General features: G+C 51.6%; 1 protein-coding gene across 1 annotated transcript; it reads right to left on the reverse strand.

The window, feature by feature from the left end:
- Positions 1 to 46,296: 46,296 nt before the first annotated feature.
- CIROZ (ciliated left-right organizer protein containing ZP-N domains) lies at positions 46,297 to 59,163 on the reverse strand (the record flags this gene model as incomplete). The annotated part of the gene is given in 11 exon segments (XM_079945703.1): positions 46,297 to 46,308; positions 46,441 to 46,626; positions 46,919 to 47,028; positions 47,031 to 47,169; positions 52,023 to 52,142; positions 52,454 to 52,545; positions 52,548 to 52,568; positions 53,746 to 53,805; positions 54,406 to 54,494; positions 58,138 to 58,286; positions 59,089 to 59,163. Coding segments are annotated over 11 exon segments (1,053 nt in total).
- Between the last annotated feature and the right edge of the window lie 12,520 nt (positions 59,164 to 71,683).

Below are 71,683 nucleotides of genomic sequence, written 5' to 3' on the forward strand. Positions count from 1 at the left end.
AGCAGAAAACACATAAAACATGTTCCTGCCTCAGGACCTTTGCCCTGTCTGTTCCCTCAGCCCAGATGGCCCTTCTTATAGGTATCTACAAGGCCAATGCTCTCATCTCCTTTGAGTTTTTGCAGAAATATCACCTTTTCATTGAAATCTTTCTTAATCTTTCTATTTTAAACTGCCATTTCTCTCCCCATCCCCTACCCCTCCTTTATTTTCTCCTTTTATTTCTAATACATATAATTTACCTATTTATTTGACTGACTGCCTCTCTCACCAGAATGTCAGCTCTACAAGGCCAGGAATGTTTGTCCTTTTGTCTATTTTATTCACTATTCCACCTCAGCAGTGTCCACATGCATGGTGCCTAGCCTGTGTTAGGCATTCATAAATATTTGATGGAGAAATGAATAAACATTCACCACTAAATGGATAGCCATTTGAACTAAGACCATTTATTGAATTCTGTTTATTTGAAATGTCATCTTTATCATAAACTACACTTTCATATAAACATGCATCTGTTTCTTTCCATTGATTGATTTATCTAATCTCATTCCAATACTACACTGTTGTAATTACTATGACTTTATGTTTTGCCAACTGTTAAGGTTATTCACCTTTGAAATTTTTTTCAATATTATTACACATTTTCTTTCTCATACAAACTCTACAAGTGGACTATCATGTTTGATAACAATTTATGTCAGGAACTTCACTGAGACTGCAGTAGATTTATTAATTCAAGAATTTATTATATTTCAATATTGTCATCACATCCAAAATATATCTTTCCTTTTTTTTTTTTTTTTTTTTTGCGGTACGTGGGCCTCTAACTGCTGTGGCCTCTCCCGTTGCGGAGCACAGGCTCTGGACGCGCAGGCTCAGCAGCCATGGCTCACGGGCCCAGCCGCTCCACAGCATGTGGGATCTTCCCGGACCGGGGCACGAACCCGCGTCCCCTGCATCGGCAGGCAGACTCTCAACCACTGCGCCACCAGGGAAGCCCTCTAATATTTTTATATTTAAAAAATGTAGAGACTCGCATACTGCAAAATATATATATATATATATATATATATATATATGTATATTAGAGGAAAATATTTTCACAAAATTGGAGTAGGAAAAACAAGACCTGAAACCAAGGAGCCATAAGGAAGAGGGCTGCAATCAAAATTTAACATTTTTATGTCACAAAAATCATCAGCAGGCTGGGAGAAAGATGATCCACATCCAGGATATATAAAAATATTCCATTAGAAAAATGGACAAAAGATACAAACAGACATTTCACAGTAGACGAAATTTAAATGGCTAATAATCATATTTTTTTAAAGCTCACACTCAGTCACAGGCAAATGAAAATTAAAACAACAATGGATTTTTTGGTTTTGTTTTTTGCCTGACACATTGGCAAAAATTAAGGAGACTGATAATATCAAGAGTTGGTAAAGATGCAGTTCAAAAGCAGTCTCATACAATGTTGAAGGGTGTGTGAGTCAAATTTTCAGAGAACGATTTGTTAATATCTATTGAAATTAAAAAAAAAATTTCACCCAGAAATTCTTCTTCTAGGGCTTTCTTTACCAAAAAGACTCACTCGGGTGCACAAAGATGTGTATAAGGATGTTTATTATCTTGTTTGCAATAGAAAACATTTTTGAAAAAACGTAAATGTCCATCAATCAGAGATTGGATAAATACTTACAGCACAAGCCGAACTATGAAACCTTGAATAGGTACTTAAAAATAGTGAGGTAGGTCTATAAAAATCTATAAAGATCACGGAGAGATCTCCATAGCATACTGTCAAGTACATAGAAGCAAGTGAGATGGTGTGATGCCACTTAAGATAATTAAGATATTCGAAAAACTGGCAAAGAGTTTGAACAGAAACTTCTCCAAAGAAGATATCCTAATGTCCAAAAAGCATGTGAAAAAATCTTCAACATCATTAGTCATTAGGGAAATGCAAATCAAAATCACGATGAGATAACCACTTTACACACACTAGGAAAGCTATAATAAAAAAGACAGATGATAGCAAGTGTTGGTGAAGATGTGGAGAAATCAGAGCCTTCATAAGTTGCTGGTGGGAATGTAACCTCGCGTACCCGCTTTGGAAAACAGTCTGGCAGTTCCTCAAAAGGTTAAACATGGAGTTACCGTATGACCCAGAAATTCTACTCTAGGTATATACCCAAGAGAAATGAAAACATTATGTCCACACAAAAACTTGTACATGAATGTATGTAACAGCATTTATTCATTATGGCAAAAAAGTAGAAACCCATATGCCCATCCACCGATGAATGGATAAGTAAAATGTGGTATAGCGATACAATGGAGTACTATTGGGCAATATAAAGGAATGAAGTACTGATGCACGCTACAGCAAGGATGAACCTTGAAAACATTATACTTAAGTGAAAAAGCTATACACAAGAGACCATCTCTTGTATGGTTCCATTTATATCAAATACACAGAACAGGCAAATCCACAGAGCTAGAAAGATTAGTGGATGCCAGCGTTGGGGAAATTGAGGGGACTCGAGAGTGGCTGCTAGTGCATATAGGGATTCTTTTAGGGGTGATGAAAATGTTCCAAAATTGGTGTGGTGATGGTCGCACACTCTGAATATACCAAAACCCATTAAATTGGACAAATCATATGGCATGCAAATTATATCCCAATAAAGCTGTTTTTTAAAAAAAGATAATTAAGTGCTTGCATTTGATACTTTCTAACTAGTTAACCATGATCATGGCCATAGACTCTTGCCCACAGTCCCAGTACCCCCTGTATCAGTCTCCTTTAAAATCAAGGTGAACAAACCATGATGGACAAAATATCAACCTTTTAAATAAAACAGGATCATATTCCTGATTGTTCATTTGTCACAGGCTCCAGCATGGCTCAGTTCAGCGGTTACTGATCTTGTCTTTAAAGTGTTGATATTTTGTTCACCACTGAATTTTTGGCATTAATATTTCTTTTTAAGACTATTGCATTAAAGTATCATTTATCTTGGTTTCTGAGCGGTTTGGGGGGCGCTCCTTAAGTTTGGCCCCCGAGTGCCTCATTCGCCCCATCCTTGTCTCTGTCCTGGGTCCCAGGACTAGTGCCCCTGGCCTTGTCCTTATCCCCAGAGGTGCCACCTGGGACTCCCAGGCTCCCAGCGGCTAGAAAGTGGAGCCTGGTGTCGGGAGCCTGCAATGCCACTGTCCCAGGCTGTGGACAAAGGTCACAGCCTCCCGCCTGGGACGGTTGACCCGTCCTCCCCAAGACCTGTATAGGGAGAGATGGAGAGACACAGACCAAGAGACTAAGACCTCAGAGAGATAGGAGATGTCGGGGGAAAACGGACGGAACCCGAAGAGGGGGAGAGAGAGACAGAGAGAGCCTGGGGAGGCGGAGAGGAGCCGGGCGGGCGCGGGGCCGAAGGTCCCACCGCGGGGCGCCCCTCCCCGCGCCCAGCCCGCCCCCGCCCCACCCCCAGCGCGGGAGGCCCCGGAACAACCGTCAGAGGCGCCCGGGGGAAGGGGGCGCTCCCGGCCGCCCGCCGCCTGATGCGTATCGATCTGCGCCCGGGGTCGGCGCGGGGGCACCAGCTACCAGCGGGAGGGGCGACCGCACATTAGCGCGGCCGGGGACCACTCCCCGGAACGCGGGCCGGGCAGCCCATTAGACGCCCTGGCCGGTCGGCCGCGCGACCACCGTGGGCGGGGCGAGGCTGGCCCGGAGGGGATGCAGCAGCCTCCGAAGCCCCACCTCTCCCCATTGCCCGCTCCGAACAGCTGGTTTCCTCTGTTTCCTGAACTCCTCTCCAGCCTCTAGGGCTTTGCACGTGCTGTGCCCTCTGCAGGGACCAGATCTCCCATCGCGCCTCACCCAACTGAACCTCGCTCGTTCTTTGGCTCTTGCTTGGAAGTAGATTCCTAGGAAAGCCTAGATTCCTTGGGAACCCCCCAGACCCAGTTGGGTGCCCACCTTTGCACCGACCTCCTGAACAGCCCCCCATGAAAGCTGGGGGCTAGTCACAGGGATCAAGGATTGACCTCCCCAGGTGGTCTGTGAGTCTTTTGGGGCTTCTCCCTGTGTCGCATCTTGGGGATCCTGGCACCTATAGTGGCCCCAACTGGCACACCTGTAAATGAAAGAATAAACACCAGAGCTAGTCAGGAGGCAAAACCTGCACACCCCACAGGGACTTTTGACAAGGACCTCTTGTCCCCCTTACTTATCCTTGGAGAACGGTGTTGGGCATAATTGGGGTCGAAATCTAGTTCTGCCACTTAACGGCTGCATGACCGCGGCAGGTTATTTAACCTCTCTGGACCCCCATTTCCCCATCTGCAGCTTTATCAAAGTCTGCATTCTAATTGCTGCTCTTACGGGAGACCCCCAGAGATCTATACCCAAGCTGGGGAGGGGACTGGAAACCCCATAAGGGGTGGCTGCAAAGGGCATGAAATGCTTCACCGGCGTGTAGAGCATGCAGGAAAAACTGGCCACCCTCACATGCTGCTGCTGGTGGGGGTCAGGGAAGGGGGACTTTCTGGCCGCAGTGACTCTCCCTCTTAGGGCTCTTTCTCATCAGCCTCATTTTTCTCCCATGCATCACTTTTCCCTTGACACCACTTCTCTGCCAACTACCACCCTGTTCTCTGCCCTTTACCCAGTAAGATTCTGTGAGAGGTGCCCCTGAACCCACTGTTCTCTGGTTCTTCCCTTTCCATCCTCTCTTGAACCCACCCCCATGCAACGGCTCTGGTCCAGAACACCAATGACTCCACAATGTAAAGTCCAACAACGGTCAGTTCTCAGCTCTCGATTTACTGGCCCCTCAGTGCCCTGGACCCAGGTGGTCCCTCTATCCTCCATGGAACCCTTTCCTTACTCCGCTGGTTCTCTCCCTTCTCCCTAGCTGGTCCTTCCTGTCTCCTCTGCAATATCAGAGGCTTGGTCTTCTGAGTCTTCTCCATGTACCCCTCTCCCTCCGTGATCCCCCCCAGTGCCATGGCTCTTTAAACACCAATACACGCTGACAATTCCCAAATGTATATCTCTAGCTCAGCCCTCTCCCCAGAGCTCCGCGCTTGTCTGTCTACTCAACATCTTCACTTGGATAATAGGCAGAGCTGCCTCTGACTCATATAGCCCCATGCAAGTTAGCAGAAGGTGCTTTTCTTAAGTAATTTAAAAAAACAAAAAACAAAAAAAAAACCCACTTCATACTACATATTATTCTGTCCAACTATGGGCAGGCCAGCCAGGAGAAGGCAGAAAGCACTGACCCGCTGCAGGCCCTGCTAGGCAACGAACGCCAGGCTGGCTCTTGTATAAAGGAGGGGGATGGGAGGAGAGGGAAGAGAGGCAGGAGCCGGAGAGGTGGACGGGGAGAGGTAGAGGGGGCACTGGGTCCGGGGTTTAATCAGTAGCATCCAGCTTAAATTCATCTGAATGGCGGGTCCATAAATCAGGCTTCTTGTTAAATCTGTGGCCAGAGCATATGCTTCCCGTTAGGAAGCAGTGAAGCTTCTGGAGCATGGCTGTGCCCCCTTGCTCATCCCCCTCAGCTTGGCCTGGATCTGCCCCAGAAGACTTTACTGGGAGCGACAGCCCTGGCTGGGGCTCGCTTGTACCCAGGCGCTAAGGCAAGTCACTCAGTGTACAGTCCTTCCACTGCCCCTGCTCTGTGAGGTGGCTGTTGCCTGTTTAGAGTTGGGTGGGGGTAGGGAGTGGAAATCAGGCCTCTGAGAGAGTCTGGTAAACAAGAAGAGCAGCCTCAGGGGATGCCCTGAGCATGATTGCAACAGGACATAATCCTTCACACGTGTGCAGGATCTAGAAGTTAGACAAGTCTATGATTATAATGAAACCTCCTCAGAGATGCTGCCGTTGTACAGTGTACAACCTGTGCAACCTTACATGGCAGTCCTACTGACAGGTGCCTGTATTATTCAGGATAGGATAAATTATGCTGTGTTAGCAAACAACATCTAAATCTCAGCGTCTTAGAACAACAAACATTTATTTCTTTGTGATGACACATGTCCAGGCCAGGTGGGCAGAGGGCTCTCCTCCATGAGTCACTCAGGGTCCCAGGCTGATAGAGCTTCCACCTCGGCCAAGCTCCAGAGATAGTCTCCACAGGGCACCAGCAGAGCCGGAAGTGATTAAAGCCCCAGCCCGGAAGTTACACATATCACTCCCACCCACAACTCTCTGGCCAGAGTTCATCCCCTGGCCGCATCTAACTTCAAGGGGGCAGGGAGTGCCGTCCTCCTGCACACCCAGTGGAGAAGAACAGGATATCAGGCTGGCAGTGATGGCTGCCTTAGCTCCCCACCGACTTCCTCCCAGGGTTTTCTCTGCTGTGCTAAACGCATCTCTCCCTCTCCAGGGTTCAAGCTCCAGACTTTGGAGGCATCCTTGATTCCTCTCTCTTTTTAGTATCCCATAGACAAGCGATTTGCAAATCCCGTCAACTCCATTTTCAAAATATATCCGGAAGGAAACCACTGCTTTCCACCCCACACCACCAGCCTGGTCTGAGCCACCATCATCTCCAGCCCAGCTGTCACAGGGACCTCCTCGCTGCCACCCTGGCCCTCTACAGCGATTCTTCACCCAGTAGCCAGAGAGATCTCATTAGATGTAAGCTGGACCACATCACTGCTCTGCTCAGAACCCTCATGGCTCCCACCTCCCTCAGAGAAAAGTAAGTGTCCTCACAGTGGCCCTCAGAGCCCCGAGATCTGTACCCCCTTCATTACCTCTCTGACCTCACTGCTCCCACCCTGTACCTCTCTCCCTAGTCTAGCCTCACTGGCCTCCTTGCTAATCCCTGGACAGTCAGCTCACTGTTGCCTCAGGGCCTTTGCACTTGCAGGTCTCTATCTGGCATGCCCTCCCCTCAGATCCCAGCCTAGCTCCCTCGTCCTCCTCCTTCAAGACTTTGCTCTAATGCCCCTTCTCAGTGAGGCCTTGCCTGGCTTCCTTATTTTAAATTGCACACCGACCTCTGCATTCCCATTCTATTGTTTTTGTTTGTTTGTTTTTGGCCAGGAAACTTACTAACTTCCAAAAACCTAAGGATTTCACTTATTGTGTTTACCATGTGTCTCCCCAGCTAGAATGTAGGGCAGAGATTTTTTATCCGTCTGGTACACTACTGTGTACCTATTATCTGTAATAGTACCTGGAATATATAGTAGGTGCTCAGCAAACATTGTTGAATGAATGAACAAACCAAAGCATGGCACAGTGGCTAGGAGCTCAGGCTCTAGAACCAGGCTGCTGGTGTTCAAAACCTAGCTTTGCCATTTACTATCATGTGATTTGGGGCAATTCCCTTAGCTTCCCTGACCCTCAGTTTGCTCATCTGTACAATGGGAATAGAATAGTACCTACCATGTGGAATTGTAAATTTGAATGAGCTAATGCATTTAAAGCTGTCCAACGCCTGGCAAAGAAATGCTTGGCATACGTTGGCTATTACTATTTTAAAACATTGACCCTACAATTCTACTTCTATCTACTGAAACGAAGAACTAGTGAGAGGTTGTTTTGATTATGGGCAAAGATTTACATATGACTGTGCTCATCACTGTGTTCTTTTAATAGTAAAAAGTTGGAAACAACCTAAATTTCTAAGAAGATAAGATTTGTTAAATAAAATATGGTACACCCTTTGAAGGAATACCAGGCAGCCATTAATACTCAAGTTCTCAAAGAATATTTAATGGCATGGGAAAATGTTCAGAGCCTAATGCTAAGTGAAAAAACAGGATGTAATTCTTAAATTAAGTTGTGGATATCTGGCTGTTTTATTTATTATTGTTCCTTAAAATGTACATATACTCTTTCATACGTATTAATTCATAAAAATGCAGGAAAAAAAGCAGGACACAAAACTACATGATCTCAATTTAGATTGACATGTTTTTATGCGTCTTCCTACACCCCTACACGTTCAGCGAAAAAATAAAAAAGACTGAAAAGAAATGGACCAAAGTGTTAACAGTTGTTCCTTCTGGGTGATCAGGTATTGAAAGAGCTAAACAATCTTTCCTATTCCTTATTTTATTTTTTAGATTTCTTTCAAGGAAAGTGAAAAACTGAAATCCTTTAGTAATCAGGAAAAAGGAGGGTTTTAAAGATTCAGGTCAGAGTTTTCCAAATAGCACGTTAATAGGTGATCATTGAAACATAAGCTGCAGGATCAGAGAAAGGAGACCACGGTAGGGTAAAGGGAGTACAAGCAGTTTCACCCCTGCAGGACGTCTCAGAGCGTTTACTGTAGCGCCAGTGATGGCTGTCAGTAAGAGGGGGCCCTTTGCTGCACAGAAGCTCATGGCGAATCCCTGGGTATGAACTGGCACTGGGGGGGCTTGGTGCCACCCTTACCTGCTGTGGGGCCTCTGTGCTGGTCTCTACAGGCTCCCCACACAGGATCTGGAGCCCGGGCCTGGGTCTGCCTCTTTTAGTCCCTTTGCCAAGCCTCTGTCCATCTGGAATGTCCTTCTTCTGCACTAACCCCAACCCTACCCATCCTCAGGGCCTCTCTCCCCCTGGAAGCCTAAGGCTGCCCAGCACCCTTGAGTGCCAGTGACAAGGATTGAGTTACCAGACTGGGTTTGGGGGTTTATCAATGCTTCCACGATGGTTTCATGATTGTATTTAGAAGAGGGAAGTGATTTGTCTTCCCAGATGACCTGCATGAACCCCAGAGGCCAGGCTGCCTCTGGGGGCTTCCCCAGGTCTTACAGGGCACCCAGCACAGCCTGGACAGGTGCAGATGCCCCATGAGGAAGCCCACTGCATCCCTGCTGCCCACCGCGCCCAGAGGGTACCTCCATTTGCTCAAGCCAAGACACTCCGCTGACACCAACTCTCGCAGGGTCCCATCCCCCAGTTCCTGCTCTCCTCCTTTCTGAAGACCCACTGCCCACCCCCTCCTCAAAAAGTCCCCCATGATCCTCGGGCAGGCAGAAGTCATCCCCTTCTCAGTCATTGCTAGAAAGAGCTGCTTCTCTGAACGCACACCTGTGCCAGGTCCAGGGGCACCGAGACAAATGTGACACGTGGAGGGGCACGGGCCTGTTTTTCTGGAGGTGACTCACCTGGAGTCTGAATCACTTTCCTTTCCTAGGTTTCGGTTTGCCTATCTCTCCAATAGCAACAGGGAGGAAAAATCCCCTTTCTAGTCATTGAAGACTCTGTTGTCTGCGTGCACATAGCCAGACTGGTCTGGAGGGGGCCAGTTATTCCCGCCACATGTCTTCTTGGGGTACACGGGTCCGTCTGAGTGCAATCCTGAGACAGAGCACATCCGTGTAAAGTGTTCATTTTTGTGGCTGTGGTGCCTCGAGGACCTGACTCTGTCCCTGTGAATCCTGCTGTGCTGTGTGTGTGTGTGTGTGTGTGTGTGTGTGTGTGTGTGTGTGTGTGTGTCTTGGGTCCCTATTGAGCTCTGCAGTTCTCTGGGCCTGGATCACAAGGACAGAGTCCCAGCCAGGCTGGGGTCTACAGGGGGTCATGAGGCAGAACATCATCCCCCTATTCCTCCACTCCCTGCCCAGAGAGACACTACAAAATTCCCACCAAGCGAGGGAGGGCTGAGGGGACCACCCCTCCCAATGCACATGTGTCCTGGCATAACCTGGTCCCTGAACCCAGCCAGCCACGTCCTCTAAGGGGCTGACCAGGAGCCCAAGGTGTCAGAGGCTGGGCAATACTACTGGGTCTCCCCCACGGTCCATGACTCACTGTGGTGGGTCCCATAGGGCCCTCCCTGTCCCCCGCAGCTGGGCTGAGCAGCTGGGGAACACCTTCCACCCTGCCTACAGGGACCTAGCTTTGACTCGCAGCCACAAGCAAATGCAGTGAGGACCCCTGGCGCCCCGGCTCCCCGCCTCGTGGCCGCTCTTCCCGCAGAATCAATCATCCTGCCACTGTGTTTGCGGGAAGTGGGGGGGTGGGGCTGGGCAGGAGGCTTGCAGGATACCTGCTCCCCAGTGGGGTGGCAGCCCAGTTGGGGCAGTGAATGGGGCTCACGGGCACCAGCACTCCCAGCAGACCCGCATCCCCGGCTCTGGGCCCCTTCCCTGCTGGCGGAACCAGACCCTGAGCATAAGGAGAGGAGTGGGTGGGAGTTACCTCAGGGGTGTGGCCAAGGGTGGGGCAGACGAGGCTGCACCCAGAACAGGCCCCCCAGGAGGCGGGGGTGGAGGGAGGTGAGGGGAAGGGTGAGAGTAACTGCTTAGGCCGTGTTAGGTGTCCCCCGAGTGGGAAGTTAGATCAGATTCTTTCATTCATGGGTTCAGGAGTCTTCCCCACGCCCCCGCAGACCGAGGAGCCCTCTCCACCCTCCCGGAGCTGGCAGGTCATGACCCAGGAGTCTCGACTGTGGGTGTGGGCTGGGCCGGGATAAGGAGGAAGAGCCCCAGGCACCTCCTCCACGGTTGGTGGTTGGCCTCTGCTGCCTGGATTTTACCATCAGAGAGCTATCTCCCCACCCCAGGGAGGGTGACCACCCCTGCCCCTCTTTGGTTACAGGGAACGCCCCACAGTTGGGGAACAGATGAGGAGCTGTCAGCTCGACTACACCCTCCACTCCCACCATCACTATTAATAAAGACCACGATTAACGCCTAACATTTACACTGGGCTTTAGCAGGTGAAAAGTGCCCTGTGAGGATGGGCAGGGGAGCAGGCACTATTATTTTCACACCCATTTTACAGATGAGGAAACTGAGGCTCAGGGAAGTCCACCTGTTTGCACAAATGAGCAAATGGCAATGGGCTAGAACAGCTAGAGGTGCAGGGAGGAGGTCTGAGTGGGCAGGGCGTGTGGCGGGAGGTGGGGTGCTGAAGGGGCGGGGAGGACCAGCTCCCAGGAGACGTGTTCTCCTGGGAAGAGCAGCAGACTAGGAGTCCTGCAGCCTGGGTCGCGCCCTGGCTCCTGCACTGAGCAAGCCTCATCTCCTCCCTGGGCCTCTACTTCCCTCTCTGTAAAATGGAGTTAATAATCCCTGCCCGGCCCTGCCCTGTGGGATGTTGCAGGGACCAAACCAGTGTTACTGGCTGGGAACTGGCTTTAGAAACTGCAGGGAGCTGCCAGCCTGTAGGAGTAATCAGCCCACGTCTGCCTTCCAACAGCTCTGGGCCCAGAGGAAGGCAACCCAGCTGGACCCTGGTCGTAGAACCTGGAACTTTTCCCAGCTTGGAGTCTCAGAGCCACACACCTCTGAGCCCCATCTGGCTCGCCCATCGCTGTCTTCTCCAGGCTTCGAGGGCTGAGGTGGCGACAGAGAGCAGCAGCCCGAGATCCACGGGGAGCTCCCTCCACCCTCCTCAGATCCTGGGTTGAGGAGGGGGCGTGGGGAGTCCAGGCCGCCAGTATGAATATTAGCTGGTGTGAACTAATTTGATGGTGCTGATAAAGACTGGGCTGCCTGGAGCCCCTGAGCCCCACCCAGCCTCCCACTCCACCCCCACTGAGAACATCGAGGCTGAGCTGTCCCCGCTCCATTCTCGGTGATGAAATCCCAGCTCAGTCGGACTGGCTAGCGCTGCAGTTACCAAATCGCTGTAATTGAGATTAATTTGGGTGCCAGATTGGGTCGGTCCTCACCGGCACCCATTAATTAGTGGGGGAGGCTCAGAACCCCAACAGCTGGGCCCTGCCCCCAGCAGGAGCTGGGGCCGTGGGATGAGGGTGCTGAAAGATGCCCAGGTGGGTATGTGGGGTGGACAGAGCCTCCCCCACCCCATCCAGAGCTCTTCCTCCCCTGCCCAGGAGGGGAGGGTGCAGCGGATCTTTGACTCAGGCCCAAAGGCAGCTCTGGGTCCAAGGGTTAAAGGGCTCATTACAGGGGTGGGGAGGACGGGTTGGGGGCTCAGAGGCTTCTTGGACATCAAACAGCTCTTGCAAAACTTCTAGATGAGTTAAGTGCAAATGAATTTGAAACAGACAATGACGGTCCCTTTATTGACACCTGGGCAGAAAAATGCAGGGAAAATCGCCCCAGGGGGAGCTCAATTAGGGATTTTTTTTTTTTTTCCCTGAACCCAAAGCTCACAGGGAAAAACAATCCCACCCATCTACACAGGCTACACCGGGCGCCAGAGGCAGGCTGGCACTCCCTGACTCAGGGCTGGGCTGGCAGTGAGCTGGGGACACACGTGAGGCCCTGGGCACACATAAGTGAATGGAGAGCAGCAGCACAGACCTGTGCAGAGCTGGGAGCACCAGGCACACACGTGTGGAGGTAGCACAGCCCTGGGATCGGAGCGCAGCCCGGGCTCGCTGGTGGAGGATGCAGGCATGCGTGTGTGGGCAGCTAGAAGGAGGCCAGATGGGGGTGGGGGCTCAGGGTCTTCTGGGGTGAGGCGCAGAGCCCCAGGGCCCCCCAGGGTGACAGTGAGCAGGGCTGCCCCAGTCACGTGAGTGCTCCTGGCCTGGACAGGGCCCTTGGGATTGCCAGGCAGGTCCCCACCCGCCCTGCCCCACTCACCTGACTAGCTCCAGTTAATTGCCTGGGTGTTTTATTTTTTCCCTGTGAATCTCACAGAGGGACAAAAGCAGGTTCTGAGTCACCAGGAACCAGCCCCCGCTTCCACCCACTCTGGAGCCTTACCCTTGCCCCTACCCCAAGGACCTGAGGACCCTGAGGCAGCTGGGGCCCGGCCCAGGGTGACTGCGGGAACCGCCGCTGGGTCTGCGAGGTGTTCCCGCTGCTGACCAGGAGCCAGCCCCCCGCCCCCCCCGCCCCCCCCGCGGGGGGCCCAGGGCGTGTGACCTCCCTGGGGGCCTAATGGAGCAGCCTCCGCACTGCACCATATTTACAATTCATGGCTCCAGCTGAGATTGCATTAGGGCCTGGCTGTCACTCTTGATGAATGTCGCTTGTTTTCCAGAAAAAAACGGGCTCTGGATGCAGAGTGACAGGGCGGAGGGAGGCGCCCGGCCCTTCCCCTGGCTGAGGACTAGGGCAGGGCCCGCCTCCTCGGCGGCCTGTCAGTGGCCTCGAAACTTGACCCGTGCACGGGGCTCTCAGGGGTCCCGCACGGCCTCTCCCGTTCGCCAGGCCCTTCGTGTTGCCTGCCGTGTGGGGTTCTCCCAGCAGCCCTACAGAGGGACTCCGCTAGAGCAGCTCCACTTGACAGATATGCAAACTGAGGTTTGCAGGAAGAGGGAAGCTGATGAAAGTGTGTTGGCTGGAAGTGAGCCGGAGAGTGGTGAGGAAACTGAGGCAGAGTGCTCATGGCAAAAGGCAGGGACTCTTGTCTTGGGCTGTGAGCGCTGCTTTGCTCGCTGTATATCCCTGTCCCTAGAGCAGTGCCTGGATTACAGTAGGTATTTGCTGAAAGACTGAGTGAATGAATGAATGAATGAATGAGCTAATGGCCTCAGCAGCTGTGGGATGCTGGAGAGGCTGAGCCATGGGTCCAGGCACTCAGGCCCTTGATGCCCCCTCTCCTGACCTCCCTGCTTCCCTCTGCCCTCGGCTTGGGAGCGGGCAAGCTGCTGACACAGCCTTACGGGTTTCCCCCCGTGGCAAAGGCCTCTGACAGGGGTGGGAAGCCGGCTCTCACCCAATCGGAGGGCAGGTTTCTTGGCATTCAGCCCCACAGCCCCAAACCCACACAAAGGGACTGGGGGAATGCAAACCAACAGAAAAAAAACCCCTATTCTTTGGGGGTCTAGAGCCCAAGTCGGATCCCAGATATGACATCGTAATAGTGGCTACTGTGGCCACGCACCATGCTTGTGTCATTTGCTCTCCGGGACAATATACCACTGGGAAGTGCTGTCTTTCTCCCCATTTCACAGATGTAGCATAAGACTCAGAGACTGAGAGGCAGGTTGGGACCGCAGCCCATGTACGTGAAAACATCCCTCGTGATGACTTGGATCCTCCTGCCAGTCCTTTCCGGCCTCATGAAGCAGCAGGGTGCTACTCCTCTTGTGGCCCTCCCCTCCCCAGTTCAAGCTGCTGTCCTGGCATTTTTGTCCAGTGCGGAAAGCCTCACCTAGAATACCAGGTGTCCACTCCCATTAGCTGCCTGTCCATCGGTTCCAGAGTGGTCCCAAGGTCATCACTGTCAAAGGGCATCCCTCACTGTCCAACATGTGGGTTTCCTTGGCCAGAAGTTCAGCTCCGGAATCCCTTGAATGACCCTCCCTGGCTCCCCAGGGACCAGACAGGTTTCCAGAATCAAGATGGCCCAAGTCCCTGCCCCTTCGCCATATGGGCAGATGTTGGTCTTATCTCCCTGGGCTGTAAACAGCTGCATAGCAACTCTGGAGAGTGTCAGAGGCCATGGCTCAGGGCCAACATTGTACCCACCCTCCAACTGTATCTTCCAAGCGAACATGGAGCCAGGCAAAAAGAGCATTGGCCCTGGAGTGAGCTGGCTCTGCGTTCAAACCCTCCTGTTGTCCCAGCTGTGTGACCTTGGACCAATTCCTTCACCACTCTGAACTCCAGCTTTCTCATCTATAAAATGGGCATGATCATACCTCATATCGCATGGTGGATGTGGGACTCACATGGGCTATATGTAAAGCACCAGGTGCCCCGTAGGCGCTGGCTAAGTGGGGTGGAGGATGACCGGTTCTACGGACTGGGGGTGCAGTTCAACGCTCTGAGCCAGCGGACACCACCCCCAGGTCCCTGGGTCCCGTCCGCTCCTGTCATCAATCAACGCTGCTGGGCCGCTTCTACAGCCATCTGCCAGCACCAGCTGCTGCCCACCGCCACCAGGGCACCTTGCGGGCCCCAGATGCCCCAGGGACCCCGCCACACCCTGTCCTCCCCCGCTGACTGCCCCAGCCCACCTTCAGGCTTTCAGATGCAGGGACCCCAGCAGCTTCCCCCCATCCCAAGGGCACCCCCTTTATCCTCACCCCAGGGCCTTCTGCATCCCCAGGGGCTCCTCATGAAGGCCTGGGGCCCAGGGACCAGGCTGGAAGGCCCTCTGCTCCCACAGCCTGGCCCCCGCCTGTCCTGCCCGTCCAGCCCGTCCGCTGGCTCTTACCACATCCTGCCGCAGCCCTGCCTCTATTTCATCAGGCCAAGGATTGCTTTTTAAGTAAATCTAAAAAACTCCACTTCCTCCTTGGCAAGTTCATTTTAAGTCATTTTATCTCTTTCCCCCCTATATTTTTCCCAAATAATGTGATTAAGTGACTCAGCGCCGGCTGCCTCTGGCAGGCCTGGCCTCTAATTCAGTTTGAGGACGGCCACCTCTGACCCCACTCCACTCTGGCTAAGAGAACACTTAAGCGATATCCTACCGCTTCCTACAGAGAGAGGCTGGGGGGGTGGGCGGGGGCGCACGGGGGGGGAAGCGAAACAAACTTTCACATAAAATTATGGTATATGGATAATTGAGAAGTTTAAAAACATGAATCTAATTGTACAGTCCCCGGAGAAACCCATATCGAGCCACCCTATAAGAGGCCTGGAATCTCCCGATGATGATTTATTGCTAAATCCTAGTATTTTTCAATACATTATAGTTTTTAAATTGTGTTTAAATTGAGTGTAGAGGAGCAGAGGCCATTAGGAGATGCAGAAATGATGATTATATTTAAATATTCATGCACGCAGTACCTTATTATTGAATCTGAACACTAACAAAATCAATATTAAGTGCGGTTTGACATGAATTTATTTATGAATTTCGACTTTCTAAGTACTGTATTTTTTCACTCAAAAATTGTGAGTATAATGTAGTAATGATATCAAAACACAGTGTCAGAGAGCATTAGCTGGGGAGGTTATAAACCTCTGGATTAAGGGGCCCCAGATTGCCCTCAAAAGTGCTTAGTACACAAAACCCAATTCCTTTTTTTTTTTACCTTCCCTGTTTCTGAATTGTGCAAATCCACATACACTCAGAGAGGGAGGTGGGGCAGGGTTGGGGAGGGAGGGCAGCTCAGCTGGAGTGGCAGGCGGGGCTGCGGGCACTCAGCTCATCCAGCCCGGGGTGCCGGGGATCCAGGCTTCTCTGTGGACTCCTCCCCTGAGCTCCATGCCCGGGGAAGCAGCCCTCTGGCCAGGGGGCTCCTGAGGGTCTCAAGGAATCTGCTGCCACGACTCCCTAAAGGGAGATACCATGGGGGTTGGGGAGGGGGGTGTATGAAGGTCTCTTTATTTCCCAGACTTTTGATTTTGGGGGCAGGGTGAAAGCTGGTGGGATCTGGCCCCAGGAAACCAAGACATACGGAGCTAGGAGAGCCTTTGCCCCTGCCCCCAGATTCTGGGTCGGGCCCCCAGGTGCATATCCAGGGCAGGTTTAGGGCCCCTCCTGCTGCTCAGGCCACCAGGACCCAGACCTGCATGCTGATGTTGGCCAAGGTGATGAGTGTGCCGGCCCCCACCTTCCCCGGCCCCCTTTCCTTCTGTTCATCCACAGCTTCTCTCTCGTGTGGCCTGGGACCCTTCCCCTGGCTGCTGCCCCGATGCCACCCCTGCCAGGAGGCCACCTGCAGCTGTAGGGTTGCCCCTCCCTGTCCTTCCAGAGATTTGATGTCTGCCTGTTGGCTTAGGCAGCATCCCAGCCCGGCACAGCCACAGCTGGCAGTGGTCCCCGTACATGTGGAACCCCCTTGGCACACTCCATTCCTATACGCCGAGACCTTACAGAGCCCTGTGTAGACACACACACACGCATATACACACCACTAGAGTGAAAAGGGACCAGTGGCCAGCTGGGGTGACAGCCCATTTTTCAGATGGAAAGTGACTCCTGGATGTGTAGTCTTTTGGAAAACATGCAACGTGCATTTGAGAAGAACCAAATACAGAAATACAGTTAACGATCCCTGACTTAAGTGGATACCTCTCAGCCCACCCCGCACTGTCACGCAATCCTGACTCTAATGATCAGTGGTCACAGTGTCTTCCAAATAGACTCATGACCCCCCATCCATAAACCCACAAACACCCCACAGCCCGGCACTCACCACACCCCGCCCCCAGCGGACCCCCCCAATAATGTAACACACAAGCACACACACCTCGACACCCACAACTCCCCAGCTCTCCTACGCAGAAACGATCACACGGGCACACACGTTAACACACACCCTCAAACACAGTCAGACCGCAATCATCTTTAAACATAGCCCCACACACCTCAACACAGGGATGCGCCCGCACAGATACACCCCCCCACTTCCCGACACCCCAAGTCCTCAGCACATGCACAGCCCTGTCCTGAAGCTGGCCGGGGGCCAGGTGGTCAGTGCTGTCTGTCCAGCTGCGTGCCGGTGGATGCAACCTGGGGTCAAGGGTCAAAAAGCACTTAGAAGCTTTGCTTCAGAATATTCATCAGCCTTTGGGGAGGGGGGAAGAAGCCCACACAGGGGGAGGGGGAGAAAAAAACTCAACCTCGACCCTAAACTCTTTTCCAGTAAATCGATGTATTTTGCTATAATTTTATTAGGAATATAAAAGGAGCCTTTTCAAAAGTGCTTAGGACGCAAAAAAAAGAGGCGGGCGATGGAAACATTAGTCTGTCTGTATTAGCAATCCCATAGTCACATTTTATTGTTACTGTCAGGATGCAAAAGCTGTGCTTAAAACAAAATAATACATAATGTATTACTGAGGCATAAACATCAGCGAGCCGCGAGCGGTCGGCGCTTTTATTTTAAAAAGAAGATGCAAGAAAAAAATATATCGAGGGACAGAGGGTGGGGGTGGGGTGCGGGCAACCTCTGGGAATCAGAGTTGAGCTGGGATCCCAGACCCGGAAGACTAGGGAGCCCAGAGCAGGGGTGGGGGCTGACCCCCAGTGATGATTTCAATCACAGTGTCACCCCTTTTTCTGCTCCCCGCCAGGAAAAATCTGTCCCCCAAAGTAACCCCAGGCTCAGGGAACTCCTACCTTCTAGATGCACCTTAGCACCTTATGGTTTATAAAGCTCTGGCTCTTTGTCCTTCCCCAACCCTGACCCTCACTGCATCCCGGGGAAGGAGCCCAGGAAGCTATTCTTGTCCCTATTTTGCAGATAAAGACATTGGGGCTCAGAGAGGGACAGTTATCTTTAAGTCACATAGCCAGTGAGTGATGTGCTCAGGACTAGAATCCAGGGCAGAGCATCGGAGTCCCAGTTCAGTGCCCCTTCCACTGATACCAGCTACTGAGGTGCCTGCCAGTCGCCAGCGTGGGCCCCTAGCTCCCTGGGGGTGATCTCTCTGCCCCACCCTTGCCCCCTGTAATCCATTCTCCAATATCAACAAGTATAATCTTCCAAAATGCAAACCAAATCTTGCCTCTCCTAGCACCCTCCAAGCATATTCCATCCTGCTTAGGAGACAATCTGGCCCTGGCAGGGTCCTCCTCCATCTGGCCCTGCCCTCCTCTGTCACCTCCTCTCCTGCCCCCTGCCCAGTGCTCACTCTGCATCAGATCTACTGACCTTCCCTCTGTGTCTTCAGGCCACTAAGCTCACTCCTGCCTTAGGGCCTGGGCACCTGCTGTTTCCTCTGCCTGGGAAGTCTTTTCTGGCCCTTTACATCAAATACCACCTCCTCTGAGAAGTCCTCCTGGATTACCTGATCTAAACTTGACCCTGCATCACTTTTTGTCTTATCTTGTTTTATTTACTTGTTTATTGCCTATTTTCCCCAAACTAGAGCATAAGTCCCAGGAAGGCAGGGACCTTATTGGTCTTGCTCATTGCAGCGTCCCTAGCTCCTGCCACATGTACAGTCCACACGTGCAGATGGAAGGATGGATGGATGGATGGACAGCACTGCCGCTTGGCTGTCATAGTGGGCTGAGACTGGAGGCTTATCCTGCTCCAATCCCCAGAGTTCCCAGGGCAGGCCCAGCTTCCTGTGTCTGGGGGCTCCACAACCCCACCAGATCCAGGGGCCCCAACCTGGGCTGGTCCCACCGCAGTCTGCACAGTTGAAAACAGGGCCTCCGGATTTCAGCACCATCTGGACCCAGCACTGCCTCTAACACCTGGGACAGCTTCTCCCCCATCCTGTTCCTGCCCCCCAAGTTTCTCCCACCTGTTCTTGGCCCTCTGGGGAAGCTGGCTCTGTTTCCCCACCCTGGGTTTCCCCTCCAGGCCTTTCCTGTTATCTCTCCTCCATTTCCTGGACCCCTGGTCAGGCAGGCTGCTCGGGGAGCATGACTCTTCCATCAACCTCCCCTCCATCCCGCTCTCAGACCCTAGCTTCTCCCCTCCCAAACCCACCCCAATCCTCCAAGTTAGCCTCCCTACTCTGAAGGCTTCCTCAGAACCTCTGGTCAGCTAGCTCTGGGGCCCCATGGTTCACTCTGGGGGCCACTGACCCTTATGAGAGAGCTTTAGGGAAGCAGTAGCTAAGAAGAACCAGGAAGACAGGGTTAGAGTCCTGGCCATCCTTCTTATTATCTATGTGACTTGGTTACATTGCTTTAACCTCTCTATGCCTCAGTTTCTTCATCTGTAAAATGGGGACAGAAATGGTGTCTACCTCATTGGGCCTTTGTGAGGCTTGTGGGGGAATGCAAGGTAATGAATGAAAATCCTTTAGCACCGGGCTTAGAGGCCGCCATGCCATTCAAGGGAAGGACCATGGGGGCAGGAGGTCCAGCCAGTGCCAAAATGGAAGCCCCTCCACCCACCCCTGCCCCCGAGCCCTTCTGGGAGAGTTCCCCACTGTCTCAGGGCTCCTGGTGCCACCTAGTGGTGGGTGGGGGCACCAGGGCACCTAGTAGGGGCAGGGCGGGGCTATGGGGTGTGATGGATACCAGAGAGGGGAGAAGTGGCCAGGCACAGGTATCCACCTGTCTGGGCCAGCATACACCCAAGAGGCCACCCCGCCTTAGGCATGGCAGCCTTCCTGGGAGAACAGAACCGGGAGGAGCCACCTCCAGGGCCCCCTGTGCCAGCTCAGGAGTCCCCAGCCAGGCCCACTAGCCACAGCTCAGATGCCTTCACTTTCACTGAGGGAGAACAAGAACGATGGAGAGGGGAGCTAGGAATGTCATCTGCAGCCCTCAAGTGGCCCCAGCCTTCTGCCCATCACACCCTGTCCCTCCTCAGGACCCGGGGCAGCGAGAGGTCCTGTATGTCAAGGCTGGATGACCCTGTCCTTTCAGGCGTCAAGTCCTTCCATGCAACACATATCTGTTGAGTCCCTTCCAGGCAGCAGGACACTGGGGATACAGAGGGAACAAGATAAATGCCTGTTTGAAAGTCAGTGGGCTTGTACTGGGGTAGTGACAGGTGGGGAGAGAGAGGGGAAGGGGCAGAAAAGCAAATAGCAAAAATTCACGGTGTGTTTAACCAGCACAGAATGTTAAAGTACTGAGGGCTACAAAGCAGAGGGGAGGGCAGGCAGGGGAGGCTGTGATGGAACAGGGTTCGAGGGCCTACCCACGGCCGCAGCATCACCTGGTGGTTAGGGCCTTGGGCTCTGAGCTGCCAAGATGCCTGACTCTAATCTAGCTGTGTGGCTTTGGGTGAGTTATTTAACCTCTCTGGGCCTCTTGTTTCATCGTTGCTGAAATGAGGAATAATAAGAGCTACTATCTTAATACCTGATGGGTGGGTTTTTCCCCAGGACTGAATGAGGCTCAGAACACAGGGAGGATCTGTGGCTTTGGTAGTAGCGTCAGCTCCAGGACCATCTGCTTCTCAAGACCCCACACCAGCTTCTTCACCACACACACACACACACACACACAGCCCAGGAACACCGGGGGCCATATCCATGTAGACATGCCCAGGTGGCCTCAGGAATCAGGGCTGAGCCTGAACAGGTGTGCAAGGCCCTGGATGTGCAAGGCCACGCGTGCCTGTGGATACCCAGCCCAGGGAGTCACCTGTGCATCCTCACACGTGGTGGGCATGCACACATGAGCCTGTGAGCACAGCTATGCATGTACCGATGTGTCTACAGGGTTGGGGGTCCGCCCATGTGTATACCTGGCGGGCGGGTCAAGGCTGCCAGGAGCAGGGCTGTGCTCGTGGGTGGGGAGGGCCCTGACAAGGGCTGTAATTACCACCAATTGCCTGGGGAAGTTACTTGGGGGAAAACCTGCTCCTCTTAGCCCGTCTCCAGCCTGGCGGGGTTACCCCTGTCACAGCCGCTGCCTGTCAAGTGCCTTCCTGGTGCTCACTCGGAGATCCCCCTGGAGAGTTGAGCAGGGGCTCAGCCCTGGGGCTGGAGAGTCTGCCCAGGGGGGGCCGCACTCCTCTCTTCCATCGACAAAATCATGGGCGGTGCTGAGGTTGGCTCTTTGTGCAGCGGTGTCAGCTGTTGCAGTTCTTGGCCCTGCCCTGCCTGGAGGTACCCAAGGACAGGAGGCCACAGGATCTCTGGGGTCAGACAGAACTGGGTTCTAATTTCCAGCCCCACTTCTTCATGGCTGTGTGGCCTTGGACAAGTCACGCCACCTCTCTGCGCCTTATTCCGTCCCCTATAAAACAGCAGGATTTCTGGCGGGAACTGACATCATGGGAATGTGTGACGCTTGGCCCATGGCACTTGGTAGGTTCTCATTAATGGGCCTTCCATTATGTTACTGGTCATGGAGCATGCGGACACCGTGCAGAGCCCTTTGCCTGTCCCATCTCAGTCTTCAAATCCTCCCAGGAGTTCTCCACGGTGGCTGCTTTATTGCTACCCCCATTCTTCAGATGAGGAAACTGAGGCTTGCCCAAGTGGAGTGATTTGCCTGAGTCATACAATGAGTGAGGGGGAGAGGCAGGACCTGTGTGCAGGCAGACTCCAAACCCGCATTCTTGCCCGGCTGCAGTCCTGGCCCTGCCCTTGGCCTGCTCCTGACCCCACGGGACCCTCCATCAGGCCCAGTTCGGCACTCCAGGGCTGGCTTTTGCTGAGGGTCACCAGGCTGCAAACAAAGGCTGTGAAAAGGAACCAAGATGGCCAGGCAGAACTTCCTCGCTACACCCCATTTCTCCCCCCATCCCCTCTCCTTCCCTGTTATTAGGTCAGGGGTGGAGAAGCTGCCTCACCCCTCTCCAAGGATCCCAGAGCCAATGAGCTGGAGGACCCTCCAGTTCCAACGTTCTCATTTCCACAGATCGGGAAACTGGGACCCGGAGACGGAAAAGCCCAACCCCAGGTCACTCAGCGTCCAAATCAGGCCCACTTGTCCAACTGTGATCTGTACAATGAGAGCGCAGAGGATGCAGGCAGGGGGCGGAACCCAAACTTGAGAGAGGGCTCCCCAGGCTCCTGGGAAGAGCGTGCGTTCTCTGTACCTTCCAATCAAACAAGCTTTTCCTGGGCACGTCCTCTTTGCCAGACACAGCTGGTGATGGTCTGGGCAGGAGGCAAGGGTACCTGGGAAGAACAGGACCTGCAGCCTGCACACCAGGAGCTTGCGGCGTGGTGGAGAAAACTGACCACTAAAGCTGGGACCTCCACTGGGCTCTTGGCCGGAACCCCACACATGACCTCTCTATGTGGTCTCTCCACGTGGGTGAGCTTGGGTTTCCTCACAGCCTGGTGGGGCTAGGTTCCAAAGGCTAGTGTCCCAAGAGAACAAGTCAGAAGTGCGTGGAGTTTTAATGATCTGGCCTCGGAAGTCACACACCGTCACTGCCATCGCGCTCCATTGGTTGAGGCAATCACAGAGGTCTGCGCAGATTCAAGGGGAGGGACACAGAGCCCGCCGCTGGGAGGACTGTCAATATCACACTGTAAGGACTTGTGGGATGAGAGGCGTGGCAGCGCGTTTGGAAAACACAGCTGGCTACGGACACCATGCACATCTTGAATACTGGGCTAATGGGGCTGACTTCCCCTGGTACAGGAGGGAAGGAAAGGATAGCAGGGAATAGAGAGAAAAGACAGAAAACCTTGGGGGTCCAGTCGCCAGGCAGGGGCAGAAGCTGATACCCTGGATTAGGACTTCCTGGATGGTCCACCAAGGATGCTGCCCAGACCCAGCCCTCCTTGCACCCACCCAAGGCTGGGGTTCCAGGGCCCCTCCATAACTTTGGAAGGCTCTGAGGCACAGGTGGGCTGTCCCCATGGAGCCCCTTTATTCCGGGCTGAGGGTCCCTGCCTCTGGCTGCCTTCTCTCAGGGGCTGCCCTGCCTAGGCGCTGGTGAAAGAGAGCAGCAGCAGGCCTGCTTCTCCCCCATCCTTGCTCTCACACCCCTGCCTCTGAAGGAGCCCAGGATGCCTCCCAGCAGGTGGTAAACCTCACAAAAGGGCCAGCTGTCCTCTTGCAGTCTAAGACAGGGATCAGTGTGCAGGAAGGGGGGAAAAGGAGGCTTCCCTCCCAGACGCTGCCAGGCTGGGCCCTGCATCTCCCCACCCTCATGGGCCGGGACAGGGGTGGCCTGTCAGCTGCAGAGCCCCTGCCTTGTCGTCAGACTCACAGGTCCAGGTGGCAGTGTCAGCAGCCGGCAGGGTCTCCCTCCCTCCACCGGGCAGCCTCCATCAGCAAGGAACGAGCTGGGGCAGGGTCTGGCCTTCCAGGCTGATAAACACAGTGAGTCTGGGGTTACCTGCCTGGAAGTCTGTCTTCCCAAGTTCCCGGTGAGCAGTTAAGGGCTGGCAGAGCCTGCTTCGTCTCTGTGACCCGGCGCAGCACCTGGCACATTGTAGGTTCTTAGTTAGCATACGCTAAATGGACAAACGAACGAATGAATCTTTTCAATGTCTATATTCCCAGTGCATAGCACTGCGCTTGGCACATAGACACCCAGGAGGTACCCAATAATCATTTGTTGAATTAATGAGTTTCATTCTTCTCTGGATCCCTAATGCCCAACACGTAGTAGGTATTTAGGATCTATTGAACTGAAATGACAAAGCAAAACTCCTGAGGGCCCATCTGGTCCAAAGGGGACTTCAGGAACTTCCCTGGTGGTCCAGTGGTTAAGACTCTGCGTTTCCACTGCAGGGGGCCCAGGTTCCATCCCTGGTCAGGGAACTAAGATCCCGCATGCCACGCAGCGTGGCCAAAACAAAACAAAACACACACAAAAAAACCCAAAGGGGACTTTAGAGATGGGCTACTGTTTATACTGGCCCATGGGGCCCCCGCCTTAGCATCCTGGGAGGGCCTGGGCTCTGGGCATGCCCCATGAGTTCCCACACCCCACCATCTCCCCACCCCTACCCTCCTCCACGTCGAGGGCAGGGGTGGGGGGGGAGCTTTGGCCCCCTTGGTACAGGAACAGATGGATCAGAGGCAGGAGGGAGAGAGGGGAAAGGCAGACAGTCAGACAGACAGCACCGCAATGGGCCCTCCCCACGTAGGTGACACCAGGGCCGTCATAGGCATCCTCCCCTGACAAACCAGGTCATCCTTATGAGCCCCCTCCGTGGAAAGTCTCCTCCCCCTGCAGCCCCTTACCCCCAGGGCCCTGCTTCCGGACCCTCTGCACACTCAGTAAGTCGGGGTTGGGTGGGTCGGTGGGGAAGGGAGGGGGAGATAAAATTCTTCCTGGCAGTTTCAAGAGTTTTGGCATTTTCACAAGGGTGCATGTAATATTTAAATGACTTCCCCTCAGCACGCCCTCATGCCTGCCTTGGCTTCCCCAGGTGAATTTGTAGGCGCTGAAATGGTCTAATTTCCCACACAAGCCATGTCAAATATAATTTGGGTGCGAAGTCGGTAATTATACGTAACATCAGTCTGATGTTAAAAACACTGAAAAATTTAGCAAGAAGAGAGTACTGGAGAGACATGAGTCTGAGGCCCAGCCAGAAACAGGCAGGCCCGGGCTCCGCAGAAGCCAAAGTCTTTAATTAATGATAGCATGTTTTCAGGGACTCAAAGGACGCAGGTCCCCAACTGTCTGAAACTCCTTTGTCTACCAATTACCAGCATCTGGGGAGGGGGAGGCAGGGAGGAAGTCGAAGGGGGGCACCCAGATCCTGGCGGAGAGTTGCCGAGGTTTGGGCTGGGGCTGCGGCTCACCTGAGGAGAAAGATCCTGCTGTCAGGTGACCCCACTCTGCTCTTCCCTCACCAGAGACCAATCCCGGCATCCAGGGTCGGCGGGAGGAGGGGGCTCGTCTCCCCTTGACTCTATGGGTGAACTGTGGGGAGGGGGCGAGGTTTGGCTACTAGCCAAGCAGCCCCACAAGGCTTAGAGGGTCCGCAAACAATACCTGTCCCGCTCCTGATTTAGGTGGGCTTTTTCTTTTCTTTTCAGTTTAACGGACTGTTTCTATGAGGACGGGGACCACATCTTGTTTGCTCAGCTCTGTGTCCCTGGATCTGGCACATAGTAGGTGCTCAATAAATATTTGTTACCCGAATATACTGTATGAAACAAGCTCAAATTACTCCTCACTCTAATCCTGTGTGGACCGAAAGGGACCCCAGCACAGGAGACATTCGAGGGACTAAGGGGACAGGCACCAAGCTTGGATTAGGGTGCTGATTCTACACTTACAAGTGCTGTGACCTTGAGATAGTTTCCAAAACTCTGCCTCGGTTTCCTCATCTGCAAAATGGGCATATTAATAGATCTACCTCCTAGGATGACTGTGGATTCTGGATGAGATTCTCAGCGTCAAGCGCTCTGAACAGTGCCTGGCAGGTAACTCTTGTTTTGCTGAGGGAGATGGGTGAGGTGTGGCTTTGTAGAACAGCTCTTCAGAAGGGTTTCCAGAGGCTGTATGAGGACCAGGAGAGAAGGGGCGGCCAGCAGGGCACAGGCACCTGGAGGAACAAAACAGAGATTTCCAGTGGACAGCTTGGAAATGTTTCTGCCACTGGGGGCATGACAAGAAGACCTTCTCCCTTGACTCCCTAAGAAATCTTTAATAAAATATTCTCTGTCTCTTGGTACATGAAAGGGAGTTGTTTCTGTTTGGGATGTATAGCCTCCAGGTGGGCAAGGATGTAAGCGGACACCTGTGAGAGGTGACCATATCCAGAGGTGGGTACTATTATTGTTATTGAGGTTTTTAAAAAAATTTATTGGAGTATAGTTGATTTACAATGTTGTGTTAGTTTCAGGTGTACAGCAAAGTGACTCAGTTATACATATACATATACCCACTCTTTTTTAGATTCTTTTCCCATATAGGTCATTACAGAGTATTGAGTAGAGTTCCCTGTGCTGATGTGAAAGCAAGGCTCAGAGAGGTTAAGTGATGGGCCCGCACTTCACACTTTGGCGTGGTGGGTTTGCCTTCCCACTCTCTGCTCTTAACCCTCTGTGCTCCACTGAACATACTGGAAATTCTGCCAAATTATAGCAAAAGCCGTAGCTGACATGAAGAACTTTACTGAGAGTCCGACGTCCTGGTTTACCCCCACTTCATCCTAACCGCCCTTGGAGGCCGGAACTGTCGGCATCCCCATCTTACAGATGAGGAGGTTGTGGCTCTGAGGAGTTAACTTGCCCCAGGTCACAGGATGTGGGACATGGAATGAAATCCAGGCCGACCCCGCAGGAGCCCTTAACTGGGAAGGGACCACCTCCTCAAACGCTGCCCTTATCCTGCACCCCTGCCACAGCTACACCTTCTGCAAAGTGGTCCTCAGCCCTGAACATTGGAATCATCTGGGGACATTAAAACCACTGATGCCTAGGGCTTCCCTGGTGGCGCAGTGGTTGAGAGTCCGCCTGCCGATGCAGGGGATGCAGGTTCGTGCCCCGGTCCGGGAAGATCCCACATGCCGCGGAGCGGCTGGGCCCGTGAGCCATGGTCACTAAGCCTGCGCGTCTGGAGCCTGTGCTCCGCAACGGGAGAGGCCACAACAGTGAGAGGTCCACGTACTGCAAAAAAAAAAGAAAAAAACCACTGATGCCCAGGTTTGAAGTAGCCTGGGTCCTGCGTGGGCAACAGGATTTTTTTAAAGCTCCCAAGTTGTCCTCATGTTGGGAACCCTTGCCTTTGTCCTGCTTCAGCTAAATCCTCTTAAGCTTTTCTATAACTATAATTCTGTGCAACTATAACGTGCACACGGATCACCCGGGGATCCTGATAAAATGCAGGCTCTGATGCAGGGGATCTCTCTGGGTTGGAGCCTGGGATTCTGCATTTCTAGCAAGTTCCCAGGTGATGCTGAGGCTGCTCCTACAAGGACCACGTTTTGAGTACTGAGGCTCCACACCAACGGCTCTCGAGCGTGTCTGCACATCCAACTCATCTGCGGAGTTTGAAAAAATTTGGATGCCTGGGTCCCGGCCCAGAGATTCTAGTGTCACTAGAAAGGAAGACTGGCAATTTTGGGGGCAGGGTCACTTTGAAAAAATACCAAAGCCCAGGCCACATCCCCGGCCAATTAAATCAGAGTCTCTGGGGTGGCACCTGGGCACCTGCATTTTTTAAAGCACTCAGGTGATTCTGACCAACAGCCAGGCTTGAGAACTAGAGCTTTGAGCTGCGTCTCACATAGTGTTTGCTGTCACCAAATCCCATCAAACCCAAGATTTTATTTCCTTCTTCAGGGCTTCACATTCATCGGGTCTGGGTGGAACCCAGGAGTCAGCATTCTTAACACACTTCCCAGGGGCTCCTGATGCAGGCAGACCCCAGGCCACGGGTCAAGAAACGCTCCTCCGTCGTCCTCATCCTCAGCCGCTGCTCAGCTAAGCCCTCTACGCAGCATCCACCTCAGCCAGCAAGAAGTATTCACCGGGCTTGTGAGGCCACATTCCTCAGGACCCCGGGAACCTCCACCTGGGGAGATGAGAAAGGCCACAGAGGGAGACCGGAGGCGAAAGCTGAAGAGTGGCTGGCCGTGGCTGTAACCTGTCACCCCTCTGCGGTTGACCAGCGCTCCGAGGTCAGCTCCGCCCTGGGACAGGCAAGGATTCAGGACTGCTGGCTTCTGAGGAAGGCAGGGGTCGGGCAGAGACTGGAAAACCAGACAGGAGGACTCCTGTCTAGCCAGGTCCTCCCGGCCCCGCCCCGCCCCCCCCAACCCCGGCTCCCTGTACCACCCACCTGGGCAAGTCAGAACAACATCCCCACCCCATGCCTCTATTCCCGCATTTCTCAAATAAAAAGAATAAACTCTCCCCACCCCACCGTGTATGTGTGTTTTCTTTTTAGATTAAAGTAGTGATTGCTCAAGGCAATGAATTAAAACAGATCAGAAGCATATGAGGTGAGGAGTCTCTTTTGCAGGAACCACTGTTAATAGTTTCTTGTGTGTTTCCAGACGTTTTCTTTGCAGGTACAAACACACCAACATCTGTATACACTTTTTAAAAAATGAGATGGTATATGTTGTTACAATTTTTTTTTGCACTTAGCAATGTATCATGGGTACCTTTCCATGGAATTCCATAGAATCTCTCTCATTCTACTTGAAGGCTGCATAATATTCCACAATATTGATATACCATTTTTTTATTTAGCTATTCTTCTGCTGGTGGGCATTTAGGCTGTTTTCTTTTTTTTTTTTTTCCTACAATAGGCAATGATGCAACAGACACCATTATATGGCCACCTCTGAATACTTCTACAAGCATGTCTCTAATACATTCCTGGGAATAACATTAAGGTTCACCCAAATTTCCATCTCTCTCATTTTATAAGAGGTTGACAAACTGGCGTTTGCGATTTGCATGGATCTTTAATGAGAAGGGACGAGTTGGTGTAACTCTGTCTAGAGTGGACAGGGCTGCCATGAATTTTGCACCACAGTAGGATTTCACTTAGAAACTGATCAGCAACACCTCTCTTATTTCCATCCTAAACAGCAGCACCAACACTATCGTCAAATCATGACTGCCAGTACCACTGTCCCCACCAGCCAGACCATCAACACCAATGCCATCACCGTAACCACCAACACCGTCATTTCCATACCAGCCTGTGTTCTCAGTTGCAGACAACAGAACCCACTCTGATTTAAGTGGAAAGGTATTATAAAAAGGTATTAGGAAAATATCTAAATGTAAAACCTAGAATTAGAAAACTCCAAGAAAAAAAAAACATAAGAGAAATTCTTTAAGACCTTGGATTAGGCAAAGATTTCTTAAGACAAAGGCACAGATCATAAAAGATAAAAATTGATGAATTTAACTTCATCAAAACTTAAAATGTCTGCTTTTGAAGACATTGTTATGAAGATGAAAAAGAAGCCACAGACTGGGAGAAAATATTTGCAAAATGCACAACTCATGAAAGACTGGTAACCACATATACAAAGAACTCTCAAAACTCAAAAATAAGAAAAGAGACAAGCCAATAAAAATATGGGCTAAAGATTTGCATAGACACTTTCCCAAAGAAGGTATATGGGTGGAAAATAAGCACTTGAAAACATGCTCAACATCAATAGTCACTAGGAAAATGAAAATTTAAACCATAATGTGATACCACTACCCACCTATTTGAATGGTTCAAATTTTAAAAAACTGACAATACAAAATGCTCGCAAGGATGCAGAGTAGCTGGAACTCTCATACACTGCTGGTGGGAATGCAAAATGATGCATCCACTTTGAAAACTTGTTAGGCAGTTTCTTGTAAGGTTAAACATATACTTAACACATGACCCACCAATCCCACTCCTAGGTATTTACCAAAGAGAAATTGAGGTATATGTCCTTGCCAAAAACAAACAAACAAAAAACTATATGTGTAGGTTTATAGAAGCTTTATTCATTACCAAAAATTGGAAACAACCTAAATGTCCATCAGCAGGTGGATGGATAAACAGATTATGGTATATCCATTCAATGGAATACTATTCAATAATAAAAAGGAACAAATTACTGGTATATGCAATGACATGGATGACTCTCAGAAGGATTATGTTAAGTTAAGGAAGCCAGACTCAAAAGGCTACATACTGTGTAATTCAATTTATATGACATTCCAGAAAAGGCAAATCTATAGCAAAAGAAACCAGATGAGTTCCTCTATCCCCAGTAGGAGGCTGGGGATAGAGGAGGGGATTCAACGGCATCAGTGATGTTCTGTTAATGTTTAACAACCAGCTCAGGACAAGTGAGAGATTTTCTATATATATATATATATATATATATATATATATATATATATATATGTAAATGTATGTGTGTGTATATAGGTATACATGTGTATACCCATGTATATGCTTATCATAAATCTTACTGATATAAAAGATGTGTAGCACATATATTTTTTTATTTGAGCAAAACTCACCTAACATACAATTGTACCATTTTAAAGTGTACAATTCAATGGCGTTTGGTGTATTCACAGTGTTGTGCCACCACCACCTCTCTCTAGTTTCACAAGATTTTCATCGTCCCTGAAAAAAAACCCATACTCATCGAATTCTCCCCATCCTCCCCTCCCCCATCCCCTGGCAACCACTGCTTTGCCTTCTGTCTCTGTGGATTTGCCTGTTCTGGGTATTTCACATAAATGGAACCATACACTATGTGACCTTTTGTGTCTGGCTTCGTTATTCGTTTAGCATAACGTTTTCAATGTTCACCCAAGTTGTAGCATGTATCAGTACTTCATTCCTTTTCATTGCTGAATAATATTCCATTGTACAGATCCCCAGTAATTTTTTTGTTTATCCATTGATAGATATTTGGGTTGTTTCCACCCTTTGACTATATGAATAATGTTGCTATAATCATGTATGTACAAGTTTCTATGTAGATATATATTTTCATTTTTCTTGGGTGTAATACGTAGGTAAGGAATTGCTGGGTCATACGGTAATTCTATGTTTAACTTTTTGAGAGACTACCAAACTGTTTTCCACAGTGGTTGCACCATTTTATATTCCCTCCAGCAATGTACAAGGATTCCTATTTCTCCATATCCTCATCAACATGTGTTATTTTCCCTTTTTTTTTTTTTTTACTATAGCCATTTTAGTGAGTATGAACTGGTATCTCACTGGGTTTTGGGGGGGATTTTAAAAGATTTTAATTTTTTTCTTTTTTCTTTTGGCTGCATTCGGTCTTTGTTGCTACGCACAGGCCTTCTCTAGTTGAGGTGAGCGGGAGCTACACTTTGTTGCAGTGAGCGGGCTTGTCATTGTGGTGACTTCTCTTGTTGAGGAGCATGGGCTCTAGGCACACAGGCTTCAGTAGGTGTGAAACACAGGCTCAGTAGTTGTGGCGCACGGGCTTAGTTGCTCTGCGACATGTGGGATCTTCCCGGACCAGGGCTTGAACCTGTGTCCCCTGCATTGGCAGGCAGATTCTTAACCACTGTGCCACCAGGGAAACCCATCTCACTGGGTTTTAATTTGCATTTTCTTAATGATAAATAGTATTGAATATTTTTTCATATGTTTGTTGGCCATTTGTATATCTTCTTTGGGGAAATGTCCACTCAATTCTTTTGCCCACTTAAAATTGGATTTTGTGTCTTTCTGTTACTGAGTTGTAAGAGTTCTTTAGATATGCTGGATATTACACCCTTATCATATACATGCTTTGCAAATATTTTCTCCCATTCCATAGGTTGTCTTTTCACATTCTTGATAATGCCCTTTAATGCACAAAAGTGTTTAATTTGGTGAAGTCCAATTTATCTAATTTTTTCATTTATGCTCGTGCTTTTGGTGTCAAATCTAAGAATTCCATTGCCAAATCTGAAATCATGAAGATGTACTCTCATGTTTCTTTTTTGTTATTGTTTTACAGTTGAAAAAAAATTTATTCATCATGTTTCTTATAATAGTTTTATAGTTTTGGCTCTTATGTTTAGGTCACTGATCCATTTGGAGTTAATTTTTGTACAAGGAGTACAATTTCTCTAGTGCAAATACCCCCACCCACATGAGGTCACTGAATTCAGAGTTGAGAAGAGCTATCATTACATAGTATTTCTACCAAACTGATGTAATAAACATGATCTCGCAAGCATAAATAGTAAAATGTAGCGAAATCTTTAGGAAGTAATGATTTTATTACAGCTGTTTTTTTTTTTTTTTTTTTTTGATGATGAGAAACAATGCCATATTTTATTTTATTTTTTTTTGCGGTGCGGGCCACTGTTGTGGCCTCTCCCGTTGCGGAGCACAGGCTCCGGACGCGCAGGCTCAGCGGCCATGGCTCATGGGCCCAGCCGCTTTGCGGCATGTGGGATCTTCCCGGACCGGGGCACGAACCCGCGTGCCCTGCATCGGCAGGCGGACTCTCAACCACTGCGCCACCAGGGAAGCCCTACAGCTGTTTTTAATATAAGTTATTTGTAGGTTTATATAATTTAACATTTAATGAGGGCTGTGTTTAACAATCAGCTTCTGAAGTTTCTGAAAATTCAACAATTGACTCTCGCAAGGTAGCCAGCTCTAGCACACCACCAGGATCGACTACCAAGTGGCACTTGGGAGCTTTCGAGGGTGACAAAAATGTTCTACATCTTGACTGTGGCAGCAGCTATAAGACTGTATAAGTTTGTCAAGATATATAGAACTGTGCATACAAACAGGCTAATTTTACTGGATGTCAGTTATACTTCAATAAACCTGAAATAAGGGGCATATGGTAACTCACAAACTTCCCAGAGGCACCACAGAATCAGATTTGGAGGCTGGAATAGCACCCAGGGCTAGTGGCGAGGCTTCTGCTACTGTCCCTGAACACAGGTATGGCGGCTCCCACCACCAAGGTGGGCAGGGAAGCCCCTGCCAGGACCCCACCCCTGCTGCCACTGGACTCTGGCTGTCTCTCCATCCTACTCTGACAAACTCATCTGTACTGAGCCTGCCAGTGCCTCTTCCCTGTCAGAACCCTGTGTCTGCATCTGATTGATGGAGGTGAGATCACACAGCTACACTAGCTGCAAGGGAGGCTGGAAAGTGAATTTCTTTCTTTCTTTTTTTTTTTTTCCCATGCCATGTGGCATGTGAGATCTCAGTTCCCTGACCAGGAATCGAACCTGTGCCCCCTGCAGTGGAAGTGCAGAATCTTAACCACTGGACTGCCAGGGAAGCCCCTGGAAAGTGAATTTCTGATTTCTACCTTGGTGGAGTAGGACTCGTAGAGTGGGAGACACCTCGAATCTAGGAAGAGAGTTTACAGGATGCAAAGTGGCCACATGAGCATGAAAACGGTCCCCTACTATGACCACCAGTTACCGTCACCAGCACATGACCACGGATACCAGCAACAGTGTCATCCTAGTTATTGTTATAAGCCTGGTTCCAGCCCTTCCGTGTGAAGGCCACACAGACTGTTAGAACCCACGTGGAGACAGGTGTCAGCCAGGCCTCTTCGTAGAGAAGCTTACCGTCTGGTCGGAAGGCCTGGTCACCCATCCTACGGGGCAGTGTGTGCTCAGCTGCCACAGAAGGACAGGAGGACTTGAGACAGACAGCTACAGGAGCCAGAGGGAGAGGTCCCCCACGAATGGGGAGGAAAGGGAAGGCTTCCTGGAGAAGGGGGCATTTGAGCTGAGCTTTGAAGGGTGGGAAAGACTTAGACAAGGGGAGCAAGGAGGAGGGCACCTCATAGGAGGACCCGTGTGGGCAAAGGCATGTTAGGGTGTCTGGCTGGTGAAGAAATGTAGGCATTGCTTCGCAAAATTCTTGACCACAGCTTCAGAGTGAGAAACACATTTTACCTGTAACACACACATATGCCTAAATGAATAAGAATTTCACACAGCAGCACCTACCCCACCACATGCTGTGCTCTTTGATGTTTTCTATCCTAGTTGATCCTGTTTTACTATTTTTTTCAAGTGCTAGTCATCACTCATTAAATTGACGTCATGACCCATCAGTGGGTCACGACCTGCAGTTTGAAAATCACAGATGCATGCAGGGGCCATAGATCTGGGGGAAGAAGCAAGCGTGGGGCCTTGAACACCAAACGACAGCATTTTTGTTTGTCTGGTTTTTGTTTTTGTTTTGTTTTGGCCACACCATGCAGCTTGTGGGATCTTAGTTCCCCGACCAGGGATTGAACCCAGGCCCGAAAATGCCGAGTCCTAACCACTGGACCGCCAGGGAATTCCCAAATTCACTACATTTGGACTCTGCCCTATAGATTCTTGATCCCGGAGGTCAGGTGCGGAGTTGCGATTTGAAATGATTACTATACACCATCTATCAGTCTTTAAAATGCACATAATATTTGACCCAGCAAGTCCACTTCTAAGAATGCAGTCTGGAAAGACACCCATCAAGGAGCTCAAAAGAGGGTGTTTGCTGCCACACTGCTTCTCACTGGAAAAATTGGAAGCAACTAAATGTGGAATACTATGCAGCCCTTCAAAACAATGAGGTCAGTCTTGATTGTGAAGAGATCTCTGGGACATTTTGGGGGTTGGGGGGAGAAACAAGATCAAGTCACAGAGCCAGAAGTGTTGTTTGCTTTCAGTTTTGGATAAAACACACTTGTACATGTGTACGCACATTTACATGTGTGGATGACTTTTTAAAAGATCTAGAAGGAAATTCGGACACATGCTACAACACAGGTGAAGCCTGAGGACATTACGCTAGTGACATAAGCGAGTCACAAAAGGACAAGTACTGCATGATTCTACTTTTATGAGGGACCAAGAGTAGTCGGATTCATAGAGACAGAAAGTAGAAGAGTGGTTGCCAGGGGCTGGCTGGAGGGGGGATGGGAGTCAGTGTTTTATGGGGACAGAGTTTCCGTTTGGGAAGATGAAGAAGTTCTGGAGATGCATGGTGGTGACGGCTGCACAACGCTGTGACTGTACTTAATGTCACTGAACTGCACTCTTAAAAATGGTTAAAATGGTGAATTTTATGTTATGTATATTTTATCACATACACAAAAAACGATTTAGAAGACCCTACACCAGACCTAACAGTGGTTGCCATGGGAAGGGGAGTGAACTGGGGTTAGTGCAGGTAAAGGGCGTCTTTCACATTTCACTCTCTATGCTTCTGTATGTTTGTAATCTTTGCAATGAGCGCTTGTTCTTGGATAACTCACGTGATTTTTTAAAATCCAGTTTTTAAAAATATATACATATGTAAAGTTCAGGTGACCCTAGGAGGGTCAAAGGGTGGACATGAGGGAGGGGTTAGGGTCCAGAGAGGCCTGGAGGTGCTGGAGGGTATGGCCAATAAGGGGTTACCTTATTAAGACCAATACTGAGCACGGTGCGTGGGATGTCTAAATAGCTCCCTGGAAGAGGTGGTTATAATCCACTGCAGGAAACATTAGGAGCTCTGGGACCCCAGAGGAGGTGCTTAACCCAACCAGAGAATCAGGGAGGGCTTCCTGCAGGAGGTGGCCGGAGCAGGAGTGTGGACTACGAGAAGGCTGAACAGTAGCAGCAGGAGACTCGGAAGCAGCACCTTCTGCAGTCCACAGCCGGGACCCCCAAGCATCCCCTGGGCTGGAGGCTGTTGGTCCCACCCCCCCCATCTCCCACACAGTTCCTGCCCAGCCCCCCGCCCCCCCAGAGAATGGCTGCGGGGCAGTATGGGGGCAGTAACGCAAATCACCTCCTGGGTGTAGCTCTCATTATTTCTCAGTGACTGGCGCTGCAGAACCACTTTGGCCTGGTGGAGGTGGGAACAGATGCTTTGCTCCCTGCTCTTCCCCCAGCCCTCCTGCAAGAGCCCCCAACCCTAATCACATCTGGTTCACATTGGTCCTGTTTGGTTCCAATTGTCTCACTTCCTGCTACCGTCTCTGGGCACCCCGCCCCCCCCATCTGTGGGAACAGACCCCTCCCCCTGCCCTCCCCTCAGCCTGCAGCAAGTCCCGCACAGAGGAGTCCCCCAGCAGCCCTGTGGATCCCCCCTTGACCGCTCTCGTGAACGTGATGGGTCATCTCACTGCCCCCCCGATGTGCCTCCTGGACATTATTCTGGGGTGCCCTGGCTCTGGTGATGCCCACCTGCATCCTACCGGGTCTGACCCAGACATCTACTAGGAACCCGCTATCCCGTGCCTTGCCCCCTTCACCTTCTGGGGAGGGGTCTCCTGTGTCAAGCAATGTGCCGGGCTCCTCCATCCCCACACCCAGCCCTCTCTGGGAGGTCCTTGGTGAGAGTGAGCCAGAGAAGGCATGTTTCCCTGGAGGGCATTTCTCTCCAAAGGAAATAGTCCTAAAGCCATTTCCAGGGGTTGCTGGACCTCAGGGACAGAGTTGTACAGGGTGAGGATGGGGAGGCGGGGTCAGGGCGCAAAGAGCTGATGGGACAGGAGGAGATGGGGGATGACTGACCCCAGAGAGCAGGCACTCCAGGCACCCACCCACGTGGAGCCAGAGGAGTGATGTGGAGGGAAAGTCAGAGAGTTCCCTCTACTCCCACCTCTGGGATCAGCTGGGAGTGTGGCTCTCTCTCCAGTGCAGGATGGTACCCGGGTGATACATGCTCTGTAGCATTTGTCCCGAATTATCACTAATCAGTGACGCGCTGCTCTTACCATAAGCCAAGCCTTCAAAGTGCGTTAACTCCTTTTATCCTCTCAGCAACCCCATGAAAGCACTATCATCATCATCATCATCACCACCATTAGCATCACCATCATCACCACCATCCCCATTTTACAGATGAGAAAGCTGAGGCAGGAAGAGGTTAAGTAGCTGGCCCAAGGCCGCACAACTGGTGAGTAATGAGGCCAGCATCTGGGCCCAGGAGCCTCTTAATCTCAAAGGGCAGGAGTACCCAGTGAGCTGGGGCCTCTGAACCCACCACTACCCCTCCCCCCGACTGGACCAGACCCTGCACTGGGAACTCCTTGAGGGCAGGAACAGGGGACAGGCTTCCTCTCCGCCTCCCCTGAAGCCAGCACTAGACATTCACTCATTCATTCATTCATTCCGTAGGATTTTTACTGAGTACCTCCAGGCAGTCATGTGCCAAGACCCCCTCCTGAGCCTCCGGCCCCTCATCTGCAAAATGCGAATGTTGTCTGAACAGAGGAGTCCAAATATATTACAGCGGCCCATGGATGTAATAGTAGCCACGTTTAAAGGAGTAAAAGGTAACAGGTGAAATTAATTTTAATAACATACTTTTTGAACCGAGTATCTCCAAAATACTAGCATTTCAGCATGCAATCGATGTAAAAATAATGAATGAGATATTTGACATGCTTTTGTTTGTACCGGCCCCGAGAAATCCTGTGCACATCCCCCTTCCGGCACATCTTCCTTTGGACTAGCCACACATCCATTGCTCAGTAGCCACGTGTGGCCATCGTACTGGACAGCACGGCCCCAGACTGGAGGGTTCAATAGAGATCAGAGGGCACGGGTGTGTAAGCCTCCAGCTCCCAGCCTGGCCCACAGTAGGAACACGTACAGGTGCGAGGGTCCCAGCGCCTTCCTGCCCTCAGCCTGGCAAAGCCTCCCCTTTCCTCCTGCACAGCCAGGAGTCAAGGCCCCTCTGGGATGCCCCTGGGACTGAGGCGCTGCTGGCTTTCCAGGAAGAAGCAGGAGGAGGAGGGGGAGAGCAGTCTGGGGCCTCGAGGAGGGAGCTGCTGCTGCCGCCTGGCACGGGGACAGAGTTTGTTTGCACCTCTTTGAAGCCGGGAGATGAAAGCGGGGCCCACACGGCTGCCTTTGATTCCCTCCTCCCTGGGCCCTCGCAGCTGCAGCCAGGCCAGGCCCAGCCCTTCGCTACCCGGGCGGGCGGGAGCAGAAGAGGCCCCAGGCCAAGGGCGTTTCTCCCCTGGGTGGCTTGGAACGTAAGCAGAGGAAGCACCCTCCGTGCTGGGGGATCTGCCCTCCCATAGACGGACCCACCCAAAAGGCAGAGTGACAGCTTCCCTGGAGAGGAAGGAGCAGGCGTGATGTGCAGGATGCGGGGGAGCCTGCAGCCTCGAATCTGTCTTCTGCTGACGCCTGAGTGTCCACCATCAGTGGTCAGACCTTACAAACAAATGCAACAAGAGGATGGCGTTGGTTGAGAGTTGGGTGGATACCTTCACCTCTCTAAGCCTCTTTAATTCAACCAGTATTTATCGAGGGCCTACTGTGTGCCTGCCAGGTGCTGTTCTAGGTGCCCTCCTAGTATGTTTCACAGAGCAGATGGAATGAAATGATGTATGCAAAGTGCTTAGCATGGCGACTGGCATGTGGAAATAGCTCAGTACACGTCAACCGGCATCATCATCATCGCCATCATCACCATTATTGCTAAGTACTGCAGGGTCTCTTAACCACTCCCAGGCACTGAGGGAAGAGAACCAGCTGCTAGAAGAGTGCCCACCCCCAGGGCTAATCCTTCATCCTTTGTCCTGAGCTCTACCTCCTCTCTCCTAGGTCCCTTGGGGGCAGGCCGTGGCCTGGGGGGGAAGCAGGACCACTGACCTTGACCACTGATGCCTCTGGACCAAGAGTGGCAGCTCAGACCACAGGTATCATGCTCTGGGACCTCCTGCCGTAATGGATGCAAAGTCACATCTGGGATCCTAGTGGGCCCCTCCCCTGACCCAGGCCTGCCGACCCCTCCGCGTGCAACTGGAGGCCACGGGGCAGCGGCACTTTAGAGCAGCAGGCGGTAGGACATCTGCTGTACCAGGCACGTGGCTTCTGCAATCCCAGACCCCATATGGCCCTGGCAGCATGGACTGGGTGTCCTCTGCCCTGATCCCCGTCCAGACAGTGTCTGGATTCTCCCAGCCACGCCACCTTGGAGGAAGACCCGCCTCTGTCCTCCTCTGGTACAGGGCGCTGGCTGCACCGTCCTGGTCACCTCGTCCTTGCACACACATTGCTTGTTCACAGTGCTCAACACATGGCGGGGGAGGGAGGGGGTCTGTGAGCCCCACACAGTCCTGCCCCTCACTCCTGGTCCTCTCCTGCTTGACGGCTTGCTGCCTCTCACGGGTCAGGGAGGAGACGTGGTGCCGCCAGGGCTGCAGAGGAGAGCAAAGTGGGTAAGACCCAGGTCCCGAGCGCTCCTGGGCAAGCACTGGGTTTGCGGGCGTGCGTGTGCAGGCCCTTCCGAGATACACGTCTGACCCTCACTGATGGTCGTCCCCATTTCACAGATGGGGAGGTCCAGGCTCTTCCACAGTCACACACTTAGGAAGGAGGGCAGCCCGGATTTGGAGCCAGGCCTGATTGATTCCAAAGTTTGTGTTCTTTTCACTCAAGCACACTGCCAGGCCCTCTCCTCAGCTCAGAGCAGCCCCAGGTGGCTTCTCCAAAGCCTGAAACTCCAGGGCCAAGAAGCCTGCCCTATAGACAGATGTACTGGAGCAGAGGAATACTGGCCTTGGAGACAGACCGGCTGGCTGGAAATCCCACCAGTCCCGGGACCCCGGGCAGGTCATCTCACCTCAAGACCTTCATCTTCTCTTTCAGGGATTTCCCAAAGCATGCATGGCTGGCAGAATGACTTTAGGTGGTACTCAGCCTTTTCTTTCTATTTTAGTTGTTAGAGATTTGTTCTATTGTGTATTAAACCAGAGAGATGTGACTAGCGCGTCCAACCCACAATTTCACGGCTATTTTGCTTAGGTGGTGTCTGCGTAAGTGAGAAAGGTGCGTTGACTGGAGGGATGATACTAAGGAAGTAAAAACACAGGTGGTAGGAGGACGTGGCATATCAGTTGCCCATGTCTGGGGAACAGGAGCTGGTACAATGACCACATCAGCGAGAGGAGGATACCAGGTGGCTAGGGGGGCTAGAAGCAGGGTGCCCTGGCCCCATTGGCTGGGGCGAACCCCATGGAGGCCTGGACTGGAGAGAAGGAAGCAGGCAGGGAGGTGGGAAGAGGGAGAGAGGCCAGCGGGGCTCCAGGGCTTACCCCAGCCGGCTGGCCGGCTGCATCCACCCGGGCCTCCGAGCCTGGAGGCCACATTGCCGCCTCCCCTCCCCGAGCCATGCAGTCCACAGCTGGCTGATGTAAAACACACATGTTTTGACTGAAGCCGCTCTCCCCGCCCCCCCAAAAAACGCCAACATTAAAGGGAGCGTAGCTTTGTAAAACTGAAACTGTAAAACGCTTCTGAAACCCAGCCCGGGGGATTAAAGAAACCACATGAAAAGGGATTTGGGACGACCTGGACCCTGACTTCCTGTTCAGAAGTTCACTCACCATGTGCCTCCCACCCGGCCGGTGGCATGTAGCCAGGAGGAGGAGGGGGAGGGGGGAGGGGAGGGGGGAGGGGAGGGGGAGGGGGGAAGAGGAAGGCCAGGCCAGTGGGGGCCTCAGGGGGCCTCCAGAAGTCCAGGGCTCCCTCAGGTCCAAGGCCTCACAACCTCAGCTGTGGTCTTCCCTGGCCTCTGACCTCTGGGGGCTCTGAGGAGAAGATGCCATGTTGCCCTCGGCCTTGGGACACCCTCCCTTGTAGTAGCAGAGGGATGGGGTGAGCAAATGAGACCACCATAGACCTCCCTCCCGGCCTCTGCCAGTTGCCTCTACTGCTCCCAGCTTGGTCCTCACTGGTCCTGGATCCTTGGAGATGCAGGACGTGTTTGGACCTCAGCTCAGCCTCCCATCCAATCATAGTTAAGAGCTTCCCCCAGGCACATGAGCCGACTGTGAGTTCAAATCCCAGCTCTGCACTTATTCACTGTGGGATGACCATGACCTCCCATTGGAAGCTCCCCCCCTTTTCCCTCTGCACGTTACTGAGCAGCGTGGGGAAGGCTGTGTGCAAAGGTGCCGTGACTGGGATGGTGCAAAGGTGGCCCTGCCCCCGCTCTCACAAGACTGGGGTTGGAACTCCCCCATGGGTCTCTCTCGCTACATGGCCTTGGGCCCATCACATTCCCTCTCTGAGCTCAGGACCCTCATCCTCGGAAAAAAGAGGATAGGATGGACTGGGTCAGAGGGGAAGCCTGGTCTATGGACACCCGCACACGCACACATCATATCCACTCTCAGATGGACACACACTCACCGCCCCCCATCGCACACGTCGTAACACACACAGACACACATCACAGGCCACTTGGCCCCTGCCACCCCCAGCTTCATTACAGCCCTCCTTCCCTTACATAAACTCCCCGTGCCCTCCAGTGTCCCCCGCAATCACTTACCTAATATTAGGATATTAAAAAATATGGCAAGATTTTAAGAGACTTATTAAAATGCAATTAGCAGCGTGTACGACTTAAGCAGGGAGATTATTTTTAAAAATGACTTGATTGTGCGGAATACCACGCACCTTCCCGAGGCCGTAAACCTGCCAATCACACACATTCTCAAATGAGGAGGTCTCCTCGCTTTCTCTTTGTCCTTCAGGGTTTTCTCCTGCCCCCAGGGACCATGAAGGCTGTGGTCCCCCGCCCATAAAAGCCACCTGCCCACACACAGACACTCTGAACCCTCAGAAGGAAGCCAAGGGGTTAATCAGGTCCAAAGCCAAGCTTGGAGAAGTTTCTAGAAACCGGCCGGAGGGTAGGCATGGGGATGGAGACACTCCCACCCCCCACTCACGCCCACCCCAGTTAAGATTCGGGTCCGGCAGGGGCTGCAGGCAGGGTACGGGTGACAAACTGTCCTTCGAAGGGGCTGAGGATGGGAAGGGCCCAGGGAGGAGGAAGAGGACCAGGGTAAGGGGGGGTGGGCTGCTGATGACCCCCTCTGAGGGCTAAGCCTCTGAGACCCCCCCAGCTATTGCCCCCCACCCAGCGGCCACTCTCCCGGCTGGAACGGTGGGTTATGCTGCCCCCTGCTGCCTGCTCTCCACACTGCAGCCCCGCTCAGGACCCAGCGGCTGAGCAAAAGAGCTGGCCCGGTCCAGGGTCAGCCCGTCTCCAGCTGCAGGGTCCGCGAGAGGGACCCCTGGAAGCCTCCAGGCTCTAAGCTAAATAGAAACTCGCATCTGGAAACAGGGGGCCCGCTCTCCGGCACCCCCTCCTGGGCTGCCCCACCCCTGGCTGAAGGAGTTTATCCAATGTGCTCGCTACTTCCTGGCATTAGGCTCCCGCTGGTACTTTTATTCCAACCATAAAAAGGCTATTTCATTGAGAAATAAAGTCCCATCTCCCCGACGTGTAGCTCCTTTCAGAGCTCTTATTCAGCCGTCAGGCAAAATTTATGCTTCCTGGATGCTTTCTCTTGGGATTGCAGCTGGAAATGGGGGAGAGGGGGCTGTAGGGAGGAATTTCCTTTCTCGCCAATGGACATGTGTTTATTCCTTCGGTCTAAGGAGCGGCAGAAACCCAAGGTGTGCAGGAGGGAGCCCTGGCCTTGGAATGAGGAGGCCAGGGTTTGAGCCCTGGTTCTCTCTCCTATTAGCTGTGTGACCTTGGGTAAGGCCAAGTTTCCTGGTCTGTAAAATGGGAAGAACAATTCTTCTCTTCCCCAGAGGGATGGTGCTAGATGCCGTGAACAGAGAGAGGTGGAAAGTACCTGGACATTGTAGAAGTGCAAGCACTGCTTTTGTATGAAGGCAGAGGAATTCTCGGGCTCTGGGAGGCGTCCCTGGCACGGATTCTCCCAGGCAGTGGTCCTCGACTGCCATGTGCATCAGAATCACCTGGAGGACTTGTTCCAACACAGATTGCTGGGTCCCACCCCGTGAGTTCCTGGAACTGTAGGTCCGAGAGTTTGCATTTTTCACGAGTTCTCAGGTGAAGCTGATGCTGCCCGTCCGGGGACCCCGCTTTGAGAACCACCATTCCGAGGCTTTTGAGATCTGGGATGTGAGGCAGCACAGCCTGGGCCTCAGGAGAGGAATGAGGAGGAGGGGGGAGGTCACCTGTGGTGCCAGGTGGGGCTGGGCTGTAGCCAGCTCCATGGGAATGAGCATCGGTCCACATCACCCCATCTTATCCCCCCGCTGGCTTGGCCTGAGGTCTCCGGCAGCCCCACCCCCAGAGACCAGACCAGCAGCAGGAGTGTCAGGAGGTGGGCTGAGCTGGGGAGGATGGACCCTCCGGGGTGAGGGGTTCTCTCAGACCTGCGTTAGAGACTTCTGACTTGTCATCTTCAGGGGCTGACCCCCACGTCACCCTAGAGCGGAGGTCGCCTGGCCGACTACTCCTGTTTCCAAAAACCCCATGCTGAAGCAGGAGCTCAGAGAAGTGAACTGATTTGCTCAAGGTCACACAGCTTGGGCAGGACACCCAGAAGAAAGCTCTTCCCACCACGCCGCCCCTCTGGTTACGCAGTAATTTGGAGGATTACTAAATTGACGACTCCAATTCCAGTTTAAGTAATATTCAAATACCCAACAGAGACTTGTAGCTAAGGCTGAAAGAGCGTGTTGTGATGGAAGAGGTCTGACGTGGGAAGCATCTAAAATCTGGAAATTCGAGAACTTCAACGAGGGAAAAACAAGGAGCCTGGATGTTTCAGGGCGTGAAAGCTGGCTTTGTGCTCACGGAGGAAAACCCAAAAGGGAAACTGGACCAGTGGCTGTTCCCTGTCACAGGAGAGAAGGACAATAAACGCATCACAGACCCTGGACTTGACACACAGAGTCGTGTGGGGAATGCTGAGGATCCAGGCTGCGGGGGGTGGGGGTGCCCGATTTCTAATTACCCCCAAATCCCAGGTTGCCTGAGATCCCACCTGGCAGGCCACTGACCGGGAGTGGCAGAGCTGCCCTCTGCCGGGATTTCACTGATCACAGATGTGTCAGCTGTCAGCCATAAACAAATGACCGCACGACCGACCGGGGAGGTCTCAACAGGAAAACCGGAGGTCCCCAGGGCAGAGAAAACACTGACGCACGTGTACATCGTGACTGTGGGTCAGACCCAAGAGCCACCCAGGCCCTGGCGGACCCGGAGCCCTGGTCACAGATCTGGGGTTGTCCCGTGTTGAGGGAGAACAGGAGACCTCCGGAGAACCCCGATCACTTTCTAATTAAACACGACTGTCCGCGTTTTGAGCCGAGGCGGAGCGGAGCAAAGGGAAGGAAGAGAAGAAAAGTGGTTTGTTCCAGCTGCGCAGAACGCTGAGCTGGGAAGAGTGCCCAGAACAGTTAATGCCCAGACCCTCTCAGCCTTGCAAATCGCCGCCCGCCTGGGGGTGAAGCACCATTTATGCCAGGGAAAGGCAGGCGATTTCATTAACTCCACTCCTGCTGTCTCATCTCCAAGGGCGCGGGTGGTTAAACGTGAGCGGGATTGGTAAAGGGTCAGCCTGGTTGGCAGGACTTTCTGGGGTGGGTATGTGTCCCTGGTCAACGAGGTCCCCAAGCTGAGTGTCTCTGCAGAGACGAAGAAGGGAAGAGGTGATCGGGGGTGGAGGAGAGACAGACTTGAGACAGAGACTGAGTCCTGGTAGAAACACTGCAGGCCGGTGTTGAGGTAGATGTGAAGACGTCCCAAACATCACCAGCGGCCGTGGAGTCCTCCAGGTGCAGGGCAGGAGTGGCACAAGCCCTCAGCAAGGACCCCCTGGAGTCACTTCTCACGGGGCCTCTCTCATCCCCCCCACCTTGTCCCCCTGCTGCTCGTCTTGTCCATCTGATGTCCAGCCTTTTAAAGCCAGAATAAAGCTGGTCTCCTACCTCAGGCTTCAGGTCTGGCAGGCCCCTGGTCCCTTCCACTTCCTCCAGTCGGATGGCCGTCTTTCAGTCCCTCCAACCCTCCCCAGGACTCTGGCACCTGCCGTGCCTCTGCGTGGACACCCTTGCCCCAGTCCTTTCCAGATTTACTTCCTCGGGGGGGCCGTCCCCGCCATCCCACCCAAAGCAGCCCACAACCTGCCCCCACCGACGTTGCATGTTTAGGACTCTTCAGAGCACTTGGTGTGAAAACATCCATGCGTATGTTTATTGTCAGTCTCCCTGCCCCTTCACACACGAGCACGTGGGCCTTTCTCTGTCCGATTCCCCCTTCCCTTCCAAGCTGGATCGGTGTCTGCACAGAGGACGCGCTCCGTAACCTAGCCGTAGGGTCCAGGAGACGCTCTACGGAAAGGCAGGTGATCCGGGGAACCAGCCAATGGTAAGCCCACGCGACCTCAGCGCTGGGCTCTAAACAACTTCCCCACCAGCCTCTGAAGACCTTGTAGCCCCGAAGCCACGGGCTCCTATGAGCTGAGCCAGCCTTAGAGGAGGTCAAGGCCTTCCTTCCTCACCAGTCCAGGCCACCCAGTCAGGTGTCCAGGGCAGTGGTCAGAGGCTTGGTCCTCCTCCTGCTGGCTTCCCCTCTAGGTGTCAGGCTTGCCCTGGCATGGGGGGTGGCCTTCCCGGGGAAACGCCTGGCGGGGCTGGGGGATGGGGAGGGGGCCGGGCTTGGAGTCACGGCTCCGATTCAAGAAAGGAAATCATCCGAGCTTTTAAAAAATTAAATGGAGTCAGTAATTTGATTTCAGAGAGAAGCTGAAAACCTCGTAATGGCAGGAGCAGCTCAATTCCGTGGTGAAAAGGAAAAGCCTTAAATGGGGCTATTAAGCTTTTGCCTGGGATGGATCTGCCCGGAGAAGGAGGGAGGAGGGAGGGCGGGCAGGGGGGGCAGGGGGAGAAGTCGTCCTCGAGGCAGAGACCGTTCATCAGGCAAGACAACCCTGATTATTTATTTATTTATTTATTTATTTCACGTTGCGGGCGTTGCCGAAGGCCTCTTCTTGGCTGCGTTTCAAATCCCTCTTCCAGTGATGGGCCGGCCTGGGGGTGGGGGTAGGGTTGCTACCCTTCCAGGGAAGCACTGGGTCCCACTCTAGCTCAGGCCACAGCTGGGCTTCTGGGCCAGGGAGCCTGGGAACACTGGCACCCCTGGGGGTCAACAGGGGTCACCGGAGCTGTTCAAGCCAGCAGGGTACCAGCTGCTGCCATGGGGACAAAAGGAAGGGAGCGGTGAGTCATGAAAACAAAGCAGTAACACTCAGCGGGTTCTTTGGAGACCTGGGGTCATGGCCCCCTGGGGCCCAGGGGAGAGGGCTTCTCACATCATAGGATCTTATCACCACCTACCTTCTCAGAAGGATGTCTGAACTATGGCTGAAGGCTTTCCATGCTCTCCTGGAATAAGCAAACATCCCCTCTGCCTGGGCCTGGGAGCCCAACTGTTCAGCTTCTCTGATTTGCCAGGACGGCAGCAGTAATGACCTCAAGAATGACTCACTTGGGCTTCCCTGGTGGCGCAGTGGTTGAGAGTCCGCCTGCCGATGCAGGGGATACAGGTTCGTGCCCCGGTCCGGGAAGATCCCACATGCCGCGGAGCGGCTGGGCCCGTGAGCCATGGCCGCTGAGCCTGCGCGTCCGGAGCCTGTGCTCCGCAACGGGAGAGGCCGCAACAGTGAGAGGCCTGCGTACCGCAAAAAAATAAAGAATGGCTCACTGGTTCTGAGCTAGAGGCCTGTGTCCGTCTCCCTGCTTGCCCCTAAACAGACCTATTGGGAAGAACTATTATCACCCCCTATTTGACTGATCGGGAAACTGAGGCACAGAGAGGTTAATGCCTTGCCCAAGGTTACACAGATAAAGAGTGAAAGGACTGGGCCTTGAACCGCGGCAGCCTGGCTGCAGAGCCTGCAAACTTCCCCCTCCCCCGTGCCTCACACATCTAACTGCGAAAGGGCAAGCACAAAAACGTTGGGGCCTGCGCTCGTGGGCAGTCCAAGCGGGTGGGAGGCGTGCCCCGATGCTGCCCACCACGCTCTTCCACACTTGGCATCCCCTGGGGTGCTTCCAGGACTCACCCCAGCAAGGGGGTCTCTCAGAAGCCCCTCCACGATGTTCTGAAGCTCAGGAGGCCTGTGCCTCTCCGGGATGATTGCCAATGTGGGCTCTGCTGGCTCCTGCCGGGGGCTACCCTGGCCAGCAGTGAAAGGGTCTCTAGGCGCGGCCAGGCTGGGTGAGGAAATGTCCGTGGGAGCCCGCAGGCTCTGAGGTTGCTGGACGTGCGTGTGGCCCCCCTCTCAGCCTGCTCTACTGGCCAGCTACAGGCTGACTTGAGGCCTCAGGCTCTGCATGACTTTCCCACAGATGAGGCAGTGGGCTTCTCGGAGGCGGAGGCTGGATGGCTCTTGGGAGGAGCTGTCAGGTGGCTGCACTCTGCTGACAGCTGCTCAGCAGGAAGAATTGGCAGGGCCCTGCTGGGCCCTCCCTGTGCCTCCCCTTGCGCTCCGGTCCTGAGGCCCTCAGATGGCCACTGGGGCCTGGCTGCCGCCACCACACCTCGAAAGTATTCACCACCGGGGCAGTGCTGTGGCATCCATCCCCAGAAGGAGGGTGCGTCCCCTCCAGGTCCTGACTGGGTTCTGGGAATGAGAGGTCCAGGTGCCCTCCGGCCCCTCCCTGGGTAGCCCCCCAGCTTCCATCCTGGAGGATGTTTCCGGGGGCTCCCCAGGCGAGCGGCGGGAACACAGCACCTCTTCAGCCAGGCTGGTCATCAAGGGCTTTGTCAATGGCTGGACCTCCTTGCTGGCCTGCCAGGGCCCCCTCATGGGCTAGCAGGCAGCCACATTCCCCTGTGACAACCTTCCAGGGAGGAGACTTCCTGGTAGCTAGGCGGGGCTCTGCTCCTAGACTGCCAGTGAGGGTAACAGATGGCCTGAGACTATTGGGACCCCCAGAGAGGCAGCTGGAAACGAGACATCTGAGGACAAAGGCATGGCCAGGCCCAGGGGCCGGAGGACTGGACAACTACTATGGACGCTGAGGACGGTACAGCTGCAGGCAGGGGGTCCAGGTCACCCCACTTTCCCTGGGGGACCTGACCCTCTGGGAAAGGGAAAAAGGAAGCCAGTAGATGTCCACCTTCTTCCACAGGTTTGGCTGTTTGCAGAAAAGGTCCAAGCCCCTTCTTCAGCGAGAGAACAGTGGAGGGAGAAAAAGCATCAGAAATAAAAGGATGTGGTTTCGGCCACCCTGAGGATGGCAGCCCGGGGAAAGGCCTGTGGCAGCTGCGACCTCAGGCTGGCTCTCCAGGCCCGGCTTCTGGGCTCCAGCCTGGCTCCTGGGCCCCAGCTCCTTTGAAGCGTGCCTCGGTTTCCCTCCTGTCTGTGTGCACCGCCGCGGGCCCTCCCCTCCACCTCCTTGTGCCGGGTCCCAAGGCCCTGCATGGCTGTGAGCCAGGCAGGACAGCTGGGCTGCGCTCAGGTGGGAGCTCTCGGGGAGCCCCGCTTTCTCTGGGGAACAGTCGGAATTTGAAGAGGAGGAGACATGGCCGGAGGTCTGAGTGGGACTCCGTTTGGCAGAGCGGTGGCGAAAGAGAGGGGCCTCGTGCCTGGCGGGGTCCACTGACGACTCGTGGGGATGCACCCTTCAAGGGAAACCGTGGGTGGAAGTCAGGGCGAGGGACTTCCATTGGCCAGTGCACGGGAAGGCTAGTGAGCGAAACTCTGAGGAAACCCTTCCCGGCCTCCAAAGGCAGCTGGTCCTGCAGTTTGGAACTGGGAAAAGGCAGCAGATCGTATTCCTCCTGGAGGAGCTCCTGCTGGGGAGTGGTCCTTGGCGTGGCAGTTGAGGCAGACAACTCCCTTCCTAAACCTCCCAGAAAGGAAACAGAGGTCAGTCCTCCTCCTAAGGGAGCAGAATCCTCCCAACACCCTGTTGGAGGGGCCACATGGGTCCCCTTTTTACAGACGGGGAAATAGAGGCTTTAGAGGTTAAGTTCAAGCACCGGATTAGGAACTGTCCTCCTTGGCTGAAATTCACAGACCTTTGACCTGGAGTCCTTTTTGAGATCATGCAGGCATCAAAATCTATTTCTTTTTTTTTTAATTTTAATTTTATTTATTTATTTGGTTGCGCCGGGTCTTAGTCGCGGCATGTGAACTCTCAGCTGCGGCATGCGTGTGGGATCTAGTTCCCCGACCAGGGATGGAACCCGGGCCCCCTGCACTGGGAGCGTGGAGTCCCAACCACTGCACCACCAGGGAAGTCCCTATTTCTGAAACTGAATCACAGGATTTCAGGTTTTCTCTAAAGAGCACCTGTCCCTGACTCTGCCTCTGCTTGCTGCCACCAGCCGGTGTCGTCTCTGAGCCATTCCCTATTCTGCGGCCAAATCCATCAGCCCAGCCCCAGGAACCACACAGACCCAGACTCTGCCTCGACCCCGTTGACATCCTGGGCAAGATCATTCTTTGTTGTGTCGGGGAGAGGGCTCCTGTGCACTGTAGGATGTTTAGGAGGATTCCTGGCCTCTACCCACCACATGCTAGTAGCGTCCCCCTGCATTGTGACAATCAAAAATGTACCCAGACACTGCTAAATGTCCCCCCGGGAGGCAAAAATGCACCCCCAGTTGCAAATTCTGGCTCACGGGTCAAATATAGCCCTGAGACATGTTTGGTTTGGCCTGCAGAGGGTTTTAAATATTTTAAAATTAACTGAGAAAATTTTATAATTTTCCAGCTTCTCCTGGAAAGTCAGAAGATTTGGCCACACTGGCCTGCCTCCCTACAAGGCAGGAATCGGTTCCACTTAAATGAGACTACTCTCTTGAAAAGGGTCTGGTGGGACTTCCCTGGTGGCGGCGCAGTGGTTAAGAATCCGCCTGCCAATGCAGGGGACACGGGTTCGAGCCCTGGTCCAAGACCCCACACACCGCAGAGCAACTAAGCCCGTGTGCCACAACTACTGAGACTGGGCTCTAGGGCCCACGAGCCACAACTACTGAGCCCACGTGCCACAACTACTGAAGCCTGGGTGACTAGAGCCTGTGCTCCGCAACAAGAGAAGCCACCGCGATGAGAAGCCCGCGCACCGCAACGAAGAGTAGCGCCTGCTCGCCGCAACTAGAGAAAGTCGTGCACAGCAACGAAGACACAATGCAGACAAAAATTTTAAAAAAGAAAAGAAAAAAAAAAACTGGTGGCTGGCAGTTCACCACTGGAGTCCCCACCGCTCCCCACTGGCTCCTACACTGAGCTTTGGCATCCTACCCTCGGGCCATGGATTTTCTTACCCTCATTCCTTTACACTCCCTGCCTGACCCCTAGAGGCATTTTTGCCAGTAACCCCTGCTTTACAATGTAAAACAGCGGTAGCTAAACCACCCTCTTGGCTTCTCTTCTCAGGCTGGGCACTCCATTGCCTCCACTGCTCTTGACGCCTCCAACCTTACATAATGAGGATTTCTCCCACAGGTTCTAATCACTTTTTGGCAGAGAGGAAGGAGATTTTAAAAAATCTGTAACCACCAAGTGCTTAGGCAATCCTGGTGCCCTCATATTCCAACATAGTCGCCACATATTATCCCAGAGAAATGTTCTCTAAAACATTTTTTTAAAAATGCCTGGTGAAAATTCAACCCAACAAGCATGTATTAAGTGCTTACCAAGGGCAAGGCAGTATGATAAGGCCCACGAAGAGTAAAATGCTGAATAGAGCACGGCCCCTGATGGCAAGGAGTTCATAGACCGCAGGGAGAGCCAAGAGCACGCACCACTAACAATAAGAGGAGAAGCTGCAGGGGAGGTGCAGGGAAGGTGTGCTGGAAACCAGGGAAGGGAGAGGTTAATTCCGGCTGCTGATATGAAGTTAATAAAATGAGGAAGAGCGCATTCTTCCCCCGTGTAAATCTTTCCAGAGAGGCCAAAACGCCTTTCTAAAATGCTCTTATTGCTGTCGCCGCAGTTATTTTTGTATTTTAGGGTCTATGTCCCTATCAAGAACCTACCCTCTCTCAAAGCCCAGGCCAAAGGTCACCTTCTCCTTGGCGTCTTCCTCAAGCCCGCCTGCCCTCGTTACAACTCTCTGGACATTGCTTCTCTCCCCTTCCAGACAGGCCACTAGTTGAAAGCAAGGACCAAATCTGGTGGCCTCTGTTCCCTCCCACGGGGCCTCACGCATGGCAAATGCTTAGTGAATATTTGTTGGATAAAGTTCTGGCCCTCCCTTTCCAAAATCAATGTCATCGCTGCAGGAAACTGTTAAAATAAAAACAGCCGAAATGTGTAAAAACTTTCAGGAAACATTTCCATTTTTAGCAGACTGTTAGAACTCATCCCCGCCCCGCCTTTTCCTTTGTTTCTAATTCTGAATTTGGGGCTGGATGGTAGGCAGTCCCCCTTTTAATCTTTAAATATAGTTCTGAATATAATTACATTTTTATGCAGCACCGAAACATCATATCCTGGTAACGGGGCATTCTTGCACTATTAACATCTGAGTTAAATCTCCTTTGCGTCTGTCTTCTATTGAGGACAGTTAGGAAGTCAAAGATGAAAGTGATCGACATCATTTGTGAATTATGTGTATTTCCTTATGCTGTATTTCAATGGGTTCTGCTCCTAGTGATTTTGTGAATACCAGGTTGTCTGGTAGCTGTGCTTTCACCAAAAACGCCTTTCAAGACTTGAATCCCAGCATCCTGGCACGGAGGACACACACCACGTTTAGAGGAGGGTTTGTCTTGGTTAAGAAATAAGTGGTAAAGCAACTATCCCCCAATAAAAAAAAAAAAAAGAAGAAAGAAGTGACCTCAAATAGTGCTCCTTGCCAAGGAGCCCACTCTGTGCCGTAGGTCGGCGGACCCCGACCTTTTAGGCACCAGGGACCGGTTTCGCGGAAGACAATTTTTCCACGGAAGGCGGAGAGATTGTTCAGGTGGTAATGCAAGCTATGAGGAAACGCAGATGAAGCTTTGCTCGCTCGCCTGCCGTCCACCTCCTGCTGTGTGGCCTAGTTACTAACAGGCCGCGGCGCGGGGGTTGGGGATCCCTGCGGTAGGTGACCTGTGGAACTGGAGCCCACGCCAGATCACTGGACAATCGAAACAGAAGTGGCTCATCTTGTGCCAAGAACTCTGCTGAGCTCCTAACTCCATCATCTCCAGTCCTCACGACAGGTAGCGGTATTCCCACTTTAAAAAAATATATTGATTTGTCTATTTGGTTGCACCCGTAGTTGCGGCAGGCGGGCTCCTTAGTTGCGGCATGCATGTGGGATCTAGTTCCCTGACCAGGGATCGAACCCGGGCCCCCTGCATAGGGAGCTCTTAGTCTTATCCGCCGCGCCACCAGGGAAGTCCTGGGCTATTTCCATTGTGCAGATGGAAGAAACTGAGGCTCAACAAGGTGAAGTGAGTCGCCCAGGTCCCGCAGCTAGCTAGAAAGTTGATGTGCCCCCCGTCCCCTCCCCGGCACTTTGACTCCACCTAGCTCCCCGCAGCCCTCCTACTCCCCGGCCAGTTCCAACCAGTGTGCCTGACACCATCGTTTCCCCGGGTTGGGTGTGGGACCTGTCAGGCCGGGAAAGAGGAAGCCTGGTCATGGGAGAAGGAACCACAGGCAGAGCCGGCAGGCACATCCTCACCGTGACTCTCACCCACACAGTGGAAGGAGCTCTCCACCGTCCAGAGGATGGGGGCGGCCATCTCAGCAAACCCCAGGCTCAGAACCACCCTGTAGAAAGCCTGCATCCCCAGAGCTCCTTGGGCCTCCTGGCATTGCTGTCGGGGCGACGAGGAGTTAGTCGCGTGTGGCAGGGTGCATCCTGTGTCCTGTGGCTGCCCTCCCATGGGGCCACCCTGGCAAGAGTGCCAGGCTTCCAGGCTATAAGTGGCAAAGGTCCATTTTCTGCTGGCTCCACAGCTCTGCTGTCACGTCTCTGACTCCACATGGCATCAGTGGCCCAAGGAGAAGGGGTCTCCAGAAGGGGCAGGACAGCCAATGACCCTGACCTGGACCTGGAGTGCCCCAGCCGCCAGGACGCCGACCAACGCAAAGTCCCTGTTTTCGGTCACTGTGAAGTTTAAGGAACAGGTGGACTCGGGAATTTTAGGCTCAGGCTTTCCTCCAAGTAGGAACCTCTTTTGACCAGATCCAGTCTCTGCTTTGGGATGTGAACAAGACCTCCATCTCTGGCTGGGATGACACTGGAATGGGGAAGGACACGTGACACAGAAAACTACATGCTCTGCAGGCACGTGGACGAAAGGGTGGTGACAGGACCTCAGCCAGGGGCCACGCCCGTGGCCGGCACTTTCGGGATTGGTGACATGAGATTACTTGGTGTTTGGTATCACTGCCTGGGCTGGAACGTGACTGCACTGATGCGGAAGAGAAGGAAAGACCATCCCCAAACACCTGGGGATCCCGCTGTCTGCAAAGACCCGTGAGGAAGCAGATGCTACGAGCGGGGCTGCCCGTGGAAGTTGCAGAAATGTCTCTGCCAAGACTGTCTTCAGCTCGGTGACCTAGCCTGGTGCCCCTTCCATTACCAAAGCTGCTCTTAAGAAATAAAGCTTGTATCAGTTGTTTACACTTTAGCAAGAATTTCGTTGTGTCAGCCCTCTCACAGGGGCATTTAAAGCCAGCTCTGCACTGGCTAAATGAAAGCATCTGTCTCCACGTAAAAGGATTTCAAGCATCGTGAATAAGGAAAGGGATGTTTGGGGGCTTGGTGAGGCCGTCCCCAATGCCCTAAACTCCCCAGAGTCCCATCATGAAATCTCGTCCATGATAAAATTCTATACAAATGTCAAGTCTTAGTCATCTCAGACCTACCCACTCAGGATGAAGCCTTTGATGTACCTAACTTTGCATACAGAGTTCCTTAGAACTTAAATTCTTCTGGAGGTAGGAAATGGTCTTCCAGATTCCGGGCCTCTCTGTATCACACCCCACGCTGAACGAAATAGTTATCACATACAGGGTCTAGATCAAGGGACCCAACCTCTGTCAGAGCATGGAGCCCTCAAGAACCTGATGAAGACTGCAGACCCTCCCTCATCTTTGTTCTCGGACCCCCTGGAGGCCATCTTGGGACTTCCCAGGAGTTCAAAGAGCCCGGGTTTGGAAAAGTGGAGGATTCCACTTCTCATCCACTCTCTACACCCCACCCCTGCTCCACACACACCTGTACCCGCCAGAAAGAGCCGAGGTCTCTCTGTCCCAAGCAATTCAGGAACGCATGGCCAAGGTTGGGGCTAAGAAGAGGCGAGGTGGGGTGGGACCACGGACATAAGGTGCCAGAGGAGGGAGGAACAGAAGAGGGACAAGGGAGCGATGTAGCCGGAAAGGATGGGCATTGGGGGCCCTCTTGGGTCTTACCCCGTGGGCCAGCGGCTCCTAAAGACAAGGCATAGCCGCTCCCCACGAGCAGCAGGAGGCCTGGGGGGTGTGCAACACTTGCTGAGGCAGGAGTGCCTCCCCGTGGCCTCCGAAACTGCTCCTTCCAGAAGCAAACTCCCTCCACAGGGCCCCCCTCCCACCTTCGGACCAGCCTGTGGACTGAACCCCCAAGGGTCCCAGAGCTCAGGTCAGGGACTGTTGCTCCAGTGCAACCAGGATATATTATTTAGGCGGGATATTTTTAGCAGGAAAGCGAGCTCGGAGCAAATGTCATGTGAGCCGTCTTCTCTTACATGGCAACTTTGGGCTATTTAAAGAGATGGTAATTACCCTCCTGCCACCATGATCAGGACGACGAGCTGAATGCGTGATTGCAGGAGCTGCTCATCTGCCACGCGGAGCGCTTGACACTAATGGAGCCCAATTTTCGAAGCTGCCTGCCTAAATCCGTCCGGTCTCCAGGTGGACATTTGAATCGGCACTGCAGCGCCGGCAGACTGCTCTCCGGGGCCTCCCCGAGGGTGCCACGCCTTGAGGCTCCCCGCCTGGTAGGGGCACTGGGCACATGCTAGGTGCGCCACGGGGCTGAAAGACCCAATGAGCCGTTACCCCCACTAGCAAGGCCAAAGGGTGACCCACACTCTGCCCAGCCTAAGTCCTGGCCTCGGTTCCCTTTGCAATGCTCCAGAGAGACATTGGCCATCGGGGCCTTGAATAGAGGCGGGTGCCTGGAGGGTGGGAAGGGGACAGAGAGGGGTCCCCGGCCCCTATCCTAGGGGGACTAGCAAGAGGAATTCAGGAGAAGACTTGAGGAAGGAAAAGCTCACTGACTTCAAACATTCAAAGGGCCGTGAAATGGAGAAGGGACTGGCTCCTTCCGGGGGGCTGCAGAGAATGGAGGACCAGCAGAAGGAAAGTTTGGGGAAACATCTGTGCAATATGGGAACAGGTGGTCTTGCAAAGGAATGAGCTCCCCGTCACTGGAGACTGTGCAGAGAGAATCTTAGCACGAGGAGGACCTCAGAGGCCTTCAACCCAAAGCTGGGACCCCTCCTCAGATTTCCTCTCAGATGGCCTCTGCCTGCAGGACACCAGGGAACGCTTCCAGCCTCGGCTGCCGAGACGCGAGCCCAGCAGAGCTGGCCTTGTCCACCAACTCTCCAAAGGAGAACAGAAACCAAAACCTCCTGCCTCAGGGTGTCCCCAAGCACCAGGCCTGGCAGAACCTTCCAGAAAGTTGCTCCTGACCCACCTACCTGTCCACTGGTGCTTCCCAGGGGTAGGGGCAGGGAGACCTGCAGAACAAAAAGGAAGCAACATCTCCTGGCAAAGCAGTAAGCGAAGGTGAGAGTAAACATTTCTGTCTGAGCACAGAAGCGCTGACAATTACCCCAGCAGGAGGCCGGCGAGAGAGCCACATGGCTGGGTTGTTTGCTCATTAAGACAAGAACATCATTTACGTTCTGAGACTCCAGTGTCAACAGGCCCAGGGAAATGTCGTTGCCTCAGCTGCCACCCTGGGCCTGGCCAAGGAGGCGGCGAGGGTCCCGGGAGCAGCTGGCAAGGCCAGGAGCACAGGCGCACGGCCGGGATGATCCTCTCCCAGTCCTCCCAGCTTGTTTTCCTCCCGAGTTCACCCATTTCTCCCTCGCCCTTTCTCTTTCCTTTTCAGATCCAAAAAGCAATGGTGGAGGGAGGGCTTCCAAGGATGGACACTTTCACCACTGGCCCTGAACTTGGGGTGACCACCCAACCCAGTTTCCTGGGGACTGAGCAGGTCCCCCTGGGACTTAGTGCCAAAACAGAAAAGGCCCAGGCAAACTGGGATGGTCGGTCACCGTACCGCCTGTGAATCTCGCAGCCACGCCACAGGGGGACCGTTCTCCCAGACGGTCATCTGAGAAATGCACAGACGAGGGGAAGGTGATGGTGTGGGCTGGGCCCCTTTCCTGGAGCTTCTGCTGCAGCCCACACCCTCCACCCTGCCCTTCTCTCAGTTCTTTCTGCTTTCTCCAAACTCCACTTTGCATTTGCTTCAGACCTTGGCAGGGAAGTCTCGGCACAAGGAAGGAGTCACAGACCAGCCGAGGGTCCCTCGGAGATCATCTGACCAACACCCCTCGCTATACAATGTGTGGAGGAATGAGGCCGGAGGGGACTGACTTGCCTCGGTGATGCCCCCACCCAAGACCACTCCCACTCCATACGGAGGGACAGAGAGGGGCTCCCTGCAGCAGAAAGAAGCAAAAGGGACCGGGAGGACACCCCAGGCAGCTCAGCCTTCTCAGCTCCCCAGCCCTACTGCTCCTTGGCCCTGAGAGCCCCTCCTGGCAGCAGGCTCACGATGGCCCACGGGGAGCTCCTCCAGTGAGCCTGGCTGTTTCCTTGTCTTTGGAGGTGCTGCCTTCACTTGCGGGGCGAAGGGGCAGGAATGGGACAGATGCCTGAGGTTTGGCGAGAGGATGGAGAGGATTGGGCATCTGCCTTTGCCACCACCAAAGCTGTCCCACCGTTCCCACTCCTGTCCTCCACTGCAGCCTGGAGGAAGGCAGGGAAGCCCCCCGGAGGCTGAGCTTTGAAGAGGGAGACAGTTCTGCTCCAAGAAGGAAGAGAAGACAGATCAAGAGCAAAGCAAAAACGCACAGCCCTTTAAGGCCACACGCGGAGGCTATATTTAGGGCCGCAGGACTTCGGGCAGCCTTCCCTGGGAGCAATCGCTAATCACTGCATTGAGTTTATGGGTGCCCCTGGGCACACTTAACCCAGGGCAATGAATAGTTATTGCGCGGCCTCCCGCTCGGGGCCTGTGGGCACACTTAAGCGAGTGCGCCGGATCGCTGGGAGCGGGCAAGGCTTGGGTACACCCTTGGGCACCCTGCGCTTTCAGCGGAGAGAGGCAGAGTATTAAATATCTATGTGCCCTGTGCCCACAGCTGCATTTAGCCAAGGGCAAGGCCGGTGAAACGGCTTTAATTAAAACTTAATGCAAGTTCAAGGTGCAGACACGGAAGCCGCGGCTGCAGGTCACCAGGAATGAATCAGTCGATTCGATGAGGTTCTCAGGTGGGGGAAGGGGGTGGCGAGGAGGGGGGCTTGGGCTGCGGAGACCTATCTTGTGCTGAGTACTTGCTGCCCACCTCTCTGCATCTGTGCTCTGGGACTTGGGGCCACCGCACACGCCCATACCTCGCTTGGTGAAGGATGCTGGGATTTGGGTATCCGGGCTTCAAAGGCAGGTGGTTGGAAATAAAGCAGGCCCCTGGGCCGGGAGCGGGTCCTGCTTTTCTCAGCCACTCAGCCCAATGTCGCGCGACACGGGCAACGCCGTCCCCCTGGCGGCAGCTCCCAGAATTACAGGCCCAGTGCAGAGGGAGGAGTGACCAGCGCCGGAATGTCAAAGGAACGCGCTGGTGGCAATGCTTGGGGATCCTGGGGTCCGACCCTGCGATTCTTAGGAGGACCAACACCAGGCTTGGTGTGGCCACTTGTGCCACTAAAAAGGCAAGTAGGCAGAGGAAGCCTTGCCACTCTGCCTCTTCTCCTTAAGACTGGGAAGCAAAGGAATCTCAGAGAGGTCTGCCCATCGGCCCAAGATAGCAGTGAGCTGGGCTCAGAGTTGGGGGAGCTCAGGTCCTCTGAGCCGTGGTCCGGGGATGCTCCCTGCCAGACACACCTGCTTTAAAATTCAGACCAGATGAGAACACAGCTATAAAGCCTTCCTGGGGCAAAGGCTCCATGTCTCATTCAAATCTGTTCCCTTAGCAACAGCACAGCACCTGGCATATATAGTAGGTGCTTAATAAATGCTTGTTGCGTGAATGGTGATTGTCATTAGCAGGCTTTTTGTGCCAAACTCCTCTTTTCATTTCTCCTTTCCTGTTTCCTGATCTTTAAAACGGAGGCATTATACCTGATTGTAACGGAGGTACTTTTATGACTAAAAGTCTATAATTCCTCGGCACTACCCAGGTCAAGAAGGAACATGCAAACTGGCAACTTTTTTCAATGGAGAGAAAAAGAACACAGGACATAATATTGCAGCTTTGGTGATAATCCCATCCTCCCACTGTCCCCAGTGCCAGCGACGATGGGAAGTGGAGAATATTAGTTCAGACCCTTTAATAGCCCCACTCCCACTCCATCCCAATCTCCTCCCAGTTTGCTCAGACAACAGCCCAGCGGACCCGGGCATCCAGCCAGGGCCCATGAATGTCTGCAGAAGAACCATGCCACGCGGCACCTCCAGCTGCCACCTGTGGGCCCGGCCACATCTTGAAGCTCAGGAGCCATGGCCTCTGGAGAGAAGCCCAGCCTGGGAGCCCCTACTCCCACCCCCAGGCCTCTGAGCCCATTAGCTGAATGAATGTGGACCAGCAGTGGACACTCTCTTGGCCCAGCCTGGACGCGATCACTGGACACTTCATTATGTAGCAGTCACTCTGCTCCAACCTTTTCACCTCCCCTTTGAAATATTCTGGTTTCCAACCTGTAATTTGCTTTCTAGAAGTAGGACAAAATTCCTGTGTGCAAACGAAAGAGGAAAACACAGTTAATAGGCTGCAATTATAGGTCAGTGACTGTTCACAGCAAATATGATTAACATCAACCCACTGGAGGCTGGGCAGTTCTCATGGAAGAGGCTAGGAAGTGAGCTGAGGCTGCCGGGGATCAAAACCTGGGTCCGGCTTCTGGAATCCAGCAGTTCAGCCTCCACCAGGGAAGCCCTCAGGGCCAGTGGATTTCAGGAAGGTCCAACCTGTCCGGACAGAACAGGGGCTTGTGCCTGAACATCCCTTGACAGGTGTCAAGCATCTGCTCACAACTTGTCTCCCTCGATCCTCACAAAGATCCCATAGGGTAGGCTTTCTTATTCCCATTTTACAGATGAAGCAGTTGAGGCTCAGAGGAGGTAAATAACTAAGCCAAAGGCATGTGGCCACTCTGGAACTGCCTGGCTCAGTCCATCGTGTGCCAGATGGAGCTTCAAAGGTGTCAAACCAGTGGGCCCCACAGGGGATGCTGGGGCTGACCTCATTCAGCCACAGAGGATGAACCCAATTTGAGGCTTTGTGGTGGGGCCTGAGAAGAGTGTGTACTGATGGGGTGGGAGGTGGGGAACGTCAAAGAGGGTGATTGCAGAAAGGAAGAGAAAGAGAAGGAAGAGGATAGTTCCTGAAATTTCTCCCCCGTTATGGACCACAACCCCGGTAGAAATTCTGGGCTAGATTGAGGGAGGAAGACAAAGAAATGAAGGAAAGAGGAAATGGAGGTGAGGAGAAAAAGAGAAGAGGAAAACATGAGGGTCCGTGGAGCAGTTCACACCGTCTTGGGGGCCAGGCGGTGGAATAAAGCGACAGGTGTGCCCAGGGAGCTGCAACCCTCCAGCCCCCAGGCCATCGGCCGCCGCCTAAATCAGGGCGGCTCCTTGTCTTCCTGGTCCCCAAAGAAGCATCAGTTCCCCCTCTGACTGGCATGAGCCCACCCCTCCAGCCCCAGGTTTGAAACCTGCTTCCCTGGATGGGGTCCATGTTGTATGGGGCCTGCAGCTCATGCAATTTGGGAGAAGGACCTCTTTAAGGAAAAGAATATAAAAATATCTTACTTTTGCAAATGTTACAGAGTCATACGGTCTTGTAGGCATGTAATGGGCCATGCGACTGAGGGGTCCTGGGCTTATGCTCTGTCAGATTCATGGTCAATCAGCATTTACTCACCTCACTGAACACTAACTGAGCACCTACTGTGTGCCAGGCCCTAAGTCAGGGGCTTCCCTGGTGGCGCAGTGGTTGAGAGTCCGCCTGCCGATGCAGGGGACATGGGTTCGCACCCCGGTCCGGGAAGATCCCACATGCCACGGAGCACCTAGGCCTGTGAGCCATGGCCGCTGAGCCTGCGTGTCCGGAGCCTGTGCTCCGCAATGGGAGAGGCCACAACAGTGAGAGACCCGCGTACGGCAAAAAAAAAACCCCAAAAAACAAAAAAAACAAAGTCAGCTCATGTGCCTCCTCTGTTCAAACCTCCCCATTTTTCACTCCGAGGAAAAGCCAAAGTCCTTGAAGGCCCCAGTGATTTGTCCCCTCACCTCCCTGACCTCCTCTCCCACTTCCTCATCTCCCTCCCAGCCACACTGCTCCAGCCACACTGGTCTCCCCGCCATTTCTCAGGCATGCCAGTCCTGCCTCAGGACCTTTGCATGGGCTGTGCCCTCTGTGTGGAACTCCTTCTCTTGGATACCTGCATGGCTCACTCCCCCACCTCCTTCAAGTCTTTGCAAAAATGTTGCCTTTCAGAATTGGAGACACAGATGCAGAGAATAAATGTATGGACACCAAGGGGGGAAAGTGGCAGGGGTGGGGGGCTGGTGGTGGGATGAATTGGGAGATTGGGATTGACATCTATACACTAATATGTATAAAATCGATAACTAATAAGAAACTGCTGTATAAAAAATAAATAAAATAAAATTCAAAAAAAAAATCTCCTTTTCAGTGAGGCCCACCCTGACCTGCTTTATCCTATGGCCCTGCTTCCTTTCTCTGTAGCACTTGATACCTTCTAACCTTATTTGTTATATTTAAGGCTCATGTCACCCCACCCAAAGTCAGCTCCATGGGGCCAGGGAGTCTGTTTTGCTCATCGCTGCATCCTTGGTGCCTTGAGCAGTCAGGCATATAGAGGGCTGTCAATAAATATTTGTTGAGTGAGTGAAAGGCTGTCTCTGGGTAGAGAGATTACGGGTAATTTTCATTATCTCCTTTGGATTTTCTCTAGTTTCCATAATTATCGCATACTGCTTTGTCATGATTTTTTTAAGTCCTTTTTAAAAGCTCATGGTTTCTTTTTCAAATGCTTGACTCAGTTGTGTACTTGATAGGAGATGAATGCGTTATTTCAAAAAACAGCTCTGGAAGCCTTTCTGGAGGGGATTCTCTGGTCACAGGCTTTTCCTTTAAAAGCACGCAGTTTCCACCTCTATCTTAGCAAGCGATCAGGGCCCTGCCTCTGGCAGAGGGAAGCTCTGAAAGGTAGATCACTGGGGAAATAAAGTGTCTTAGCCTGGATGTGCAAATTGACCTGGATTGTTTTAGTTTTGCATTCACGTTTGCACTTTGTAAATATTTGCCTGTCGCCCCGCTGCTCACACCTGCTTGCTGTCCCCTCAAGTTTATGGAAGGCAGCAGGCACTGTCATTTCTCCAACCCCACCTGGCGCTGCTGGCGCTGCCAGCACGGCCGTGTGAAAAGGAAACTCGCTCGCGAAAGCCACAGGTGTCTCTGACAGCGCCTAAAACTAATGGTCTGTGGCTGGCCGCTGTGACTAATTCTCTGATTATTGACTTTATGATTTTACGCTTAAAACTTCTTTATAATAACACACAGAAATGTTTAATGAGCTCTATCCAGAGCCATAAAAATTACTTATTGAACAAGCATTTTAAAACTATTAATCTATTGTTTTCCATTAATAATGGCTCTCCAAAGAACGGGCGACAGCTTAATGTATCCACAGCATTTCTCCGCGAAAAGTGGCCTTTTAAGACATAAATGCCGCTCCCAAAGCATCGCGGGCTGGCCGGCCATTGGGTAGCTGACCCTCCCAGGACAGATTTAGGCTCTACCAGTCCCAGAGTGTGCTTTAAGGATTTCCAGAATGAACAGGGGCCCTGGGAGATTTTGCTAGTCTCTCTGGAAAGCCCCTCTCCTCAATTTCTCTCTTTTTGTGAAAAAGACAAGAGGTATTCCGGGGGCCTGTTTTGCAATGCCCGATGGAGAGCACAGAGGGAAGCAGACAAGTTACACATTGCTATCCTTGTTCCTTCTGGAAGGTTCCAGGTACCCATCTGGCTGTACCCATCCCCCCTTCTGTTGGCAAGCCCATGGCTGAAAGTTTTCCATGATACTATGCCCCTGTTTTTGCTATTTTGGGGGCACAATTCCCCCACTAAGCATGAGATGGCTTCCTACTTCAAGTGTGTAAGAATAACCCCTTTAAAATAAATCATCCGGGACTTCCCTGGTGGCGCAGTAGTTAAGAATCTGCCTGCCAATGCAGGGGAGACGGGTTCGAGCCCTAGTCCGGGAAGATCCCACATGCCACAGAGCAACTAAGTCTGTGTACCTCAACTACTGAGCCTGCGCTCTAGAGCCCGCGAACCACAACTACTGAGCCCGAGTGCCACAACTACTGTGCCTGTGTGCCACAACTACTAAGCCCGAGTGCTACAACTACTGAAGCCCATGCGCCGAGAGCCCGTGCTCCGCAACAAGAGAAGCCACTGCAGTGAGAAGCCCACACACCATAACAAAGAGTAGCGCCCGCTCGCTGCAGCTAGAGAAAGCCCATGGGCGGCGACAAAGATCCAAAGCAGCCAAAAATAAATACATTAATTAATTTAAAAACATTATATTTTGAAAATAAATAAATAAAATAAATCATCCATTTATTTTTCTGGGTAATTTAGATTGTGAAACCTATTGGCACCAGATGGGTACTTCTTCTAAGAGCTTCAGTCGTTCATTCATTCAGCAAATATTTATTGAGTGGATACTAAGTACCAGGCTGTGTTCCAGGTTCTGGAGACACAGGAATAAACCAGAAACACATGGGCCTTGCCCTCACAGAGCCCATCTGTCAGAGGGGAGCAAAGATGACAGCAGGTGAACATTGTAGAAGATAATTTTAAGATCATTTAAGTAATAAATGCTGAGAAGCCAACGGGATAAGATTGTGACAGGAGTGGGTGGGGACTGCTTTTGATGGAGAGTCAGGGAGGCTTCTTGGGGAGGCGGCCTTTGAGCAGAGATTTGAGTGACAGAAAGGAACCAGCCATGAGAAACATTCCTGGCAGGAGAAAGGCAGTGCAAAGGCCCTTGGGTGAGGTATACATACAGATGTCTTTCCCTAGGTGAATTCCCTACCCAGACAACAGCTGTCCCTTACCTGGCACATGCAGGATCTGCTCAGCCACTGCCGCAAACCCTCCATGTGGCTCCTGGGACCCATAGGGCATGGAGCGGAGAAGCATTCAACCTCGTCTATTGAACAAGAAAATACTTCTCCTCCGAGCCCTACTTCAATGGAATGGTTAGGAAGAGGTACAAAGGAGTCATATTGTCACAATGAGAAAGACGCTTTACACCAGGCAGAGGTCACAGAACAGTGTCAGAGGGGATATGTTTTAGGGTGCAGCTTCTCAAACTTCAGGTGCCTACAAATATCACCTCGAGGTCTTTTTAAAATATAGATTCTGAGTCGGTAGGTCCAAGGTGGGGTCTGAGATTCAGCAAGTCTAACAAGCTCCCAGGTGATGCCAGTGCTGCAGGTCCAGGGACCACACTTTGAGCAGCAAGATCCTAGAGGTCATTAAATCTCAGCACTGTGTTTTACGGGGGGAATGGGGAACAATGTGACTTAATGGTAACAGGGATCTGGAGTCAGAGCACCTGGGTCTGGTGTGTGTGTGTGTGTGTGTGTGTGTGTGTGTGTGTGTGTACCAGTTCCTTAGTTTTAGTTTCTTCCTGTAAATTGATTGTATGATGACAATGGCAGTGATGACGGTCACAGTAGTGGTAAAGATACTGGTGATGATGGTGATGATGATGGTAGTGATAATGGTGATGATGGTGATGGTGGGATAATGGTAATGATGGTGATGGTGATGGTGGGATAATGGTGATGGTGATGGTGATGGTGGGATAATGGTGATGATGGTGATGGTGATGGTGGGATAATGGTAATGATGGTGATGGTGATGGTGGGATAATGGTGATGGTGATGGTGATGGTGGGATAATGGTGATGATGGTGATGGCGATGGTGGGATAATGGTAATGATGGTGATGGTGATGGTGGGATAATGGTGATGGTGATGGTGGTGGTCATGATGGTGATTGTGGTAGTGAAAACGGTAATGATGGTGGTAGTGATAATGGTGCTGATGGTGGTGATAATGGTGATGACGATGGTGATAGAACTTCACAGGGTGGGTGTGAGACTTGAATGAGGTCATGCACACAATGATCTTCATGGAGTGCTCATCACAGAGAGCGGTGCCTAAAGATGACACCTCTTACAATGATAATTACCGTCACCCAGAGATTAAAGGACCTGTACATAGTCACGGAGCAACAGGACCAGGTGCCTAAACATTCCTACCATCATTTTCCAGCTCATAGTCAATAAATTAGGGTGTCAGAGAAATGGAGTAAACACTAGAACGCACATGACCCTGAATCAATACTGAACCCAATGTGATGTTCCTCTGCTGGTATGAGAAGTACATCTGCCCCCTGGCTGGCCTCAAGGTCATTGTTGTGGATACAGCCTCCCACAAGGAGGCTAGAGAAAATGGGGGCTCTAGGCTGAATCTGTCCAACACAGATACGTGACAGGCATGTGCAGCTTAAAGGTATGAATTGGCCCTGAGTAGCAGCTTGTTCACAAGTCACTCAACTCATAAAAGTGAAGTAGGGGGAAACCAGGGCATTCTTGGAGCTTTGCAAGTCAGCTGAGGACTCCGGCTAGTGGGCACAGCCAGAGGTGAGAGGCAGTGTGCAGTGTCCTGGTGACACCCTATCTTTACCTCTGCTCCCCACCCCCAATCCACCCCAGATGGCAGCCAAGAGGGATTTTAAAGTGTAAATAAAGGACTTCCCTGGTGGTCCACTGGTTAGGACTCCACTCTTCCACTGCAGGGGAAGCAGGTTTGATCCCTGGTCGGAGAACTAAGATCCCACAAGCCGCATGGAACGGCCAAAAAAAAAAGAAAAGAAAAGAAAAAAAAAAAGAAAAGTAAATACAGTCCCTTCTCAGAACCCTTCAATAGCTCCCCACTGCCCTTGGAATAAAATCCAAACACTTTCACACCCCATGCAGCCCTGCTCACCTCTCTGTCCTCTTCCATCACTACACTCCAGCCAAGCCAGTCTTTTCTCCACCTCAGGGCCTCCGTAATACTGTTCCCTCTGCCTGAAACACCGTTCCCCATTCTTCACATGACTGGCTCCTCTTCATCCAGCAGGTCTTAGCTTCAATGTCAGCTTCTCTGGGAGGCCCTCCCTGCCCACTCCCATCTCTTCTCTACCCAGACTTTGTGTTTGTTTCCTTCCTGGCTCACATCACTGTTGGACATTGTGTTATCTAGTGGTTCACAGGATTTTTGCATATTTCTCCCAGTTGACTGAAGATAAGCACAGACAAGCTTGTCTCCCAGTCAAGTGAAAACGAGCTTGGGGAGGGCAATGACTGTATCTATCTTGTTCACTCTCTGTTCCCAAGGCCAGTGCCTGGCACACAGTAGCTGCTTAGTAAATATTTCTCCAGTAAATGGTTTTAGCTGCAGCCTAGCCTGTCCAGGAGACAGGGAATGATGGAAGAAGTAATGGCCTGGTGATTTGTCTATTTCCCTTCTTTCCCTGACCCATAAAATATAAGTTCCATGGAAAGGTATAAATTGTGTCTAACTTACTCACAATAGCACCCCAACCCCTCGCCCAGTGCCTGATAAATAAGTGTTAAATATGTGTTTTCATTCCAAGTACAGTACAGTTTTCTGTAACCACACGGGAAAAACAATATTGAAACTTGTTGGACATGATGTAATTCCCCAAACAGAGCCCTGCCCAGGCCTCCTTAACGCATAGAGATGATAGAGATCTTAAATTAAATATACTCTAGACATGACTTATCTGACAAATAGAGAAATGGGGAGATGGAAAAATCTTAACTCCTGGGTTAATTTCTCTCTCAATGGAGACATTAAAGCTTCCAGGAAGAGCACAAGATACATGGGGACCTGGAGTTTGGACTGTCAGGTTTCAGATCCTGGATCTAGCTGTGTGACCTGGGCAAGTTATTTAACCTCTCTGAGATTCCATTTCCTCTTCTGAAAAATGGGCACATGTTCAATAAAGGATTAACCTTGCCCACAGAAAGGTTTGGCCATTTGCCCCCAGCTCCTGGGAAGTAAATTCTAAGCCCTCATAATATCTCACTTGATAAGCGTCTTTGTCTACCTGGGGGCCTTGGACCACACAGGATAGTCTGTGTTAACTATGTGATATATGGTGGGGGGCTTTGAACCTTGTGGTATCAGCTCAACCTCTGGAGGGGCTGGAGACTGAGGTCAGCCACACAGGGGGTCAGCCATGCCTACATGACTGACCCCTAGTCAAAACTCTGGACACCAAGCCTCAGGTGAGCTCTCCTGGTTGGCAATACTCTGACATACTGTCACACATCATTGCTGGGAGAAGTTAGCTCCGTTCTCATGACTCCACTGGTAAAGGATGTCTAGAAGCTTGTACCTGGATCTGTTCTGGATGCTGCCCTGTGCACCTCTTCCTTCGGCTCATCTCAATCTGTAACCTTTAACTGTAATGAACAAGAACCATGACTGTAACAGCTTTTCTGAGTTCTATGAGTCCTTCTAATGAATGACCAAACCAAGGGTGGTCTTGGGGACCCCTGAACTTAAAGTTGACGTTAATGGGCTTCCCCAGTGGTGCAGTGGTTAAGAATCTGCCTGCCAATGCAGGGGACACGGGTTCGAGCCCTGGCCCAGGAAGATCCCACATGCCGCGGAGCAACTAAGCCCGTGCGCCACAGTTACTGAGCCTGCGCTCTAGAGTCTGCAAGCCACAACTACTGAGCCCGTGTGCCACAACTACTGAAGCCTGTGCACCTAGAGCCCGTGCTCCGCAACAACAGAAGCCACCGCAATAAGAAGCCCGCACACCGCAACGAAGCGTAGTCCCCGCTCGCCACAACTAGAGAAAGCCTGCGCGCAGCAACAAAGACCCAACTCAGCCTAAATAAATAAATTAATTAATTAATTAAAAAAAAAATAGATGTCAAAAGAGAGGTTGGTCTTGGGGAGTCCTAAACCAGCACCTCCCTCCTTGGGTACCAAGAAGATAAAATGAGATGATATACATACAACACTCAGAATAAGTGTTCAATAAAGATGTGCTATTTTCTAGTGTCTTCTATTTGGTGTGGTGGCAGAGCCTCTGGAGCTCGCCTGCTTGGGGTGAAATCCTCTGGCTCACTGCCATGGGACCTCAGAAAGCCATTCCCTCCCCTGGACTTTGGTTTCCTCATCTAGAAGTCATACTGTCATAAGGATGGGTCAATGGCCACAAATCCCTGAAGGCAGGTCTGGCACACAACACATGCTCCACGCTGGTTTGTATTACTGAAACAAGTGCTGAACGCTGAGTCAGAGGATCCAGGTCCAACCCCAACTCAGGCACCAGCCATCCACGTGACCACCGGCACTTGGCCTCCCAGTTCCTCACTGGGAGAACAAGAGACTGAAATCCAGGCTTCTGCAGAAGGCTTCTCACTTTCCAAGTGACCCAGTATCAGCAGGTCACTTAACAGTCTGCTCAGTGGAGAAATGCTTGAAGGCTGATGCAAGCCATAAAAATGTCATTCATATACCTGTTGAAATTTCAAGCTCAGGGATGGGCCTGTCTTTGTTTGATCTGAAGGGGAGGATCCCTGGGAACACCACAGGTGAACACAGACAAGACAGATGGGCCAGCAGGAGAGGAGGGACAGAGAAGGGCCGCGGGTAGGAGACAGCTGCTACTGACCTACCTACCTTCATTCAGTCCATTATATTTATTTGGAGTGCCCACCCATGCAGTGACCAAGACAGGGAAAGACGACCAAAAACAAGCAAAGAAATAAATGAACAAAGTATCTCAGAAGATGATCCAGCTCTGAAGAAAGTAAAACAAAGCAATGAAATACAAAGAGTTTGGGTTGGGGAAGGTCGGTGTTAAAAGATAATTTTCAAAAAGATGTAACATCATGACTCCTGTACTGATAAAAAAAAAAAAAGAACCCATGTTAAAGATTTTATCTAACTCATTATTAATGAGGGAACCAGGCAGATGTTACAACCAGTTCAAAGGAGAAATCAAAGAACAGACACATTTATGATGAAAAATGTTGGAATGAATTTACAAATAGACCAAAACTGGATTCTTCCGCAGGGTGTTGGAAGTTGATTGAACTGCCCTGGACTCAATTTATTTGCACGTCCAAAGACAAGGAACACTTGCATTGCCATAGGTGCTCTACAACTTCCAACACTGGGAAATAGGTCAGAGACAATGAAGGACTGGAGTCAGATAGAAGGAAGGGTGTCCTGTAAAGGCTGGAGACAGGCAGTAATCTTTTTTGCTTGTTCCAAATTCCCTATGTCAGATAAAACATTGCTGAGAAATGACATCTGAACCAAGACGGTGTGTCAAGGAGTCCCGGGCAAAGCTGTGGGGAGAGGTATCCCCAGCAGAGGGAACAGTAGGTGCAAAGATCCTAAAGTAGGGGATGAGTCAGGTGTGTTTAAGGAACCAAAAGAAGGTCAGTGGAGCTGGAGCCAGTGACAAGGGGGTAAGTGGTGGGCACAAAGTGAGACAAGCAGGCAGCGGCCTGAGCAAGAAAGTGCAGACTAGGATTTTATCTTAAAAATGAAGATTTTTACCCTGGAGAACTCTGAGCAAGGAAGGGACAGGCTCTCCCTTCCGTTTCAAAAGAATCCTTCTGGCTGCTGAGACTGTGGCTACTTAAAAATGACTCGTAGGGGCCAATATCACTGATGAACATAGATGCAAAAATCCTCAACAAAATACCAGCAAACTGAATCCAACAGCACATTAAAAGGATCATACACCATGATCAAGTGGGGTTTATCCCAGGGAGGCAAGGATTCTTCAATATACGCAAATCGATCAATGTGATAAACCATATTAACAAACTGAAGGAGAAAAACCATATGATCATCTCAGCAGATGCAGAAAACACTTTTGATGAAATTCAACACCCATTTATGATAAAAACCTTCCAGAAAGTAGGCATAGAGGGAACTTACCTCAACAAAATAAAGGCCTTATATGACAAACCCACAGCCAACATCGTTCTCAATGGTGAAAAACTGAAACCATTTCCTCTAAGATCAGGAACAAGACAAGGTTGTCCACTCTCACCACTATTATTCAACATAGTTTTGGAATTTTTAGCCACAGCATTCAGAGAAGAAAAAGAAACAAAAGGAATGCAGATCAGAAAAGAAGCTAAAGCTGTCACTGTCTGCAGATTACATGATACTATACATAGAGAATCCTAAAGATGCTCCCAGAAAACTACTACAGCTAATCAATGAATTTGGCAAAGTAGCAGGATACAAATTAATGCACAGAAATCTCTTGCATTCCTATACATTAATGATGAAAAATCTGAAAGAGAAATTAAGGAAACACTCCCATTTACCACTGCAACAAAAAGAATAAAATAACTAGGAATAAACCTACCTAAGGAGACAAAAGACCTGTATGCAGAAAACTATAAGACACTGATGAAAGAAATTAAAGATGATACAAACAGATGGAGAGATATACCATGTTCTTGGATTGGAAGAATCAACATTGTGAAAATGACTATACTACCCAAAGCACTCTACAAATTCAATGCAATCCCTATCAAACTACCAATGACACGTTTCACGGAACTAGAAAAAAAAAGTTCACATTTGTATAGAAACACAAAAGACCTCGAATAGCAATCAAAAGACCTTTCTCAAGCAATCTTGAGAAAGAAAAATAGAGCTGGAGGAATCAGGCTCCCGGACTTCAGACTATACTACAAAGCTACAGTAATCAAGACACTATGGTACTGGCACAAAAAAAGAAATATAGATCAATGGAACAGGATAGAAAGCCCAGAGATAAACCCACACACATATGGCCACCTTATTTTTGATAAAGGAGGCAAGAATATATAATGGAGAAAAGACAGCCTCTTCAATAAGTGGTGCTGGGAAAACTGGACAGCTACACGTAAAAGAATGAAATTAGAACACTCCCTAACACCAAACAGAAAAATAAACTCAAAATGGATTAAAGACCTACATGTAAGGCCAGACACTATAAAACTCTTAGAGGAAAACATAGGCAGAACACTCTATGACATAAATCACAGCAAGATCCTTTTTGACCCACCTCCTAGAGAAATGGAAATAAAAACAAAAATAAACAAACGGGACCTAATGAAACTTAAAAGCTTTCACACAGCAAAGGAAACCATGAACAAGACGAGAAGACAACTCTCAGAATGGGAGAAAATATTTTCAAATGAAGCAACTGACAAAGGATTAATCTCCAAAATTTACAAGCAGCTTATGCAGCTCAATATCAAAAACTACAAACCACCCCATCCAAAAATGGGCAGAAGACCTAAATAAACATTTCTCCAAAGAAGATATACAGATTGCTAACAAACACATGAAAGGATGCTCAACATCCTTAATCATTAGAGAAATGCAAATCAAAACTACAGTGAGGTATCTCCTCACACCAGTCAAAATGGTCATCACCAAAAATCTACAAACAATAAATGCTGGAGAGGGTGTGGAGAAAAGGGAACCCTCTTGCACTGTTGGTGGGAATGTAAATTGATACAGCCACTATGGAGAACAGTATGGAGGTTCCTTAAAAAACTGAAAATAGAACTACCATACAACCCAGCAATCCCACTACTGGCCATATACCCTGAGAAAACCATAATTCAAAAAGAGTCATGTACCACACTGTTCATTGCAGCTCTATTTACAATAGCCAGGACATGGAAGCAACCTAAGTGTCCGTCGACAGATGAATGGATAAAGAAGATGTGGCACATATATACAATGGAATATTACTCAGAGTCGTAAAAAGAAACGAAATTGAGTTATTTGTAGTGAGGTGGATGGACCTAGAGTCTGTCATACAGAGTGAAGTAAGTCTGAAAGAGAAAAACAAATACAGTATGCTAACACATATATATGGAATCTAAAAAAAAAAAAAGGTTCTGAAGAACCTAATGGGAGGACAGGAATCAAGACGCAGACGTAGAGAATGGACTTGAGGATAAGGGGAGTGGGAAGGGTAAGCTGGGACGAAGTGAGAGAGTGGCATGGACATATATACACTACCAAACGTAAAATAGAGAGCTAGTGGGAAGCAGCCGCATAGCCCAGGGAGATCAGCTCGGAGCTTTGTGACCACCTAGAGGGGTGGGGTAGGGAGGGTGGGAGGGAGAAGCAAGAGGGAGGAGATATAGGGATATATGTATATGTATAGCTGATTCACTTTGTTATAAAGCAAAAACTAACCCACCATTGTAAAGCAATTATACTCCAATAAAGATATTTAAAAAAAAAAGCAAAAAAAAAAAAAATGACTTGTAGGGATTTCCCTGGCAGTCCAGTGGTTAGGACTCCACACTTCTACTGCAGGGGCACGGGTTTGATCCCTGATCAGGGAACTAAGATCTCACAAGCTGTGTGGCATGGCCAAAAGAATAAATAAATAAATTTTTAAAATAAATAAAATAAAAATGACCTGTAGGCAAGAGCCTAAGCTTCCTGGGAGGAAATTTTCCTTAGGGAAGTTCAGAAAGCAATCCTGGAACCAGCAGCTGGAGAGGACTGACTATAACAGGAAGAGACAGCAGGATACGGAGCAGTGAGAAAGGTCCTGCCTCCTTTGGGAATGAGATTGGTTCAACCACTTTGGGTGCCTGGTAGGATCTACTGAACTGAACATACCTCCTCCAGCCTCTGACCTCCAGCAATTCCACTCCAACCGAAGTGCGAGCACATGGGCACCAAAAGACACAGAGAAAATGGTTCACCACAGCACTATTATTTCCTAAAACTGGAAACTGCTCAAATGCCCATCAATAGTAGAATGGATATAGGGCCAGTTCATCCAATGGAGTGCTGTCATGTGATGAAAAGGAACAAATCACTGATGTGTACAACAGCACGAATGAATCTCAGCAACATTTTGAGGAGGGTGGTAAGAAGCCACGTATAAAAGAGTCTTTGATTACATTGATAGAAGTTCAAAAAGAGAAAAAAACAGCCCTTG

This window comes from Stenella coeruleoalba (assembly GCF_951394435.1).
Source record: "Stenella coeruleoalba genome assembly, chromosome: 1".
In the NCBI taxonomy this organism is placed as follows: domain Eukaryota; kingdom Metazoa; phylum Chordata; class Mammalia; order Artiodactyla; family Delphinidae; genus Stenella; species Stenella coeruleoalba.